General features: G+C 36.1%; 1 pseudogene; it reads left to right on the forward strand.

Annotated features, from left to right (window-relative positions):
* Positions 1–10,477: 10,477 nt before the first annotated feature.
* LOC113188201 (60 kDa heat shock protein, mitochondrial pseudogene) lies at positions 10,478–55,196 on the forward strand (annotated as a pseudogene).
* The last annotated feature ends 16,893 nt before the right edge of the window (positions 55,197–72,089 follow it).

A 72,089-nucleotide genomic window follows, 5' to 3' on the forward strand; every position in this document is an offset into this window, starting at 1 on the left:
CTCAAAAAGGTATATAGATGCAGTCATGGATATTTTGAGTTATGTTTGAATGAAATTGGGACTCAATTTCTCTGAATGCCAATCTCTTTGCATTTGTAACACAATAAAGCATAGTTAAAGATGTTGAAACTACTAGAGGGTTATATGGTAACACAGAAGAGAAAGAATGGTTATTTGTGAGCCATTTGGCATTTATTGTTTGGCATAAGATTTAAATAACAACACTATATCTTTTTCCAGATATAGGTACAGTATAAATAATTTAAAAATCTACTAATAAGTAATGTTCTGTAACAGGAATTGAAGGATTATGAAGCCAAGTTTAAAGATTTTATGAGGCCAAAGAACACATGATTAAAGCATTTTGATGATAAAACATTGTTAGAACACAATTGTATTTCCTTCATAGTCCGTTCTTCTCCACCATTTCAACACTGATAAGTTCCCCAGGAAATAAAGAGGCAGTAGAACACTTCAGGGAATTTTAGCAACCCAGTAATTAACACCCTCCTGCCCAAGGTTGGAACCAATCCTCATAAGAAGCAAGACAAGAAACAAGTTAGGTGGGGATCAGATATCATCTTTATTGTATAAACAGCTCTGGAGGGAACATTGAGATGCCTCCCATCATTTTTGTTGAGGTTGGTGTCCAAGCATTGGACTATAGGATTAACAGGCAATTGGTCAAATAAACGTATTCCCTTGGGCTTAACTGGACAGAGTATCTCCCAAGACAATCTATTCACATGTAAGACTTACTCATTGTTAAAAAGAGATTTTAGAGGAATGATAGAAGCAAATATTGACAAATCCCATCTAGGAACAGTCTCAGAGTGCCTGGCAGTGTTTTGGCTCACTGATTTCATTATAGATCACAAGAGCTCCAACTGCAAAGTTGAATTTATTAAGGTATTACTGCCTGATTCAACCAAATATTCAATTCATCCATCTAATTTTCTTTATTCTAAATGTACAATGAACAAGCAGAATTCTAATTGTTTTTTTAAAGTTCACCTTTAAAAATGCTCTCAAAAAGACAATACAGTGATCACTCTCACACGAGTATCCTGGTTCTTTTCCAAATGCAATTATAATTCTCATTACACATTAATTTTCTTCTTCATTTAATGCCTTACTGTTTTGTACAGCTGATTATGGTATTAGCCAGCCTCCTAAAGGCCTTCTATGATACTCAGTTCCTAGTATTACTATTAATACTAATTCCTAGTTTCCTAGTAATACTGTTCCTAGTATATCTTCTTTGTTTAATTTCTTCTTAAATTGACACAGAGCTGGTCCAATATAATACAATGAAAGTGACAGCACACAGCTTCCAAAAGGTTTGTTTTGTTGTTGTTTTGGTACCAGGGATTGAACTCAGGGGCACTGGACCATGGAGCCACATCCCCAGTCCTATTTTGTATTTTATTTAGAGATAGGGTCTCATTGAGTTGCTTAGCGCCTTGCTTTTGCCGAGGCTGACTTTGAATTCATAATTCTCCTGCATCAGCCTCCCCAGCTGCTGGGATTTCAGGAGTGTGCCACCATACCTGGCTCCAAGGTGAGATTATAAAAGGTATTGCAACATCCACCCAGTCTTGTGTACCACTTCCTTTAATATCTGGACTCTAGCAGCACCTTACAGAGACTGAGATGGAGAGAAAGGGGTACTCAGCTGACAGCACCAAATTCCCAGCCCATGGGTATAAACCACTTTGAACACAGATCTGCCAGCTCCACTATGGCCTTCAGATGACTGTAGCAGAAATTGACACTGGACTGCAGTTTCACAAGAGACCCTAAGCCAGAATATCTTAGGTGAATTATACTCAAGTTCAACGAGCATTGTGAGAAATAATAAATGATATTATAATTTTAAGTCATGAAATTGCACAGTGATTTGAATTAATTAGGGCAATTAATTAGTGGGTTAATAAGTCATCTTCTGATATGAATTCCCTCTAATTTATAGTTAGCTATTACTTAATAATTGTTATTTAAAGAGTACTAAATTATAACATACACAGTTATATATATATATATATATATATATATATATATATATATATATGCTAATTTAATAATCAATACAAACCTACTATGATCCCCAGTTTATAAATGCAGAATCTGGGACACAAAGAATAAAGTGTGAAGGTCACATAGCTACAAAATATCAGAACTGAGATTCAAACCCAAAGAAGACTAAATTGATATACCTGTTCTTAACCATTGACCTACACTGTATTACATCTTTGTCCACAAAGAATAATGAAATCAAGGTTTCTGAGTCTTTCCGCACAATAGGAAATTCACTATGCTGAATGTTTCCTTTCTAATATCCTTGTCTCTAACTTGTGAACTAGCCTAGCAACATCTAGACCATTCTCAAAATGCAAATAAGTTGTCATGTGCCAGGACTGACAGAGGAGGGAGAGCAGAGGGATATTATTAATTACTCCCAGCTATATCTCTCTGCAGTTGCAGAGAGATGAACAGGAAGAACCTGAAAGGTGGAGTCATATTTTACAATGTCCACAATGTGACCTTGACACACTGAAGAAAATCATTATACTGACTCATTATATCCAATTTCTAAACTCATGACTTCTATACTTGGTCACTTAGTGATTCAGCAAGAGATTGGCTTTTTGAAATGGGTGGCTAATTGTTTCAAGCTTTATATTTTGCATTTCTATTAGGAAATCTAGCATATGGCTTTTGACGTGACAATGCAGAAAACAGAGTTTGATTTAATTTTTTCTCAGGCATAGTTGTCTATTTTGACAAAAATAGAACCTTTGTTAAATTAGCAAACTGTGAAAAGAGCTGTCATATTAACCAGTTATTGTTTTCTAAACATCTTCCTTAATGTCATATGAAATGTACAAATAACGATTTATGCCAAAACAGAAAAAAATAAAGCAAATGATTAAGTTAAAAAAATCAGCATTGGGGACAATAATTAAACATGAGCATGACTTTTGTGCTAATGGATCGAAATTCCATCTCTTAAGAAGTATAAGGCCAGAATAAATAATGTACACATTTTATAATTTTATTTTATCCTAGAAACAATTTTTGAAAGACAAGGTGATTGTGAAGTCTTAAGACCTAGATTGAAAGTCCACTTCTATCGCTTATTAATTTGAGTTAAACACCATGTACATCTATTATTGTTTAAATGATTTACCTCCCTCCAATAAGAGGATTACATTCCCAACAGTTGTGTTGCCTACTGTGAAAAAGGTATAAATCCCCACCCCACTGGTATTGGGCTCCACCATATGATTTGCTTTGACCAATAGCATGTGCGCAGATATGGAATTTGCTATGTTCAAACAGAAGCTTTAAAAATCATGTTTTACGGCTGACTTGCTCTTTCCCTTCTGAAATGAGAATTGTATGTTTGAAATAAGGGCTGCTTCTTCATACTGAATCCTTAAATAAGCAATTAGTCTACACTCATGAACCTATAATGTGAAAAGAAAATACTTCTTATTGCAAGTCGCTGAGATTTAGGACTTTAAATACACAAACACACAAGCTAAGAAATATATACTATCTTATTTTCTACTTATGAAAGATGGATAATAATCTTAGATTTATTGTATCAATCTGAACACATGGAAATGGTACATAAATTATATATGAACTTCACAAAAAATAGAATAATTCAAGAAAAGAATCATCATTTCATTTGAAATGAGATTTTTATGCTTTTGATAGTTTGAGTTCAAAGAAATAAATTCTAATTCTGGCCCTGCCAAACCCCTCTTTAATTGATCCTCTTTACATGTCAACTATCACATATATGATATGGAGGCAGTAGTACCAGTTCTACCTGAGGGATGACCTGAGAGTAGCTCTGATATAGATGAGAAAGCATAGATCTGGATAACAGTCCCTCTGATTTTGAGTCCTGACTCCACTTTTTACCAGTGGCATAAAAATAAATGTGTCACAACTTTGATGTCTTGTTTCTTTATTTAAACACAGGATTGTTGTAAGATTCAGGGGAAATGATGTAATTGATTATGTAGATATGATTTATTTTTCTTATTATCAGTGCTGTACTCTATCCTAGTGCTTTAAAGAAAATGTTTTCTTAAATAAACTCTGTTTACATAATAGGGTAGGAGGGGGAAGAGCCACTGATTTCAGAAATGAATCCACCCCCAACTTTGCCATATGTAGTAGTATTCTCTGAATTTTTTTTTCTAATACTTGTTGTATATCAAATTCATCACCTATAAAATGAATACAGGATAATATTTTTGGGTGATGTTTATTTTCATGAATAAACACATTCATATATTTAAATGCTTAGCATCCAGTACTGCTGCTGCCTTTTCCAGTAAGAACATTGCAATGCTAGTATCATATGCCTGATGAAATAGAGTGCTCTAAATGTGAACGTGCATCCCGTGGACAAAAGATGTCTATCAGAATTTAGTACAGAATGCATTGATTTCTGAGCTATCTATCTAAAATTCCTCACTTTTAAATGTTAATTTGTATGTATATAATACAATTTTCATCTGTATTGTTTCCTCTTCAGCTTCAGTTATCTTGCAATAACTTGGTAAACAAATGAAAAGGAATCTTCTTGACCAAAATAAGATGTATCAGTGGGCAATGTAGAAAGCAATATGCAGATTAATTTCATGAAATATTGATAATACAAGCAAGCATTAGTCACACAATACTTATCTACACATTGGGTACTGAGTTGTTTGCTATAATGTCATTAAAGAAATTCTCTAATTAATACAAGCTGTAAAAATGTGCTAACATACATATCACTCTGTCATCAGCATTAAAAACATAAAACAACACAACTGAATCAGGGTTAATGGACTGGTAATGCTTGAAAGGAGAAATTCTCCCTCTCTCACACTCTTTCTCTCTATACATACACACACACACACACACACAAACACAAACACAAACACAAACACACACATTGTTTTTGGCTACTAATTACATAGGTTAATAGAGCAAAGTGATGTTATTAAAGTCAACTCTAATTTATCTGGATTTTTCTTCCCAAATACTATTTGGGAGTAATGTTTTATGTAATTCTGTTGTGGGTAGAAGCAAAAAAAAAAAAGGAAAAGAAAAAGAAAAGATTTACTTATTTATATTTAATTTAAGAAAGAAAACCTGACTTTGTTTGCCACAACCTGCACAGCTATTAATTCAGAAACTGGAGAAGGGTGATGGGGGATTGAGAAGAGACAAACAAACACATATATAGGAGAAAGCTGAAACTAGGTGGGACACTGTCCTCTGATGGAGGAACAGTGACCCAGAGCTAGCTAAGCATATATATTATATAGGTTTTATCAACAAAGGTTATTTGTGGGAAAGTTTCTGCACAAGAGGCAATCTGAGGGATACAGCACTAGTGAGATATTAGAATTATCTTGTTATCCTCAGAATTCTCTATCCCTGGGAGCTGGTGCCTGAGCTCAAGGTCCAGACTGATATAACTCCATGCCTTTGCAGAGAGTTTCCTCAGGCCAGTGCACTGGGCAATCTAGACCTGCACCTCTTTGCACAGGAAGTTCCTGAAACAAACACAGCCAGAGACCATGATCCAAGTCACTACTCTCCACAAATATTCAATAAGTATTAGAGTTTAAAGAAATATACATGAGAAAAAATGAAAGAAATTATACAAAGTAATACTGATGAATATATATTTTTCTCAGCATAATTGTTGAAATAAATTGATACCTATTCAATGAATTAAAAAATAAAATTAAAAAATCAATAATGAGATAGATTGAAATGAAAAAAATCTTCTTAGCAAAGGAAACAATAATGTGAGGAGAGAGCCTACAGATTGGGTGAAAATCTTTACAACATGTATCTGTGATAAAGCATTAATCTCTTGAACATAAAAAGAAATCAAAAAACATAACACCAAAAAAATAAATAAATAACCCAATCAATAAATGGGCTACAGAACTGAACAGATACTTCACAGAAGAAATACAATTGATCAATAAATATATGAAAAAGTGTTCAGTATCTCTAGGAATTAGAGAAATGCAAATCAAAACTACACTAAGATTTCATCTCACTCTGGTTATAATGGCAATCATCAAGAATGCAGCCAACAATAAATGTTGGCAAGGATATGGGGAAAAAGATACACTCATACATTGCTGGTGGGACTGAAAATTGGAAAGCCATATGAAAGCAGTATGGAGATTCCTCAGAAAACTTGGAATGGAACCACCATTTGACCCAGCTATCCCACTCCTCAGTTTATACCCAAAGGACTTAAATCACCATACTACATCAATGCAGCCATGTCAATGTTTACAGCAGCTCAATTCATAATAGCTAAACTATGAAACCAACCTAGGTGTTCTTAAGTAGATGAATGGATAAAGAAAATGTGCTATATATTTATATTCAGTGGAGTATTACTCTGCTTTAAAGAAGAGTGAAATTAAGGCATTTGCCAGTAAATAGATGGAGTTAGAGAATATCAAGCTAAGTGAAATAAGCCAATCACAAAAAACCAAAGGCTGAATGTTTCCTCTAATATGAGGATGCTAATTCACAATAAGGCAGGGGGCACTCTAGAAGAATAGCACTACCTGAGATTAGGTAGAGGGAAGTGAAGGGAGGGGAGGGGATATGGGGATAGAAAGGGTAGTAGAACAAAACAGACATTGTTACTGTATGTACATATGTGACTACATGACCAATATGATTCTACAACATGTACACTCAGAAAAATGGGAAATTGTATCCCATCTACATATGATATGTCAAAGTGCATAAATGCATGCTACTGTCATGTATAACTAATTAAAATAAATATATATTTTTTAAAAAGTAATATGCACAGTCGCCCTTCAATGCCCAGGGATATTTGTTTTAAACTGATCATGTTCTTCAAAGTAAGCTTGGTTACAGGAAGGGAGAAGAGATAAAAGGAGCCAAGGATTTCCAAAGAGTCTAAATGTTGATTCTTTCTTGGGGCATTTAAATTTCAATTTGTTGAAAACTCTGAATTGAAAATCTGAAGACCAAAATATGTACTTCCTCAAAGTAACAAAATGCTTTATTACTTCGTTAACATAATTATTAAAATGACAAATATTTATAGCATTTTTCTAAGACCATACTTGAAATCACTTAAGCATTTTTGTATATTGAGATTGCTTTGTATTTTTTAAATTACAATATATATATAACATTAATCTATAGTAAACAATACGAATTGAAAATTGGTAACATTATGTGAATGGTGCATCGTAAAAAGTAAAATTACAATTATAAACTTTGGCCTCTCTGTTATAACTAATCCTGAAGAATTTTTAAAACTAAGAAAATGATAATTTGAAGGAATAGAGGTGGTTCCTATGTCAACTGAGCAATATAATTCATTTGGAATTGATATAGCTAATACCAAATATAATTTTGTAGACCCTTTATATTTCAGTCTTTAAATTGTATTCATGAAAGTTATACACTTATTCAATACAGTGATGGAACCAATTTGAATACTTGTTTGGTATTTTTAGCTATCTATTATCTTTATTCAATTCTCCAATTATCCTCCTTAAATCTGAAAGTCAAACAAGATATAGATCCAACTGTTTTGTATTATGAGTTCTCTCTGCATCTCAAGCCTCCATATGCAATGCCCACCACCACTTGCAAAGTTTTAACTCCATAGTGTATTGTTTTAATGAGGCTTTTTTTGGCAAAGAAATGAAGTAACTGCTGATTTGAATGATCCCGTTAGCACTCTGCAACACAAAAATATTATGTAGTTAATTTTAGCCTTCGTATCAAAAAATAACAAATAATTCTATCATATTCTTGTTAAATTTGTGAATGGCAACTTGGTCCCCTGTTTAGCTATAGGGAGAGAAGATTAGTGATGGTAATGATCTCCAAATTCTATCTGTAGTGTTGTGGAGAGTTGAGTGTCTTTGTGAATGATTTGCCATCACTCTGATACAGAAGCTCTACTGCCTCTTATGCAATTTTTAATTTGTAGAAATATTATAAGAAACAAACAACACACAACATCAAAGCATTAGGTTTTGATCTGTCTTAAAGTCGGTATTCAGGATCTATTTAATGTTTAAAAATCAAGAAACTTACAATCTAGTTTAGTGGGCCGATTATTGACATGATTATCATATCATTCCAGCATTTTCTTAGTTTTCTGAAAAATGAAGTGGATAAGGTTTTGATATCTTCCCAGTCATAAATACTTAAAATACTCATAAGATAAAGTTTTCAGTGAATAAAACATCCATTTTCTGGTCTACTGTAAATGTAGGTCATATGAATATAAACAAGAGCTCCAGTGACAACCTAGTGACAAAACTGCTCAGATATTCTGTTTCCCAGAGTATGGTGGTAGTGAGCTCAGTTATGTGTTCTCTTTTGAAGCCCTGTGAACATTTTATTTCCAGGAGACTATAATTAATTCATCTCCTTTGTTTATTGACCACTATTTTTCTGACTTCTGGTGAAACCACTTTCTTCTCTCCAGCCTTAAGCAGGAAATTTCCTCAGCCCCTTGACCTTTTGTAAGGCATTGAAAAGTTGGTTCCCTTACCATAAAGTTTCTCTCCATCCCCATTTCTCTCAATATGGCGAGGGAGAGACTAAAAAATACATAACTTAAAAAACTAAATAATATATACATATAGTATATATGTGTTACATATATATTAAATATAAATATAGAAAATTTATTCCCTCTTTTAGATTAAATTATCTTGCCCATGTGAATGCACTTCACATTATACCTCTATATCTTACCTTTTCCAGAATACCTGTGTCCCAGTTTTCAACTGTCTAATAGACTTTACCATCTGAAAGTCCTTCCTGGTATTTCAACATTAACATGCTCAAAAGATTGTCTCTGAAACAAAATTTTTCTTGAATCCTTTTTTAGTTTATGGTTTAACCTTTTTCATGCCCCCCGCAAAAAAAAAAAAAAACCCAAAAAACAAAATTATACCCACTCAACACTTCGTTTTCAAACGATATCACATATACCCTTTATTCCCATTGCTACCATTGTAATTCAAAAGTCTGTCAATTTGCACCTGAAGATTGCTTTAGCATAATGAGTTTTCTCTTTGTCTCTATTCTTTCCATAATATCATATTTGGTCAGAAATTCCTTTTCAAACTTACTTCAATGTCAAGCCTCTCTTTGATGGTCCCAGTAAATATCTCAGACATTGATAAAATGTAGAAGAACACACTAAACACAATATTCTTAGTTTTTTTTATATTTAAAAAAATTAAAGTCTCTCCAAGAGTGGAGTGGCTAGAGATACAGCTCAGAACTCAGAACGTGTGCTTTGCTTTGTGTGAGGTCCTAGCTTCAATACACAGCATCACAATTAAAAAAAAAAAAAAAAAAAGTAAAACTGGTGAGTACTTTGCCCATCAGAGCACTTGGGTTCTTGTGCAATAAATGAGATTTAGGAGTATCCACAGAACATCATTTCTCCTGATCGTTGCCTGGCTGAGGTACATACGCTTATCACAAGGCTTTCATGTTGTTAAAAATGCCACTGTAGATTGGAAATTAAATTCGACTCTAGAGGAAGATGGCGGCGAAGGGAGTGCATCACCCCCGTGTGCCGCGTCACTGTGCGGGAGAGTGACGAGTTAAAACAGCTGAAGGCTGTCTTGTTGGGAATTTCCAGCGAAATTGAGGTGCTCCAGAATCTAGTGGAGGGATTTTCATCGCGCGAGGATCCGCTGCAGGGGCTTGGTGATTTCTCCGCATGGATGGTCGCATTGCTTGTTCGGCAGATCGCCCCGAGGCTGGAGTCTGTGGCGCGTGCTGGGAAGCGGTGAGGTGTCCTCGTGGGGGTGCAGCGCTGCGGATTCTGAGGGCTCCTGCCAGCGGTGCAAGGGCTGTGCTCAGTGCTGAGTTCTGGGTTTGAGATGGAGGAGAGAAGCGGTCCAGTTCAGTTCTCCACACCGGTCGGACCACGGAGGAGGCCAGCGGCAGCCATCTTGGAGAGCTGACGTGATCATCCCTGTTTTCTACTGATCTCATCTCATTCAGCTACGGAACAGGTGATTTCAGGCTGGTATTTGCCTGTGTCTCGCAGACAGATTGCTCAGGCTCAGGGCTAGAGAACCCGTGGAGACTACTTCTTGGAGCTTGCTCCTAGCAAAGCGTGCACCGAGCTCAGGGTGGCCGGGTTCTGGCTCCTGGAGCTGCTTTGGCCCAGGGCTGGGGAACCCGCAGAAACTGCTTCTCGGTCTGGGTCCTGCTGGGTGTTGTGGGGGCCAGAGGGGCAGAGTGGAGCTGCCGCCTGTGCCCAGAACAGGCCAAGCTACCCGCCGGCATGGTATCACGTCACCCCAACTGCAGCTGGGGCCAAAGAGAGCAGCTGCCCACCCCTGGAACAGGACCAGCGACCTGACAACGTGGTAGTCAAGTCACCCCATTTGGAGTAGGGGCCATGCAGAGCCGCCGCCCGAGCCTGCAATGTAGGCAGACCTGCAACCCACCGGCGGGACAGGCCCAGAGGCCTGCCAGCGTGGTGGACACTTCGCACCGAGGCAGACACATCACACTGGTTGGAGTGGGGGTGGAGCAGAGCCACTGCCTATGTCCGGAAAAGGCCCAGCGACCCGCCGGAGTGGCAGTCAGGTAGCCCCATTTGGAGTGGGGGCCGAGCAGAACTGCCGCCCGAGCCCGCAAGGTAGGCAGACCTGCGACCCACCGGCGGAACAGGCCCAGAGGCCTGCCAGCATTGTAGACACGTCACAACAATTGAAGTAGGGGCCGAGCAGAGCCACCACCAGCATCTGGATCAGGCCCAACGACCCGAGGGCGTGGTAGTCATGTCACCACAATTGGAGTGGGGGCAGAGCAGAGCTACCACCCGCGCCCGCAGGGTGGGCAGACCTGGGACCCACTGGCAGAGCAGGCCTAGCGGCCCGCCAGCGTGGTAGACAGATCACCCCAATTAGAGGAGGAGCACAGCCACTACCCGCCCTGCAAGGGAGATTTTTCAACTATACAAGAGCAATATAAATAAATAGGGGGAAAATTTCAAGAACACAACAGTTTCACCAAGCAGAAAGAAATGCGAGCAGTATGAAAAGACAAGGAAAGAAAGGACCACAAGCAATGCAGGTCAACTCAACTTTAGAAGAGGTAATAGCTGCAACAGATGGAATGTCAGATAAAGAATTCAGGATATACATGCTTCAGATGATCTGGAGACTCAAGGAAGACATGAGACAGCAAAATCGGACAATGAAAGATCACTTTGACAAGGAATTACATAAACAAATCCAGGAAGCAAAAGATCAATTATACAGGGAAATAGAGGTAATAAAAAACAAACAAATAGAAATCCTAGAAATGCAGGAAACAATAAACCAACTTAAAAACTCAATTGAGAATACTACCAGCAGAGTAGAACACTTAGAAGATAGAACATCAGACAATGAAGACAAAGTATTTCAACTTGAAAAGAACATAGACAGCTCAGCAAGACTGCTAAGAAACCATGAGCAGAACATCCAAGAAACATGGGATAACATAAAGAGACCAAACTTCAGAGTCATTAGGATACAGGAAGGCATAGAGGTCCAAACCAAAGGAATAAACAATCTATTCAATGAAATAAAATGAGAAAACTTCCCAGACTTGAAAAATGAGACAGAATCCCAAATCCTAGAAGCCTACAGGACGCCGAATGTGCAAAATCATAAGAGATCCACACCTAGACACATTATAATGAAGATGCCCAACATACAGAATAAGGAGAGAATTTTAAAAGCTACAAGAGAAAGGAAGCAGATTACATTTAGGGGTAAACCAATCAGGATAACAGCTGATCTTTCAACACAGACTCTGAAAGCTAGAAGATCCTGGAATAACATATTTCAAACACTGAAAGAAAATGGATTCCAACCAAGAATCGTGTATCCGGCAAAATTAAGCTTCAGGATGGAAGAAGAAATTCAAACCTTCCACGATAAACAAAAGTTAAAAGAATTTGCATGTACAAAACCATCTCTTCAAAAAATCCTTGGCAAAACATTACAGGAAGAGGAAATGGAAAATAACAATGAAAACCAACAGTGGGAGGTAGGACAGTAAAGGGGGGAAAGTAATCAAAGAGGAAAACAAATCAGGTTTAGTAACATTAATAAACAAATATGGCTGGAAGAACAAACCATATCTCAATAATAACCCTAAATGTTAATGGCTTAAACTCACCAATTAAGAGACACAGGCTAGTAGAATGGATCACAAAACAAGACCCAACAATATGCTGCCTACAGGAGACGCATTTGATAGGAAAAGATATACATAGACTGAAGGTGAAAGGTTGGGAAAAATCATATCACTCATATGGACTTCGGAAACAAGCAGGAGTGTCCATACTCATATCAAATAAAATAGATTTCAAGCCAAAGTTAATCAAAAGGGATAAAGAGGGACACTACATACTGCTCAAGGGAACTATACACCAACAAGACATAACAATAATAAATATATATGCCCCAAACAATGGTACAGCTATGTTCATCAAGCAAACTCTTCTCAAGTTCAAGAGTCTATTAGACCACCATACAATAATCATGGGAGACTTCAACACACCTCTCTCACCACTTGACAGATCTTCCAAACAATAGTTGAATAAGGAAACTATAGAACTCAATAACACAATTAACAACCTAGACTTAATTGACATATATAGAATATACCACCCAACATCAAACAGCTACACTTTTTTCTCAGCAACACATGGATCCTTCTCAAAAATAGATCATATATTATGTCACAGGGCAACTCTTAGACAATATAAAGGAATAGAGATAATACCATGCATCTTATATGATCATAATGGAATGAAAATGAAAATCAACGATAAAAGAAGGAAGGAAAAATCATGCATCACTTGGAGAATGAACAATAGGTTACTGAATGATCAATGGGTTTCAGAAGACATCAAGAAGGAAATTAAAAAATTCTTAAAGTTAAATGAAAACACAGACACAACATATCGGAATCTATGGGACACATTGAGAGCAGGTCTAAGAGGAAAATTCATTGCTTGGAGTTCATTCCTTAAAAAAAGAAAAAAACAACAAATAAATGATCTCATACTTCATCTCAAAATACTAGAAAAAGAAGAGCAAAACAACAGCAAAAGAAGTAGAAGGCAAGGAATAGTTAAAATCAGAGCTGAAATTAATGAAATCAAAACAAAAGAAACAATTGAAAAAATGGACAAAACTAAAAGTTGGTTCTTTGAATGAATAAATAAAATCGACAGTCCCTTAGCCATGCTAACGAAGAGAAGAAGAGAGAGAACTCAAATTACTAGCATACGGGATGAAAAAGGCAATATCACAACAGACACTTCAGAAATAGAGAAGATAATCAGAAATTATTTTGAATCCTTATACTCCAATAAAATAGAAGATAGTGAAGGCATCGATAAATTTCTTAAGTCATATGATCTGCCCAGATTGAGTCAGGAGGATATAGACAACCTAAACAGACCAATAACAATTGAGGAAATAGAAGAAACCATCAAAAGACTACCAACTAAGAAAAGCCCAGGACCGGATGGGTATACAGCAGAGTTTTACAAAACCTTTAAAGAGGAACTAACACCAATACTTTTCAAGCTATTTCAGGAAATAGAAAAAGAGGGAGAACTTCCAAATACATTCCATGAGGCCAACATCACCCTGATGCCTAAACCAGACAAAGACACTTCAAAGAAAGAAAACTACAGACCAATATCTCTAATGAACCTAGATGCAAAAATCCTCAATAAAATTCTGGCGAATCGGATTCAAAAACATATCAAAAAAATTGTACACCATGATCAAGTAGGATTCATCCATGGGATGCAAGGCTGGTTCAATATACGGAAATCAATAAATGTTATTCACCACATCAATAGACTTAAAAATAAGAACCATATGATCATCTCGATAGATGCAGAAAAAGCATTCGACAAAGTACAGCATCCCTTTATGTTCAAAACTCTAGTAAAATTAGGGATAACAGGATCTATGGCTATGATCTACATACTATGGCTATGATCTACATACTGTGGGGTCGGGCTCCAAATTCCTCAATAGGACACCCATAGCACAAGAGTTAATAACAAGAATCAACAAATGGGACTTACTCAAATTAAAAAGTTTTTTCTCAGCAAAAGAAACAATAAGAGAGGTAAACAGGGAGCCTACATCCTGGGAACAAATCTTTACTCCTCACACTTCAGATAGAGCCCTTATATCCAGAGTATACAAAGAACTCAAAAAATTAGACAATAAGATAACAAATAACCCAATCAACAAATAGGCCAAGGACCTGAACAGACACTTCTCAGAGGAGGACATATAATCAATCAATAAGTACATGAAAAAATGCTCAAAATCGCTAGCAGTCAGAGAAATGCATATCAAAACCACCCTAAGATAACATCTCACTCCAGTAAGATTGGCAGCCATTAGGAAGTCCAACAATAACAAGTGCTGGCGAGGATGTGGGGAAAAGGGTACACTTGTTCATTGTTGGTGGGACTGCAAATTGGTGCAGCCAATTTGGAAAGCAGTATGGAGATTTCTTGGAAAGCTGGAAATGGAACCACCATTTGATCCAGCTATTCCCCTTCTCGGTCTATTCCCTAAAGACCTAATAAGAGCATGTTACAGGGACACTGCTACATTGATGTTCTTAGCAGCACAATTCGCGATAGCAGGATTGTGGAACCAACCTAGATGCCCTTCAATAGATGAATGGATAAAAAAAATGTGGCATTTATACACAATGGAGTATTACTCTGCATTAAAAAATGACAAAATCATAGAATTTGGAGGGAAATGGATGGCATTAGAACAGATTATGCTAAGTGAAGCTAGCCAATCCCTAAAAAACAAATACCAAATGACTTCTTTGACATAAGGGGAGTAACTAAGGACAGGGTAGGGACAAAGAGCTGGAGAAGAAGAATAACATTAATAAACAGGGATGAGAGGTGGGAGGGAAAGGGAGAGAGAAGGGTAATTGCATGGAAATGGAAGTTGATCCTCAGGGTTATACAAAATTACATATAAGAGGAAAGGAGGGGTAAGAGAAGAATAATACAAGTGGAAAAAATGATTTACAGTAGAGGGGGTAGAGAGAGAAGAGGGGAGGGAAGGGGAGGGGAGGGGGGATAGTAGAGGATAGGAAAGACAGCAGAATACATCAGACACTAGTATGGCAATATGTAAATCAATGGAAGTGTAACTGATGTGATTCAGCAATCTGTATACGGGGTAAAAAGGGGAGTTCATAACCCACTTGAATCAAAGTGTGAAATATGATATATCAATAACTATGTAATGTTTTGAACGACCAACAATAAAAAAAGAATAAAAAAGTAAAACTGGCTCTGAAAACCAGCCGCTTTGCCTGTGGAGACAATATACTTGATCTAGCACAGAAGCTGAAAAATCTAACAATGTTTTTCCCATTTTCTTCCCTCCAAGAAGCAAATGGGAAAAGCCAGAAAAAATCAACAGGGAAATCCTGCATATGAGAGCCATAGAAAGACATGATAATCTTTCTGTGCTTTCCTGGCTGACCACAAAGCTGCACATATGTGTAGAGGAAATCTAAGCAAACTCAACAGAAAGTAAAGAGCAGAATAGTTGAGTGAACTTTGAAATGTGCTCCAAACACACTGTAAAAGGATAATTACATCCTGTTTTGTTGTGTTTGAAGATAACATGTGATTAGTTACTGTGTGACCACTAAGTTATGTAGAGACCAGGAAAATCCCCTAGGAAGCCAAGAAAAACAGGCTAAAATTGGATTGTTCAAACAATATTAAGCAGAGACATTAGTGGTTGCACACCATAAGAAAGAGGTCTTTCGGATTTATTTCATATTCGATTAAACTGTGATTTCTAAATTCATTATGTAAATTCCAACTGGATATTTATTTGAACTTTTCATGAATGTTTTATACTTAATATTTCCAAAGTGGAAATTTTGATTTTGTTTTCCAAATTTTGTTCCCATTGTTTGCTCTTCTTTGTTTAAGCAATGGCACAAATATTTACTCAATTTTCCAAAGCACATATTTAAGGGTTATTTTTTATTCTCTTCTCATATCAATTCATGATTAATTCTGGCCTTTTCAACCTCCAATAGAAATGTATATTTCCATTTCTACTGGCAGAGATTTAACATTGATTATTGTTGTCTATTGCCCTGGCCTACTAAAAAAAAAAAAAAAAAAAAAACAAAAACAAGTGCTTATGAGTTGCTTTGTTTCTTTCTCCTCTATTCTACCTTCCCATACTAAATTTGAACCTCATTTTACTTTAGCTATTAAAATACCTGAAGTTATTTTCTTTTTCAAGGCCTGTGTGCATACTGTAAACTGAAAAATTCTTTGCCCATCCTATCTTTGTTCTTCATGTGATCTATATATTTCATCCTTATTATGATTCCTGCTCCAAAAAGACTTCTTAACTTATCTCAGTCATTGAAACATCTTTCCTATATAACCATATTGCTATTTTAATTGTTCAAATTCTTTTTTTTCTCCATAACGCTTACAATTATTTGTCATTATTTTATTTAAATATTTCATCCATCTCTCCCGTAAAATAGGGAGATCCCCTTGGTACAGACAATGTGTGTTTTGTTCACCATTTTTTCCCAGTGTTTGGAATAGAGTTTACTGCATATTAGGTTCTCAAAAAATATTTCGGTGACTTACTATATTATGCAGATTATATTCCTGCTTCCCCAGGAATAGAATCCAAGGTTATATGCCCCATTACTTTTGTTTTTGTCAGTACATTCTCCTTAATGTGCAGAGGTGGGCAGTAGATATCAAGTAGGCAAATTCATTATGCACCAAGAATCAATAGATACCAAGAAAGATTGAGACATAAAGCTGTTCATTGTTCAGGTTTAGAATTTTTGGAAATCTCTGATGAACTACATTGTCCTTGACAGAGTTCATAGGAGAGCTGAGCATATAAGAAGAGTTTGAACCATGTAACCTCACTCAGTGTAAGAGATATACAGTCATGAGATAAGAGCCAACATGAGTTAGGGTCATAAGAGGAAGACTGGACAGCACATGGATGGCTGTGGAGAGGAAGTAAAAGCACAGTCAGTGTAGGTAATGAATGATCAAGTAGGAATGGGAAGATGGGGCTGGTATGAAAGGAAGGGAAACAAAATGCTAATACCTTCAGAGTCCTACCCTCTTCTCCAACCAATTACCAAAGTTACATCCCTTGGGTGGGGGAAGAGTTATTAATGAATGCCTCCTGGGTCACTTCTTTCCAGCCAGTACCCCAGGAAGGCTCCTTCCCCACCTTTAGGCCCATCTTGTTCACAAAGGCAAAGTGGGAACACAAGGGAGCATAAGAACAAAGGAAATATAAGATCTATAAAAGGGGCAGGACACTCCCACTCCTCAGCACCAGCTCTGGGTCCAAGCTACTCTCCAGAGGAGTCTACTATCTCAGTTCCATCTCTTTCTTAAATAAAACTTGCTTTCTACTCTTTCCTCTGTGTCTGGGTGTTCAATCTTCAATATCAGGGGAACTTGTTATGCTCGAATTCAGAATCCCCAAAAGACCACCAGAGACCAAGATTGATATAAGCAGCAAATATGTGTTTATTGGGAGCTAGCTTGGTTCTCCACGTGCACACAGCAACTGGTGATGCTGAGAGGCCCCGAGCCCAGGGTTTGCAGCAGTTTTATACACTCTTTGGGGAAGGCAGGGACTTCACATACATCATAGCATCTCTTATCAAATCATCATACACTGTGGGAAAATCATAAAACAACTCTAAAACATGATTAGCACATTCACTGGTGGGAACAGGTTAGGTAAGGGTGATTTGTTAGTACAAAAGGGGGATTCATTTGACCTGATTGGTTTAAGCCATGAGGGGAGTATGTGCTGAACCTACATGGTTTCCCAACATGTTATCAACCACCATAAACTACTGGGAGGGTCATCTGGCATTCCAGGTATTTTCCCTATCTCATGCTGATTGGTGGTTGCTAGGGGGTTGCTATGGGTTCCCACCTAGCCTGACTGAGTCAGGGACACTTGGCTCTGCAGATCTCTCCTGTTATTTGTAGATAAACAACTCAGCAGAGTGAGTATGTGCCTAGGAGTGCTGTGGGTCTTTCCAAGGACAAGGATCAATCCCCCTTCCTTGGACAGGCTTTGCTCTGAGGTAGAGCCTGGTTTTTCAAACTGACCTGGATCCTGGTTGATTCTCATCACCAACACTGGTATTATCTCCATCTAGAAATCCTTTCTGTCCTGGTCACTGGGAAAGCTTCTTTGGGAACACTATTTGACAACACGAAATGAGCATAAACTAAAGAGGTGTTCAAATACATTTAGAGAATCTCCACAAAAGTCCAAAATTAACCTACATTATGTTTCTTTCTATTTTGACCTCTCCTGAAGCTTGAGCCCTGGAACAGGAATTTCTAGAAGTGACATAGAAGTAAGGAAGAAGGCTGCTACAGAAAGTATGCTAAGATACAAAACATGAATTTAAACTGAGAAATGAACTTTCTTGTAAGGCAAGTCATACTATTGCCATTTTGCACAGGAAAGAAAACAGAGCTTATGAGTTGCTTTGGTTCTTTCCCCTCTATAGTCATGAACTAAACGGACAAAGTACTTTCCCAAACTCCCCAGTCCTCCAGGAAGAACTCATTCCCTGTTGTCCTGCTCCTAGAGCGTAATATAGTTTGTGCTATTTATATAAATTAGGAGCATGTTTTAGTCAGCTTTTTCAATGCTGTTACTTAAAGACCAGACCAACACAATTGTAGAGGAGGAAAAGCTTATTGATAGCTCACGGTTGGTTTCAGAGGTCTTAGTCCAGAGAAGGCAGGCTCCATTCCTTGGGGCTGGAGGTGAGGCAGAACATCCTGGTGGAAGAGTATGGGGGAGGAAAGGAGCTCACAAGGTGATCAGAAAGCAGAGAGCAGAGAGAGACTCCACTCTCCAGAAACAAAATATGCAACCCATAGCCACGCCTCCAATGAACCACTTCCTCCAACCACACCCCACCCCAATCACCATCCAATTAATCCCACCAGGGATTAATTCACTGATTAGGTTAATGCTATAATCTAATGTTTCTCCTCCAAAACTTCTTGCATTTTCTCACATGTGAACTTTTGGGGGACCTTACTTCCAAAGTACAACAGAGTACATTTTGAGCCTCATGAATTCAGCCTCATGACCTATTGTCATTCTAACAAACCAATCCTGTTTTTGGAGATAGAATCAGGGAACATCCCATTTTTTTTCATATTCTAAATCATACTCTAATCTCCAAGATCAACTGCTAATTTATCTATTGTCAAATATTTTGCCTCATAATGAATGCAGAGAAACCTATTACCTGAGTTCATTTCATACAGCCACTTTGGCCTAATGGTACTTGTAAATAAAGTCTTTGCATAATGAGCAATATTTATAAAAGCCAATTATCACTAATGTGTGTGACCTTTTGGCATCAAGTAGGTTAATAACATTTCAAATGTGGACCAAATTACATAGGGCTAAAATAAAACTTAGATATGATAAAAAGAAAGTCTTCTGTATACATAAAAATGAAGGTTATTTTCTATTTTGGCTGAACTTTTACAAAGTATTAATTAGATATGTGATTTCAATTAAAAATTCATTCTGGCCTATTTTCAAATAAAGAACATTAAGCAGGAATCATGTGAAAATGGTTAACTAGATACAAGAGCCTTATATTTACCAAGTAATGTCTAATGAAGCAGAATTAACCTTAACATTAAATCCTAAGGTTCAGATATTTCAAGAACATTAATTTGCGAAATACCATATACAGCTTATCTAAAGATTGCCACAAGGTTTTGAGTTTTTAGCCGGGGCACAATGGCACGTGCCTATAATGCCAGCAGGCTGAGGCAGCAGGATGGCAAGTTCGAAGACAACCTTAGCAATTTAGCCAGGCACTAAGCAACTCAGTGAGACCTGTCTCTAAATAAAATACAAAAAAGGGATAGGGATGTGGCTCAGTGGTTAAGTGCCCCTGAATTCAATCCCCAGTACCAAAATAAAAAGATTTTGAGTTTTTGTTGATTCCTATGCAGTCAATATTAATAAACTATAATTAACAGTAATAATACTTAATCCATTTGAATTTTGACTTAACTTTTAAAATGACCATAATAAAGTGTTGCCATATATTTAATTCATTTTTTATTACGTTATCAAACTAATTTAATTTACCTAATGCTGGTATAACTCCAGTTCATTCTATTAAGGCACTTTCATTTCTTTATATTGTATTTTAAATTGTTTATTTACAGTTAGGCTGCCATATTAGATGATATTTAGCATTATTATATATGGGATAACAGAACTGATTCTGTATTGTACAGTAAAGTACTAACAAGATATACTAGGTCTAACTTTTGCTTCACTATTATATTCTATCCTATTTGAATTATTAGGGATCAAAATTCAATTCTCCAAAACAGAAATAGAATATCAAATATTTTTCAACACTGATAATATTACCTACCATAGGTTTGCTTTTGTCTATCTGGTCTAATCCTGGACTAAACTGCCTAGGTAGTTAACTGCTCAGAATAGTCCACTCACATCTTCAGCTGTCTCTTCACTTTTTAGTGACCTTAACCCCATGTGACCTGAATTTTCACAATTACTGAGTGAATACTATTCACACCTCTGGCCTTCCACCTTGGCATCCCAGGCTGCTATTTTATTTCCATTCATCAATGATCTGTGTAAATTATTTTCTTGCTGACAAAATCACATATCCAATATTCTCAACACTTTAGTTTGGTAACCAATAACTAATGTAGCAAAATAAGTATAAAATTTTAATTTTTAAACACCTGGCAGCTGGACACAAAGGTGTATGTCTGTTCTTCCAGCAGCTCAGGAGACTATTAGCAGGAGGATCACAAGTTCAAAGCCAGGCTCAGCAACTTAGCAAGGCCCTGAGCAACTCAGTAAGACCCTGTCTCTAAATAAAATATAAAAAAAGGGCTGGATATTTGGCTAAGTAGTTAAGTGCCCCTGAGTTCAAACCTCAGTGCCCAAAACAAAAACAAACAAAAATCTGGTTATGTGCAAGCCCACTAGGAGATATGTGCATGTTATAGAATATTACTTTCTAAACACATATGAAGTCTAGTGGTGAGGCACAATATATAGAGTAAAGAATAATAAATGCTGTAACTATAAGGTGATGCTAATGTTAGGCCTTATTTATGATTCCTGATTCAATGATTCTTGCTGCTCAGATATTTACAAAATGATTTTTCATATAATTAATTTGATATCATGAATAAATTATACTTTACTCTTTATACTGAGAAAAAGTTCTACAAATGAAATGTGAACAGTTTGGGGGAAGATTGGGAATAAGTCAAATGAGTTTATTTAAACACAGCAAGTAATGAAATTTCTAATAAAATCATAAAATGTCTACATTGGGAAGCAATAGTAAGTCCTAGAAATAAGATCAAAACTTGCACATTGAAATCTGATTATATGTATTCAGACAAGGTTAGCTGAGTCCATAAAGGACAATAAAACCTTATCATGAAAAAAATGTTACTGTAAGCATATCATATTAGTGAAAATAATGTTCAATAAACTAATACAGCATGACACAATCAGAAGAATCAATCAAAAGTATGAAAGTTAATTCCACCATCTTTATATAAACATAAGTATATTTAATGACGAGGACCATACACTTTGAAGGTAGAATTTAAACATTGTCATGGGCTTTAGTCTTTCATCATGAGAGATAGGAGCTTTTAGAAGAAGATTACAAAAGGAAATAATTTAGGTCAAAACAGGTTTTTAAATAGCTTCAAATACCCATTGTTTAAGTATTACATCCATGTACAGTGTCATCCGCCACATTATTCTCCTCATCCTGACAATCTAACAAGACTTTGTTTTTATCATCAAAAAGCTTTGTCAAATGTGCTAAAAAATATATACTATCTAAATTGAATATAGCAAGTAATGATGTCAGTAATTTTATTTCTGCCCCAAATGTTTCTTTTTTGCTCCTTTCTCAATTTTGTAACTTTTCAGATTGCTTCACCAACTTTTTAAGCTCGAGGTCAGTAGGCTGAAATGCTCAGAGACAGTTAACTTATAACTCAAAGCCTGAAGACTGTATCATACTCTCTCAGAGGGATCAAACATCTTTATAAACACAGCTGAAGGGCAGAGGGGGGGGGGAAATGGGTCAACATTTTTGTGTTTGTGCTATTTTCAGTGGAAATATCCCTTTTACCAAAAACCTCTGAACAGAAGTTAGCTATCAGTTCTGTAGGAGTCATCACATGGCTAAGAGCAAAAGACAAAGCTCATGGTGGAGCAGAGGAAGCCGTCTGTGCTGGTGTTAGGAGATGGTAGGCTTTGGACTCAGAAGTATTCTCCTCAAGCTCTGCATTCCTTCCTTGAAGCATTCATCCCACGCATCCCAACACATGAAATCTTTTCTCTACATCATTTGTTCTTTTTTTCAGATTTTTTGTTGAACTATAATATAAAGAACTTATAAGTAAATTGGTAAGTACAAGTTATAAATCAATTGCTCAGTCTTCACAAAAGGAACAGAACTTTGTAACCAGCATCTGGATGAAAAAACAGAATATTCAAACACCCCAGAAAAAAAAGAAGTAATATGTTGAAAGTAACATTTTTATAAAAGAAGCATGGGTATGTTAATTACAATAGAGAGGAGAAAGGTAGTACCTTTCCCAGGTATATGTGTGTAATGACTCTATGATACACCATTTCCCAAAGTAGGATTATGGATGACTTCCTAAGGCATGTTTTTGCAAGTGTTAAAAAGCTATTGTAATAATAATAATTTTGTAACACATTTAACCAGGGCTAGTCTAATAGTTTTATCACCTAAAAGATTTGTACAAACTCAGACTCTAGGGTCTACTACCAGATGATGCTCAAGTCAGAAGAGGAATGAGGAAAACATTTCATTTCTCTTCTGGACATAGATGGACATATATGTTCTGAAGAAAACTCAGTTGGGTTAACACATGGCCTCTTTCCAACTTTTCTACTTTTTCCTCCATGGAGGGAGTCACTGATTGATAAAGTTTGGACAAATGAAGTGCTAATAGGAATTCTGCCCTTGTCTTAGAAGCAAGTAGAACTGGTTTTGTGAATGTGCCACACAAAACCTATCACTGAGAAGAGAGGCCACCTTGATGTAATGCACTGCTGTGGTTGTCTTGGAATTTCTTAATAATTTTCTTTGAAATTGTGTTCAGAACATGCAGTCTGGTGGGAAAATGGAGCTGGCATGTGAGCGGAGGAGATAAACACAGTTTGCATTCCCATCATTGTTGCTGTCCTGTCAGCCTATACTATTCACAGTACCCCATGAGCACAGGGCTCCTGTGGACCCTCCATGCACAAGAGTCCAGCATGATTCAAAGTGAGATCAAGGTACGCCTGTTAACATCTTGCACTGAAAAGGAGAGATGCTGACCACCTCCAGGGGCCAGTTTTCCTTGACAACCAGAGCTTCCTTTGAATGCAGAAAGAAGACATTCAAAAAAAAAAAAAAAGGCAAAACTGAAGAAGCCTTTTATATCCTTTATTGTTCATATTACCTGTCTGTATTAGGCAACCACTGCACTAAAATGATGATACAGAAGCAAGGGAGAAAATAAAGTAACCCTAAGATTGTGTTTCTCTTAATGATTCCTTATTCATCAGTAAGCCAAACGCAGAGCGTGGTAGAGAGTGAACCTATGAAAAAGCAAAATAAAACCACTAAATTAGCTTTAGGCATCATTTACACAGGTGTAGTACAAACAGATTACATATGTATGTAGGAATTGTGCAATTTTGATAGTTTTTATGACTGAATTAAATTCTCTTTTCACTAATAATTGGCATTTATAATATAAAAATAATTGTCAAATTTAGGTTAATAATTTAAAATTTTACTTTTTAACTAGAATGGCATTAAATGATAAAAATTACTATAACTGAGAAAAAAAGATCATGCAAAAAAAGGAAAAAATATGTTTCAGGACCTGTAATGGTATTTTTCCATTTTTTTTTTCTTTTTCTTTTTACCCAGCAACACTCAACTACTGAGCCATATCCCCATCTCTTTTTTTTTTTGTATTTTATTTAGAGACAGAGGCTCACTGAGTTGCTTAGGGCCTCGCTAAATTGCGGAGGCTAGATTTGAATTTGTTATTCTCCTGCCTCAGCCTCTTGAGCCACTGGGATTATAGGCATATGCCCCAGCACCTAGCGATTTTTCCAACTTTTTAAACAAGCAACCATCCATTTTCATTTCACACAAGGCCTCACATAGACTAGCTGACCCTGGAGGCAAGGATTCTGCTCTGCCCCTTCAAAGAGTGCATCCAACAGGGAAGCCTGCTATTATGACTAGGTGGGTAATTCTACTTCTTTTCCTGATTAAGCAAGCCATTTGATGTTGACACTGAGCTGTATTCTCCAACCTTGTTTTCCTAAGTAATAAACAAAGTATTTGGGATGTGTTTGCTACTTTTTTATTGTATTTTTCCATTGGTTCTAAAATCAAGCTGGAAAGAACAATGCTATTTTTTGAGCCTTCACAGAGACCCTAACATCTGCATGTGGGAAGATCCACAGATGTATCTGATTAATTCCCACCTCCAGAAATGATGGAATCTTCATAAAATTCATGGATTGTACCACAGTCAATTTCCTTATACTGAAATTATACTTTGTGAAAACCAGGTGAAGTTGTACTTGTGACTTGCTTGTTCATTCTTTTGCAACTTCCTATGAGTCTATAATTATTTAATAACAAAGTAAAGATAATAATAATTACAAATTTATTACTTTTATTTTAATGAAACTACTACATGTTGGGTATTTGCCTGAACCAAATAGTATTTAACTTAATAATAACAGTTAATTGTTAGTACACTGAATATGTGCCAAATGTTACATTAACACTGAATGTAGTATGAGTAATGCTTAAGTAGTGGGTATCCAATGAAGATTTGAATAAATACATAAGTTAACAGGTAAATAAATTGCATTATTTCAAGCCACAAAAGCAGATAAGGCACTACTGTATTTTTATAGCCATTGAAAGGAACAAAATTACAAAATGTGTTTTATTTTATTGGCTGAAAAGAATTAGTAATACCACAGAATTCATAATAAGATTTGACTTGAACTGTTAGTTCAGTGCTAAGCTACTGTATTTATTTCCCAAAGTTCAAAAATAATTTTGATTAAATTGCAACCATCTTTCAGGAATATGAAATTCCAATTATAAAGTCAATATTAGTAATTTCCTTTGGCTTATATTGAACAACACATTGACTCATGAAACCAAGTGTTTCAATAATCATTTCCATTTTAAAGCAAGATAACCAACCAATCTCTGTGTTCAATAAAGGCCACTCCTCAAAAAACGGAATTTTGGAAAACGAATACCAAAGTTAATGGCCTGGTAATTGTTTTAAAACATTATTCAGTGATGTGTGAATTTATTTGTTGAAACATAAATAAAATATCAATTGTTATAGTACATGGTTACACTTTTAGAAAAATTAGATTATTAAAAGAGTTCAATTTTGTTGTCAATATTTAGAGAAAAATATCCCTTAGTAAGTATAAGAATTCAGATTATGTAGTTGTACAATATGTTTTTAATTTTAGGTAACATTTGCCTTTATTACTAAAAATACATATTCTATCTATAATTTCAAGATGTTCTACTATATTAAATCCTCACTCAACTCACAAATAGTTTTTTAAAACTTGTGTTAATCCATTTTTTCATTACTATAACAAAATATCTAAGGCTAGGTTACATTACAAAGAAAAGAAATTTATTTTGGCTCCTGGCTCTGGAGATTCTGAAGATTCAAGATTCACAGAACACATCTGTTACTGGCCTTCTTGCTGCCAGATTCCTGAGGTGCTGCAGGGCAGCACAGAGCAAGAAGAGGGACCATGCATATGGGTGTGTGTATGTATATGACTGATGGCCTGCCGACCCTTCTTTTCTCTCTCTCCCTCCTTTCCTCCCTTCTACTCTCTCTTCATCTTCTCATAAAGCCTCAGAATTTCAACCATGGAGGCTCTACCCTGATAACTTTATTTAATTGTAATACTTTTTCAAACACTCCACCTCTAATGCACACCATATATTGTTTTTACCCTCTTAATAGCTCACAATGGGGATTAAATTTCAGCACATGAACCATTAGAGGACACAAACCATATCCAAATCCAGCAGTACAGTAAACTGTATACCTTTTCTTCAAATGAGGCTTAAACTTTTGTTTCCATACTTCCATTATAATGGCTTGGCTCAATGCATTCATTCTATCCATGATAACGTTCTTTCTTCTTTATATGTAACAAAATCACCCTATGTTTTAAATTTATCTTAGCAATAAAAACTCATAGGTATGATCACCTGTGTGCAAGGAGTTGTGACAAACTGCTACTTACAACAATTTGGTGGATACACTTATCAACTTTACAATTGAGGAGACTCAGTGTTTGAAAAAGGTAAGTAATACATTAGTCAGCTTTCCATTGCTTGACAAAATACCTCAGTTAGGTAACTTAAAGAAAGAAAAGTTCATTTTGACTCAAAGTTTCATAGATTTCAGTCCATGGGTGGATTGTACTATTGTTTCAGGGCCTGTGGCAAGGCAGAAAATCATGATAGGAAGCCTGTGGTAGAGCAAAGCTGCACATCTCCAGGGTAGATGTGAAGCAAAAGAGAAAGACGTGGAGAGTCCAGTGACTTAACTTGCACTAAGCCCTATTTCCTATAGGTTTCATCACAGGCTGATGACCAAGGCTTTATCATATGGACCTTTGGGAGATAAATTTAAGATCCAAATTACAGTTAAGCAGCTAGCCTACAATGCTACATAGTTCAAACCCAAAACATTCTATGTAAGAAATCTGAGTATTCAGTTGCGGAATATATGTGGCTACATGGGAAGGGACAGGGGGACAGTCATTCTCACCAAGGTGCTAGGCATGTGAGTGAGACCAACTGGTTTTTTCAAGATCAGGTGCTAACCAAGCCAGTAATTAATCATAGTCAATGTCACATGGAGATGAATAATTTTTTAGTTGAGCCATTTCTAAAATCCCCACCCGTAATATGACAAGATCTAAGAAAACATAAGCCCCAAGAGAGTTCACTGTCCAGCCAACCCTACCAATTGATATGTTAGATGATAGAGGCTTACCTTCTTCCTTCTTTAATTTACTCATTGCATTAAGAATGGAAAACTAGAAAATTATCTGCAAGTTTGACAAATAAATCACCTTATTTTTCAGTATATTAAATCTTGTCTCTTTTCTGGAATTCTATTTTAGTTGTAGTATAAAGTATGTCATTCTTTATTTAAAGATTTAATTATTCTTTCATTAAAGTTTTCAAAGCTAAGAGAGTGAAAACTCGTTTGAAGTATCCTTAAAATATACTTTGAAAATAATGTATGTTCTTCTATACTTTGGAGTCCTAACATCAATTTGATTTCCCACATAGATTGCTAAAATGGTGCTATCCAGAGTACTAAACACAATCATTTTTACAACTCCCAAAGGTAAATTCCCAGCACAAAAGTCAAATTTTGAAAGTAATTTAGAAGTTAAATTGAAAAGCCAGCAACATGTCAAACTAGGTCCCTTTATTTATTTTTACTTTCTCTTCTTTGATTATATTTATTTTTGCCTTTCTTTTCCCTTAAGGAAATATCTGTATTACTCAGTTTTTTAAATGAAAGCTTCTCTAATTAGTGCAGACTATGATTTTTAAATAAGAAGTTAGGAAAGATTACTTAGTATGGAAAAGGCATTCATGTGTAAAAGTTCAAAGTATGCAGATGATTTTATCATTAATGGATCGCTTGATGCTTATATGAAAGTAACAGGCAGGTACCAAATTATCCTTATTTCCTTCTATCATGGAGCCTGAAATAATGGCTATCTGGACTTAATCTTTCAATTACTTGAGGCCATTTAAGCACCAGTTATCCCCAACTATAATTTAAAATAATCATTTTTTCTGATAACACAAATACTTAATTTCTCCAAACCCTTCTGATTGAAATGGATGGTTTAAGTGTTGAGAGGCATTCTTTACTTGGTTTGAGAAATAAGAGTAGAGAGTGAATCCGCAGTTACCTGTTTTGGTTATTTTCTGGGAAAAGTTCCTTCATCACCAGGAATATTGATCTGTATCTCAAATTTTACACAAGTGAGGGAAGAAATATCCCCAAGATCTGTTTGATATTCCACACTGAAATATGAGAGATCATCTAAATCACTATTTCTGACAAGGCTGACGGGCAGCTGAGAACATGAACTTAAAAATCAAACTAACTTGTGTTGAAATCTCGGCCTTGTTATTCATTGTCTATAATTCTCAGCCTCAGTTCTCACACTTGTAAAATGATGAAAATGATAATTGAACCTATTTTCCACTTACTCTAAAAAAAAAAAAAAAAAAAAAAAAAAAAGAAAAGAAAACCTATTGGGCATCTACTAGGTGGTAGATATTTTTCCATTGAAAACAGAGTGTGAGGGAAGCTGGTTTTCCATTTGTGCTGGCAGGGGCCTGTGCAGTCTGTCTGTAGGCCTCTGGGAAGGAAGCCCTTACAGTGTTGGCAGCTTATCACAGCAGGGATACCTACCTCTCCAAGGGTCACAGCCAGCAAAGCTGGATTCTTCTCCACTGCTGTCAAGCATTGTGTTGCAGCCCTAAATGGCAGACTATGCCCTCCAGTGTCACAGCAGACCCCAGCAGCTCACCACTAACTTCTTTTTCAGGTCCTTGTCTCACAAATCCAAAGAATGAATTCATGGGACAATGAAAGGCGACAGTGAAGGGAGTAGGATGTTTTCAAGTGTGAAGAATTAGAAACAGAACTCTTGCAGTGGCAAGAGGAGACCCGAGAGCAAGTTGCCACCTGAGTATGCTAGTCTATGGGTTTATATAGAGCTTAGGTCAATGTTATTGGTCCAAATTATGGTAATCAGGGTTTGGAAAAGTACTAGTGCTATTAATTAACCCTTGAGTCTGAATTTCCATTCAGGTCTGGCCCCTTTCTGTTTTCTCTCCACTTGTGGTTAATCCCAGCTCTTCCCAGGAGATTGAAGTCACCAGATTGTAGATTCTGAGGGTTTCAGGGCTGTGTGCTGTATGGAACAGGCTTCCATACCAGGCCTGACCCAGGCAGTCACAGGCTAATTGGTCAGCACACCCTGACTTACCAGGATTCAAGCCCATACCATCACAATTGGTGGGCTCTTGCTCACCACCTGAGGTGCAGCCCACTGCTCTGCAGCTTGGGGAGAACAGCTCGGCTTCTCCATATGCTAGAGATACAACAATGAATACAGAGAACAAAATACATGAAACATTCTATTTTGAGGAAACAGACAACGTATAGAGGTCAAGAATTGCTATGGAGAAAAATAAGCAGAAAAATTGTTTAGAGACATTTGGGAAAAGATATCATTGAAATTTTATTGAGAATGTGATATTTGAATAATGTCCGAAGGAGCTGAGATAGAGAACCATTAGCCTTGTATACTATAAAATACAACAAGCACAAAACCCTAGTTCCAGTTCAAAAGACAAGTACATGGGAAGATTGAGAGGTAGCATGTATGAGTGCTCCATTACCGAATGCTTGCCCCCAGGTGTATAGTGATAGAGGCCTGGGAGATTTATATGTCCTTCTGCTGTCAAGTAGAGTCCAGTAAATTTTGGTTTTTGAAAATAAGTGTCATAAAATTTCAACAAATTGAATTTAATGATCTAATTGAATATTATTGATTAATCATCGGGCAGCATCCTATCTATTAAAAGGAAAAGCACATCCATGAAGGGCTAGTTTTATAGACAAAAAAGGCTGATGAAAGCAGAAATAAGAAACGAGAAAAAGATTAATTCTTTCAAAGCTATTTTCTATGTTAGCTTATGGCTACTGTAACAGAATATCTGAGATAATTGACTTAAAAAGAAGAAAGATTTATTTTGGCTCGTAATTTTAAAGGTTTCAGTCCCTGGCCCACGGTTGCTGTACTTTGGGACTTTTGTTGAGGTAGCACAGAATGGCAAGGAGCATATTGTAGAGCAAAACTGTTTTACTTCATGGCCTTAAACCAAAAAAAAAATAAATAAATAATAATAAGAAAAGGAAGGGATTGAGTCCCAATATCCCATTCAAGGGCATCTCTACAGTGACCAGACCTATCAGTAGGCTCTACTTCTTAAGTTTCCAGTAGTGCTGCAGGCTGGTGACGGTCTCTAACATATGGACCTCTGAGGAACAGTCCCAAACCACAACAATTTCCTAATATAAAAAGTAAAGGGGACATTATTATCATGCCTCCTTGACTGGTCTCTTTAATTGGCTTCTGTTCATCTTCTACTTTTAAGAAACTTTCCCTGTTTCCAAGTTCTGTTTGATTATGTGTCAGGCACCTAGAATAAGTGGCTCTATCCAGGTTTGGCCTGGTCTTTTGTGTCCAATTATATAGAAGCTTAATCTGAAACAACAGTCTCCCATAAATTTTCTTTACCATAAATAAAAGCCACAAATAATGTATGGCTTTTATGGAAAAAAAATAGAGAAACCTCAGCAATAATACATTGAAGGGGAATGAAGGATTGTATTTCATTACATTGCATATATGTTTCAACACTGCTGAAATTGGGATTCAGCTAAAAACGAATGTGTTGGGAAATTTTCTGTTATAATTTTGTGGGCTGGGGATGTGGCTCAAGCGGTAGCATGCTCACATGGCGTGCGTGTGGCCTGGGTTCGATCCTCAGCACCACATACAAACAAAGATGTTGTGTCCGCCGATAACTGAAAAATAAATATTAAAAAAATTCTCTCTCTCTCCCTCTCTCACTCTTTCTTTAAAAAAAAAATAAATAAAATAATTTTGTTAGTAACATATTTCTTATTTGTACAAAAAATATCAATGCATCTTACATTGGGACTAATTTATGGCATCATAGATTCAATGAAATATTACATCCGTGAGAACAACTTGCAAAAAGAATCAAGATAAAACATTTAGAAGCATCTGCATCCTTTGTAGAATCATAGGATTTCTCAGTTTCTAGGAACAAAAAAGAAAAAAAATACAATAAAACAACAACAACAAAAAGATAAGGAAAAGGGTAGAAGAGGCTGAATTTAAACATCATCATCATCATCATCATCTTCATCATCATGAGGTAAGAGATACCAAGAGGGAAAGAAGTGGAATGGAACAAAATGGTCACAAGAAAAACCATTCATTCTAGAAGTTGGAGACTTCCCTGGAGTTGTGCAGAAGAAGCTCACTTCCTCCTCAAATTCATCAGGAAGGTGCATAGAGTTGGCCCTGATGACAAGAAGGTGCCAGAGTTGATGAAATGCAGCAGAAGCATCCTGATGGGCATTCCTGAGGGAAAACAGCCCAGAGCGCCAGTGAAACATCAAGCAGAAAGGAAACCATCCTGCTTTGTGGACCACACAAACTTATAGCACAAAATAGTTTTCCATTTCCCCCAAACACACAAAAAGGGTTTGGGGAAATTAGGAGCCATGAGCAGTTGATGGCAAAAGTGAAGAAACTAAAACCAGGTTACTGATAAACACAAATCAGAATAAACTGTGGCTTTCTTCTACATGAGTAAATTTGTAAAATTAGAGCAACAGTGAATACCAAAGTTTAGAGAAAAATATATTCTTCTAAGAATTTCACACTCATACAAAATGTGTTTTCCAGTTTGAAGTTAAGACCTCTCCTCTGAATTTGGTGGTATTGTACTGAGTGTCCTGTTATCCTAGGGAAAGCCAATCCTGTTTGCAAACAACTGCATTCAAGGAATTTGCCAGAACATAACCTTGAACTTGCTTCCATGCAAGAAATTTCAAAACTTTGTGAGAATATTTATGGAGGACTTTCTGTAAAATGTACTACCTTCCCAATTCTTAGCCAAGTTTTCTTCAAACTCTGTTCATGTGAAGATAAATATTCCCAAAATTAGCCATAGAGAAATGCACAAAAAATATTGGTGATAAAATGTCAGAGACAAGCTGAGCTCAACTACGTGACACAGAATTCTCTTCTATAGGACAAACTAATCTGCTTTTTCAAATTTTCAAGAGTATGCAGGATTCAAAGTTATTCTTTCCACTGCAACACCAAAGCATACAAATTTACTTATTATTATTTCATATGAAACCAATATTCCACAGAGCATGCTTTGGGAAACATCTTTTGAGATACTCTTAAAATTCACTCTTATAAATGCTGTATTTGTTCTGATCTGTACATACAGCACCCAAAGTTGTTGTAAGAAATTTACCTTTGTCATATCAATTATATTGCATGGTAATATTGATATTTCATACCTTTTATTCAGCCACATAAAATAATTTCTTATAATAAGAAATAAGAAGTTGTTAAATAAATAATTAATATAAAATGTTTAAAGCAGATAGAAGTCCAATAATCAATAAGTATATGATGCAAAGAGAAGTTTTGTGGTAGACCACTTAATGACCCTCCTCCCCACAAATATGTTCATCTCCTAATCAACAGTACCTATGAATATGTTAAGTTATGTAGCAACAAGAATTCAACAGATGCAATTAAGGATCCTAAAATATGGCAATTATCCTGGACTTATCAGATGGGCACAATGAAATCAAAACAGTGCTTTTAAAATAGAAAGTGGAGACAAAAGAGTCAGAAAAGGAAATTTGACCATAGAAACAGAAATCAGGGTGACAGAGTTACAAGCCAAGTAATGCTGACAATTACTAGAAGCAGGAATAAGCAGGGGCAGATTATTCCCCAGCACATCCAGTAGAAATGCATCTTTGCAGAAATCTGGATTTCATCCCTCTAAGAGTCATTTTGGACTTCTGACTTCCAGAACTATAAGATAATAGACATTGTTATATACTACTAAACTTATGGAGGTTTGTCAGCACAGCAATAGGAATTCAGTACAAAATTTTAATGACATATACTTTATTCCTTTGTTTTATACAGATAGCGAAAATTCCTTATGAAAGCTTAGTGAAAATGGAACTTCTATGAACCACTTGCAGAATATATACTGGGATGTTCCTGGAAGGTAAGCACCATGGACCAAGGTCTAAGTCCTTAAAATAATTTTAACATTTTTTTAAACATTTTTAGATTTATGGACCTTTATTTTATTCATTTATTTGTATGTGGTGCTGAGAACCGAACCCAGTGGCTCACACATGCTAGGCAAGCACTCTACCACTGAGCCACAGACTCAGCCTCTAACATTTAAAAAAAAATATTAGTGTTCTTTCTTTCTTAGAAAGGAGAGAGAGAGAGAGAGAGAGAGAGAGAGAGAGAGAGAGAGAGAGAGAGAGAGAGAATCTTTTTTGTATATGGACACAACACAATGCCTTTATTTTTATGTGGTACTGAGAATCGAACCCCGGTCCCGCTCGTGCTAGGCGAGTGCTCTACCGCTGAGCCATGATCCCAGCCCAGCCCCTAACATTTTGACTTAGAAACAAAACTTTAGGAATTTATGATAAAGAAATAATTAGATATTCGTATTATTATAGTTTAAATGTGGTGTCCCCCAAAATCTCACATATGAGACAATGCAAGAAGGTTTGGAGGAAAAATGATTGGGTTAAACTTAACCTAATTAGTGAATTAATCCCTGATGGGTTTAACTCAGTGGTAACTAGGAAGGTGTGGTGTGGCTGGAGGAAGTGGTTCATTGTGAGTGTGGCTATGGGGTATATATTCTGTATCTGGAGAATGGAGTCTCTCTTTCTGTTCTCTGATCATTATGTGAGCTGCTTCCTTTTGCCATGCTCTTCTGCCATCATATTCTACCTCACCTCTAGCCACAAGAAATGGCGCCTGTAGTCTATGGACTGAGACCTCCGAAACCATGAGCCCTCAAATAAACTTTCCTCCTCTACAATAATTCTGGTTGTGATTTTTAGTCACAGCAGTGAAAAGGCTAACTAAAACATGTATAAATATTTTTGCACAGCAATGTGCCCACAAGTACTTGTATCCTGAAACTAGAACCAACTTAAAGATTCAATAAGGCATGGATTTGGGGGAAAAGGTACACTCATACACTGCTGTTGGGACTGCAAATTAGTGCAGCCAATATGGAAAGCAATATAGAGATTTCTTGGAAAATAGGGAATGGAACCACCATTTGACCCAGCTATCCCTCTCCTTGGTCTGTACCCAAAGGACTTAAAAACAGCATATTACAGGGACACAGCCACATCAATGTTTAGAGCAGCACAATTCACAGTAGCTTAACTGTTGAGCTAACCTAGATGCCCTTCAATAGAAGAATGGATAAAAAAATGTGGCATATATACACAATGGAATTTTACTCAGCAAGAAAAGAGAATAAAATCATGGCATTTGCAAATAAATGGGTGGAGTTAGAGAAAAAAATGCTAAGTGAAATTAGCTAATCCCCCAAAAATGTAATACTGAATGTTTTTTCTTATATAAGGAGGCTAATTCATAGTGGGATAGGGAGAGGGAACATGGAAGGAATAGGTGAACTCTAGATAGGGCAGAGGGGTTGGAGGGTAAGGGAGAGGGCATTGGGTTAGAAATGATGGTGGAATGTGATGGCTATTATTATCCAAAGTACATGTATGAAGACACAAATTGGTGTGAATATACTTTGTATACAACCAGTGATATGAAAACTTGTGCTTTATATGTGTGATAAGAATTGTAATACATTCTGCAGTCATATATAAATAAAATAAATAAATAAAAATTTTTAAAAAGCTAAGATGCAAATTTTAAAAAAAAAGATCCAATAATATGAAACAATGTAGACAAACAATTTACCCATGCAAAAAAAATATACAGTTGTCATTTCCTATGATGCCAAGGAGGAAAAAAACAGGTAACAAAATTCTTGCACATTATTACTCAAATGTGTATAATTATAAGCAAACATGTATGCATTATGAACCAAAATAACCAATTATTTTTTAATAATCAGGTATGCTTCACTCTGTAATAAATTACCTGAATGTAGTGGATTGAAAATGCAACCATTCATTAGCTAATGATTATGTGTTTTGGCAATTTGAATATTGAGATAGGCAGTTCTTCCCTTGGTCTTTCCTATATTCACACATGTGGCTAGAACCAGTGAATTTCACCAGGGATGGAATGACCTAAGATAACATCTTTCTTGTCACTGTTGGTTGGAAGCTACTAACTAGGATGCCTTTGGATTATATTGATAATATATATTATGTATTTTCTTAGTGTAAAACATCTTTCTAACTTTAAAAATAAACTAATTTATTTGTTTAATATTTAATATTAAGTCAGGTGACAGGAGTTATGAATCATGATTTCGGGGTTGGCACACATCACTTTTATGACCTTAAGTTTTTTCCCTTAACATTACAGAAATGTTATTTTATCATCTAAAGAACAAGGGTATTATACCAGATGATTAGCCACTAATTTGTGATTCTTAGATTTTGAGTTTCTTAGGTACCTAGAGTATTTATGCTGCACACCCTTCTGAAGGAAGCTGTCATCATTTTAATATTCTTATTTAAATCCTAACAATATTTCCTATCAGTTGCTTTGCAATTCTCCATTGCTGCTTTTATGTTTCTTCTAGTAGATTATATTCAGGATGTTTTTATTGCTTTATTGCTATCCATTCTTTTATTTATCCACATTCATTCAGGAAGGGTCAGCTATGTGCCAAGTGATATATGGGAAAGATATGTTTAGGTTACTATATACTATTTTGGGAAAATTAATCAATATATGCATAACAGAGGAAACTTCTATTGCAAAGTGAGCTAAATAAACCTTTTTCCCTGTTATCAAATGCATAATCACACATAAATAAGAAACTAAGCACTATAAAATTCCCTTGAAGATCTGTATTTGCTACTTAAATAGGTAGGTACATTTCTTTCCACTTTTCAGGACAAAAATATGTGTTATTATTATGTGATAAATGGAAATTTGAAATCAGTTTCATTGAAAGTTATTTAAAATTAACTAAACAAAATAGAATTGTGGACAAATGTGGCAAAGATAGTTTTTATTAAATTAGATCGGAAAAAATAAATGCTAGGAGGTAAAATAACTTTAATACATATACATTTATAGTATATGAAACAAACATATCTCAGACTAAAATGAAAGTAAAACCTTCTTTTCTCTCTCAATTTGATGGAATGATCTGCATACTTAGTCTAAGTAGTTTCATGTAAAGTCACAAAGAGAATATTCAGAAAGAGAAAATATAAAGAAAATAACACAAATCCATTCTTGAAATTACAGACACTTCATTGTAATTCCCAAAATATTATTAAATTATATGCGTTAATTATGTTTTCTTACAATTTTACAAACATTTATAGATAATCAAACATATAATCAATAACATATTCATAAAAAGTTTAATTAAAATCAGCTTCAATGTTTCATGCTATTGAGATCATAACTCTCTATTATTACCATTTTCACAAAAAAAAATTAGCTTTCAATGAAACTTAGCAGTGAAAATATTTGCTTTGGAGGAGGAGAATACTTTTCTCTCTTATAGACACTCATATTGAGTCTGTTTTACTTATAAGCTTTTGTTCCTATTTCCTGTAAAGAATTTAAAAGTTTCCTGAATTCACTTTGCAAATGAAACAATGACCATTTTCTTACTGAAATCCCTCAATCTGTCTCAAAAAGAAATAGACTCTACCACAATTTCTGCAATCATTTCATGGATATAATTTTCTTGAAATGAAAAACCAAAATACTTCTGCAGTACAGAAAACAAATACTGATCTAATTATTAAATATTGAGTGAAGCTGGACCTGGTGGCACATAATGGTATTCCCAGTGGCTCAGAAGGCTGAGGCAGGAGGATCTTGAATTCAAAGCCATCCTCAGTAACTTAGGGAGAAAGCCCTGAATAACTCAGGAAGACCCTGTTTCTAAATAAATTACAAAAAGGGTGGGAGAGGGAAGGGATGTGGCTGAGTGGTTTAGGGTCCCTGGGTTTGATTTCCAGTACTAACAACAACAACAACAGAAAAGATTGAGTGGCCTTTGACTTTTCAGGGGAGTATAGTACAAGAGATACAGGTTCAGCTTACAAATAAACAAAACAAAATAGTTGCATAATGTGTCAAACACAAAGTAAAAGAGATAAAAATTTTAAGAGCAGGGGCATTTTTTCTAACAACTAAACAAACAATTTTTAATAAAGAAGACATTAAACCAAGTTTCATAAAAAAAATGAATGAGCTAGAGAGAACTTTTCTCTCTAAAATTTTCAAGAAGGACCTCATGGGCCCTGTATACGGGAGAGGTACAACTGGATTTAAGGATCAGATTGGATGGAAAACTGAAGGCAGGAGTCACAAAGGACTACATGAAAGATAGTATAGTTGTTAAGATAAACAGGAAGGGAATAAATCCAATCTGAAAAATAGATTTTCTAAAATTTAAAGTAGATTCTCTTCAAGTTCACCAATTTAGTTGGTTGATGGGTTTTAATATTTAACAACATGTTGCTAAAAAAATAAAATGAAGTATAAATGAAGAAAAAAAAGCTAGTGTTTGTTATATTTTTTAATTTTTATGTAGCCACGTAAAACATTATGAATATTTCACTAATCCTAATTAATTACAAAGCAGAATTTCTATTTTTTTCACTAATTTTATTTTTACTTTGGAATTCTGATAAGTAGATAACTGAATAAATAAATGTATTAATACCTAAGAGCAAACCCTAGTATGTATCTAAAATTGTTTTATTATTCCTAGTCTTTAAATGGAGAAGCTATCACATAATTTGGTTCCCAGAATCATGATCCCCTAGATGATTTTCTCTATTCCATTTGAGGCAAACAGTATATTTTATTCAGTCTTTTGCACATACTTAACAGCTGTTGGTTGAAGTGCTCTATGTAAGCATGTAGTGCTTAATTGACAATTCACTTTTTAATTGCCATTAAATATCAAATGCACATGGTGGACAAGCATACCATCACACAGTCTGTTTTCCTTCTAGTACAATGGTTTGCTTAAATCTTCTGACTGTAAGACTGAGAGTTAGTTGTCCCCCTTCTCTTCCCATGGCTGCTGCCTCTTACAAGTTTCTCACCAGCTGTGGTCTGATCAATCCCTGATTTCTAGCTGGGCTTCCCACCTGAATTTTCCTTCCTTGTTCACCAACACCACCCCAGTCTCTCCTTAAACTCTGAAGTAATGTTTCAAGTCATATACTTTCTTATACTAGTGACTATCTAATAAGAATTAGTTTATATATTACAAAATGCAAAACCTTTAATTATACTTTGAAAGTCTTTTACATTCCTTAGCACATGTCTCCCTCAAATTAATTTTCACAGCTTCTCCACATACTTATCATTCTTTGATAAGGTTTATAACTTTCTTGTCTCCTACCTCCATTGGCATTTGTGCCTTTATTCATTTCTTTTTTTGAAAACCTGCCTCGAAATCCTTTAATGTGTCTTCTGTTGTCTTTTCTACATAACCATATAGTATGTTCATTGAGGTCTAAATCAAGTTTTTATTACTCAAGCTCACAATCATTTTTTCTAGATATCTGGATGCTGAATACTGAATTTCACACAATTTGGCACTTCACAATTTTCTGATTTGGTAAGTGAACACCACCAAAATTCACTCTATTTTTTTTTTATTGATTTAAAAAAAAATAAATGACAGCAGAATGCATTACAATTCTTATTACATATATACAACACAACTTTTCATATTTCTGGTTGTATACAAAGTATGTTGACACCAATTTGTGTCTTCATACATATACTTTGGATAATAATGTCCATCACATTCCACTGTCCTTGCTAATCTCCTGCCGCCTCCATTTTCCTCCCACTCCTTGGCCCTATCTAGAATTCATCTATTCCTCTCATGCTCTCCCTCCCTACCTGACTATGAGTAAGCCTCCTTATATCAGAGAACACATTTGGCATTTGTTTTGGGGGTATTGGCTAGCTTCACTTAGCATTATCTTCTCCAGTGCCATCCATTTACCTGAAAATGCCATGATTTTGTTCTTTTTTATTGCTGAGTAAAATTCCATTGTGTATACATGCCACATTTTTTTTTATCAATTCATCCACTGAAGGGCATCTAAGTTGGCTCCACAGTTTAGCTATTGTGAATTGTGCTGCTCCAAACATTAATGTGGCTGTGTCCCTGTACTATGCTTTTTTAAGTCCTGTGGGTATAAACCCAGGAGAGGGACAGTGGGTCAAATAGTGGTTCCATTCCCAGATTTCCAAGGAATCTTCACTGCTTTACATATTGACTACACCAATTTGCAGTCCCATCAGCAATGTATGAGTGTACCTCTTTTTCCCCAGATCCTTGCCAACACTTTTGTTGTTTGTCTTCATAATAGTTGCCATTCTAACTGGAGTAAGATGAAATCTTAGAGTAGTTTTGATTTACATTTCTCTAATTGCTATAGATGATGAACATTTTTTCATACATTTTTTGATTGGTTGTATATTCAGGTCCTTGACTCATTTTTTTGATTGGGTTATTTGTTTTTTTGGTGCTTAGCTTTTTGAGTTCTTTATATATCCTAGAGATTAGTGCTCTATCTGATGTGTGAGGGGTAAAAATTTGCTCCCAGGATGTAGGCTCTCTGTTAACCTCACAGATTTTTTCTTTTGCTGAGAAGAAACTTTTTAGTTTGATTCCATCCCATTTATTGATTCTTGGTTTTAATTCTTGCACTATAGGAGTCTTATTAGGGAAGAACTCACATGGACTGCAGAAGCAAGCAGGGGTTTCCATCCTTGTATCAAATATAATAGACTTCAAGCCAAAGTTAATAAAAAGGAATAAAGATGGAAATTATATACTGCTCAAGGGAACCATACACCAAAAAGACATAATAATCATAAACATATATATTCCCCAAACAATGATGCAGCTATGTTCATCAAAACTTCTTCTCAAGTTTAAGAGTCAAATTGACCACAACACAATAATCTTGAGTGACTTTAACATACCTCTCTCACCACTGGATAGATCTTCCAAACAAAAGTTGAATAAAGAAAATATAGAACTCAATAATACAATCAATAACTTAGACTTAATGGACATATATAGAATATTTCAAACTGGATCAAGCAGATGCACTTTTTTTCTCAGCAGCACATTTCTCTAAAATAGACCATATAATATGTCATAAAGCAACTCTTAGCAAATACCGAAAAGTAGAGATACTACCATGCATTTTATCAGATCATAATGAAATGAAATTGGAAATCAATAACAAAATAAAAAACAAAAATTTCTCCATCACCTGGAGACTAAAAAATATGTTACTGAATGAACAATGGATTAAAGAAGACATCAAGGAGGAGATTTAAAAATATCTTAGAGGTAAATAAGAACATAGACACAACATATCTAAATCTCTTTCTGGGACACTATGAAAGCATTACTAAGAGGAAAATTCATTGCATGGAGTTCATTCTTTAAAAGAAGAAAAAGTCAACAAATAAATGACCTCATACTACATCTCATAGAAGAATAAATCAACAGTAAAAGCCATAGAAGGAAAGAAATAATTAAAATTATAGCTAAAATCAATGAAATCGAAACAAAAGAAACCATTGAAAAAATTGACAAAATAAAAAGTTGGTTCTTTGAAAAAATAAATAAAATTGACAGAACCTTAGTATGCTAACGAAGAGAGGGAGAGAGAGAAAACTCAAATTACCAGCATACATGATGAAAAAGGTAATATCACAACAGACACTAAAGAAAGGATAATTAGAAATTGTTTTGAAAACTTATATTCCAATAAAATAGGAGACATTAAGGGCATCAAAAAATTTCTTAACTCATATGATCTTCCCAGATTGAATCAGGAAGATATACACAATTTAAACAGACCAATATCAAGTGATGAAATAGAAGACACCATCAAAAGCTTACCAAGAAAAGCCCAGGACTGCATGGATACATAGCTGAGTTCTACAAGACCTTTAAAGAAGAACTGATACCAATACTCTACAATTTATTTCAGGAAATAGAAAAAGAGGCAGCAATTCCAAACTCATTCTATGAGGTCAATATCACCCTGATCCCAAAACCAGGCAAAGACATCAAAGAAAGAAAACTTCAGACCAATATCTCTAATGAACACAGATGCAAAAATTCTCAATAAAATTTTGGCAAATCGAATACAAAAACATCAAAAAGATTGTGCACCATGATCAAGTAGGATTTATCCCAGGGATGCAAGGTTGGTTCAACTTAGGGAAATCAATAAATGTAATTCATCACATCAATACACTCAAAGATAAGAATCATATGATCATCTCAGTAGACACAGAAAAAGCATTTGACAAAATACAGTACTGCTTCACGTTCAAAACATTAGAAAAACTATGGGTAACAGGAACATATCTCAACATCATAAAGGCCATTTAAACTAAGCCTCAGGCCAACATCATTCTAAATGGAGAAAAATTAAAGGCATTCCCTCTAAAAACTGGAACAAGACAAGGATGCCCTCTTTTACCACTTCTATACAACATAGTTTCTTGAAACAGTGACCAGAGCAATTAGACAGAAGAAAGAAATTAAAGGGATACACATAGGAAAAGAAGAACTCAAATTAGCACTATTTGTTGATGATATGATTCTATACCTAGAAGACCCCAAAAACTCCACCAGAAAACTTCTGGAAATAGTAAATGAATTCAGCAAAGTAGGAGGATATAAAATCTACACCCATAAAACAAAGGCATTTCTGTATGTCAGTGACAAATCCTCAGAAATGGAAATGAGAAAAACTACCCTATTTACAATAACCTCAAAAAAAAGATACTTGGGAATCAACTTAATGAAAGAGGTGAAAGATACATTCAATGAAAACTACAGAACCCTAAAGAAAGAAATCAAAGAAGACCTTAGAAGATGGAAAGATCTACCTTGCTCTTGGATAGGCAGAATTAATATTATCAAAATGACCATACTTCCAAAAGCACTATAGAGATTTAATGCAATTCAAATAAAAATCCCAATGGCACTCCTCATAGAAATAGAAAAAGCAATCATGAAATTCATCTGGAAAAATAAGATACCCAGAATAGCTAAAGCAATCCTTAGCAGAAAGAGTGAAGCAGGTGGCATCACTATACCAGACCTTAGACTATACTACAGAGCAAATACTAACCAAAACAGCATGGTATTGGCACCAAAACAGACTGGTAGACCAATGGTGCAGAATAGAGGACACACAGACTAACCCATCAAATTGTAATTATCTTATATTAGACAAAGGTGCCAAAAACATGCATTGGAGAAAAGATAGCATCTTCAACAAATGGTGCTGGGAAAACTGGGAATCCATATGCAACAAAATGAAATTAAACCCCTATCTCTCACCATGCACAAAACTCAACTCAAAGTGGATCAAGGACCTAGGAATTAAACCAGAGACTCTGTGTCTAATAGAAGAAAAAGTAGGGCCTAATCTTCATCATGTGAGATTAGGCCCCAACTTCCTTAATAAAATGCATTCTATTTTATATGAAGTACATACATGTAAAAACTTATTTAAAATATGTGTGCTTTGTTCTTTATGAATGGTTTACCTGCACAGACTCATCAGGTCTACATAAAGAGACTGACTCTGGAATACAGTCAAGTTCTCTCCTATTAAAGGGGATTCTCATATCATCCAACCTCTCCCTTAATCTCAGTGTCTCTGACATCTCCATGAAATGCATTGTTTTCACTAATACCCTGCATACTTCCCTGTATAAGTCATTTCTTCTGAAATATTCCTATAAACCAACAGCCTCTTCCCCTCCCTGTTCCTTATTATCTCCATTCTTGTCTTTATCTCTTCCTTTTATGTTTCCTTCCCTTTTTATCTCCTCCCATAACTTCACTCATTTCTTCTGGGTGAAAAGTTTGCATTTCTTCATCTTCTAAGTTTCACATGCATGTTTCCAATAGTTTTTAAAATATTTTCACCCAGGTCTTTCTTTTGCATTTCACTTAGATAAATACATATCGCAATTATTTTTCTTTTCCAAAAACATATTTCTTCTTTCTACCAGTATGACTAGCATTGTTTCAGTTATGTCAATTGTGCTTTCTACCTCTGCCTTTCCTCAGGTCTGGTGTCTTTTTAAGCACTATGTTTCTCTCTTCTTCACAGAACTTATCAAAGGAACCAAGATTTTTGATGTATTTGGAACAAAACTGCTGGAAACTATTTTACTTGAGTAATGTTTTAGAATTTATGGTAGACATTCCATTAAAATAAAGTACATTTTCTCAAGAAAGCAAGACAGAAATATTTTAACTACTTAGAAATACATCATTCCTATTCAGTTTTCGATTGCACAGTAAGTATGAAGTTGTATGATAAATTATTATAGATTTAATAGTTGGAAACTACATTTCTCAAAACACACATTTTTTGTGATTTCTCCTTTCATTTTTAATGGGAATAGTCTGAGTTTCATTTCCACAAATTTGCCTAATGAGAATGAGAACACAGAAGTCCACAAAGCAAGAAATAGTCTACAAAACAAAAAAAAGTTGTAAAACACATCTTGAGTATTCTAGACCACTAAGCAGGTTTTAAAGAATAGTTGGTTCTTTTGTTTTTGTTAATTACCCAAGAAATAGAAAATTAAATTCTACACAAGTGAGATAAGTGCCTAATTAGAGTCAGCTGGATAAACATTGAAGCGTCATTGTCAGTCCCTCCCAGGATTCCTGTCTGTTTCTCTCTGCCTCTGTTTCTGCTGTGATACTATTTTCTACCCTGTGCTTATCACTCTATTTCCCTTTCTTTTTTCCTTTTTCTTTTTTCTTGAATAACTGCTCTAAGATAGAAATCAGTAGTGCAACGGGGACTGTAAAACTGCTTTCAAGTTTCAGATGGATGGCTTCCCTCTGCGGGCTTCACCACAAATGGTTTTCCCTGAAGAACCACCTCTCACTGTTTCATGAAAGGTCTCCTTTCCGCTATGCCAGCACCCAAAGACTAAGGTTTAAAATGTATTCTTTTCATCACGCTGTGCCTCAGTGCCTATTGTAAAACCTCTGAATGATTGACAGATGCCAACTAGCAACATTTTCATGAGGCAAATTGTAAAACATATGTAGAAATCAGAAAGAGAAATGCCTGTTAACAAAATCCATGTCTCTTTTAAAACTGATCTAGTTGCTTAGCTGATAAACTTCCCCTTGACATAAACTAACACAAAGCTATCTGTTAGAATATGTCATAGAATTTTATTATAGGTGATAGCATTATTTTTAATAGAATATTTTCCTTTTTGTAAACTAGGAGAAAGCCAAAACCAAAATATTTGTTCTATACAGGTAATGCCAATGCCTTTGACTAATATCTAACCATTGACTAAAGGTAAATGTTGAGGCATGATATATTGGGTTTGTAATAAAACCAAATATAAACTAAACTGAAAACTGTGAGGAAAAAAACAGGATTATTTATCATAATTTCCAGTGAGGAAGTCTAATAAAAGGGGAAATACTTTCCCTGTCAATTGCATCTTTTATTAATGCAAAGCATGAAGCTAGGAAGATAGGCATACCTACTGAGATATTACACCTCAATGAAGTCAATAGAACAATAAAGCAACTTACACAAAACTTTTTGCTTTTCCAGCACATAGAGAACTCATGGTAATACTATAGTGTAATTCATTAAGTTTACAATAACATTTTAGCAATAAAATAAAATGTTTTATTGCTAAAAACCTACTAGTGATTCAGCCTTCAGCTAGCATCAATCTTTTTTGCTAATTATTCATTGCAGAAGCCTGGGATGACTCTGGATGAGGTTGTGCATGCCTGTAATCCCAGCAGTTTAGGAGGCTGAGGCAGGAGGATCACAAGTTCAAAGCCAGCCTCAGCAAACACTAAGCAACTCAGTAAGACCTTGTCTCTAAATACAATACAAAATAGGGCTGAGAATGTGGCTCAGTGATTGAGTACCCATGAGTTTAATCCCTGGTACCCCACTTGCCCCCTCAAACAAAAAGGAAGAAGAAGTCTGAGATGATTGGTTAATTTTTTAAACCAAGACCACCATGAAATTTGTCACATGAATCTGCCCTTCATTCATGACAGATTTTTCTGTAGCATTTGATGTTATTTTGTAATATTTTACCCACAGTATAACTTCTTTCAAAATTGGAGTCAGTCCTCTCAAACCCTGTCACTACTTTTTTCACTAATATTATGTAATATTGCAAAAAATTTGTTGTAATTTCAGAAATAAAGGTGTTCATAGCATCATTACTGGGAGAAGAAATAATTTCAAGAAATAATTCCCTTTTCTTGTTCATGAAAAGCAACTCATCATTTATTACATTTTTATCATTAAATTTGTAGCAATACATTTATATCTTCAGACTTCCCTTCTAATTCTAGTTCTCTTGTTATTTCCACAGTTACAGGTTATGGGATGGGATGGGGGTCAACGAACAGCATATATCATTCCCGGGATAATCCAAGCCACCCTAAAGCTTATAATCTAAAATAACAAGTAAATAACAAAGAACAAATACTCAGAAATATGTTTACAGAAAGCGAAGCCCCTGATAGATCTAGTCCATATGGGTTCTGGAACTAGACAAGGATAAAATGGCTCTGGTGGTTTATTTAAGTAGGTACATTAAAGGCAGGGATAAAGTTTCAGGGGCGGAGTCTTGCTACAGGTCGCCTTGTAGTCAGCAGGTTGATTGACATCTTGGCAAGTCACACACAGCTCAGGTGCTTTTCTGGCCTCGGTAGAGCAGGATAGAGATTCACATTATCCCTGAGCAATTGAGGAAACGTCCACTGGTCATTCCCAGACACCAGATGTCTCTATCCATGAGGTTTTCATGCATGGTGAGCCACATGCAACCCAAGGACGGCTCCTGACAGTAAGTACTTCCTCCACTGAAATTTTGAGCCCGTAAAAGTCATCCATTAGATTTAGAATTAGCTTCTTCCAAACTCCTTAAAATATTGATTTTTTTCACCTCCTCAGATGATTCAGGACAAACATGATAATGATGATAATGTTTTTGATACTGGAGATAGAACCTAGGGTCCATATCTCTGACCCTGTTCAGTTTTTATTTTTAGACAGCGCCTCACTAAGTAGTTAAAGCTAGCCTCAAACTTGCAATCCTCCTGCTTCAGCCTCCTGAGCTGCTGTGATTACAGGGACGTGCCACCACACCAACAAAGATTTTATAGTTTTTATCTAATTTACAGTTTTCCCTTTTTGTTTGTTTTTGTGTATTTTGCTTGTTTTTGTGTGCTACCGATCGAACCAACGGCCTTGCACTTGCTAGGCAAGCACTCTATCACTAAGCTATTTCCCCCGCCCCCTCATGATTATCCTTAATGGCATCTATAATGATGAATTTTTTTCCAGAAAGTTATACTTTGCTCAGATCCATCACAGGAATAATTATGTGTAGCAGTGATAGCCTTATGAAATGTATTAAACAATAAGACTTGAAATTCAAAATTATCGCTGGGCCCCCAAACTGCAGAATGGATGTTGTGTAGACAGATATCAATCTTGTTGTGTACCACTATCAGTGCTTTTGGGTGACCAGGGGTAATGTTAATGAGCAGAAATAGTTTGAAAAGAAACTTTTTTCCCCCCTGAGCTCTAAGTCTCAACAGTGGACTTAAAATATCCAGTAAATCATGTTGTAAACAGATATACTCTCATCCATAGCCAGTTGTTCCATTTATGGTCCAAAGGCAGAATAAATTTAGTATGATTCTTAAGGTCACCAGGATTTTCAGAATAGTAAATAAACACTGGTTTTAATTTATAGTCAATTTTTTGAGTTCTTTGTATACTCTGGATATTAGGACTCTATCTGAAGTGTGAGGAGTAAAAATTTGTTCCCATGATGTAGGCTCCCTATTTACCTCTCTTATTGTTTCTCTTGCTGAGAAAAAACTTCTTAGTTTAAGTAGGTCCCATTTGTTGATTCTTGTTATTAACTCTTGTGCTATGGATGTCCTATTAAGAAATTTGGAGCCCAACCTCACAGTCTGTAGGTCGGAGCCAACTTTTTCTTCTATCAGACGCAGAGTCTCTGATTTGATATCAAGCTCCTTGATCCATTTTGAGTTAACTTTTGTGCATGGCGAGAGAAAGGGATTCAGTTTCATTTTGTTGCATATGGATTTCCAGTTTTCCCAGCACCATTTGTTGAAGATGCTATCCTTCCTCCATTGCATGCTTTTAGCCCCTTTATTAAATATAAGATAGTTGTAACTTTGTGGATTAGTCTCTGTGTCCTCTATTCTGTACCATTGGTCCACCTGCCTGTTTTGGTACCAGTACCATGCTGTTTTTGTTACGATTGCTCTGTAGTATAATTTGAAATCTGGTATCGCTATACCCCCTGATTCACAGTTCCTGCTTAGAGTTGCTTTTGCTATTCTGGGTCTTTTATTATTCCATATGAATTTCATGATTGCTTTATCTATTTCTACAAGAAATGTCATTGGGATTTTGATTGGCATTGCATTGAACCTATAGAGAACTTTTGGTAATATCGCCATTTTGATGATGTTAGTTCTGCCTATCCATGAACAGGGTATATTTTTCCATCTTCTAAGATCTTCTTCTATTTCTCTCTTTAGGGTTTAGTAGTTTTCATTGTATAAGTCTTTCACCTCTTTTGTTAGGTTGATTCCCAAGTATTTTTTTTTTTGATGATATTGTGAATGGGGTGTTTTTCCTCATTTCCATTTCAGAAGTTTTGTTGCTGATATACAGGAATGCCTTTGATTTATGCGTGTTGATTTTATATCCTGCCACTTTGCTGAATTAATTTATTCATTCTAGTAGTTTCTTTGTAGACCTTTTTGGGTCTGCTAGGTATAGAATCATGTCACCTGCAAATAGTGATAATTTAAGTTCTTCTTTTCCTATTTTTATGCCTTTAATTTCTTTCGTCTAATTGCTCTGGCCAGTGTTTCGAGGACTGTATTGAATAAAAGTGGTGATAGAGGGCATCCCTGTCTTGTTCCAGATTTCAGAGGGAATGCCTTCAATTTTTCTCCATTCAGAATGGAGAAATTAATTTATAGTCATCAACAAGAGAGCTAGCCTGTCCTTTGAAGCCAGGCAATGATCTCTTCTCTAGCTATGAACATCCTCGGTGGCAGCTTCTTCTAACATGAGGCTGTTTTGCCTACATGGAAGATCTGTACTTTGTGTTATGACCATTACTGGTTCTCTAAGCCACATCTTGTGGCAGCTTCTACATGGTGCATATTGTTTCTCTTTAGATTTTCATGTCACGGAGTTTCCTTCCTAGGGTGAAGCTCTCAACCTCTGTCCAGTTCACATTTGTATTCTGTAGCTTCCTCAATTCTCTCAACCTTCATAGAATTGAAGAGAGTTGGGCCCTTTTTCAGAATTAGGCTTGATCTTAGGGGATGTTGTGGCATGGAAACTGACTTCCCTGTTGCTTTTTGGCCTTGTGATCTTGGTTTGGTTGTAGTTGAAAATGTGACATTGGAATGTAATAATGTGGTAACTCTGGAAATAAGATTATTCTCTTTCCCTGGGGCTTCCTATTTTTTTTGTTTGTTTCTGACTTTAATTGTTGAAAGCTGTCTCTGTGCTGAGGCTCAGCCTGAGGTGTGAGCTTAAGGTCTGCTCAGGCCTTCTCCTGATTTGCACTGACTTTCTAATTCCTCAGTATATGCAGTTTTGTTTGTTTGTTTGTTAATGTTCTAGTTTTTTTGTGTCTGAGTCCCAAGAGGGAAAATAGAGAGGCAGTATGTGGCATCAGTCCGTTTTCATCTCCTGGGAATCATTCAGGCAGAGAAAGGAGTACTTACAACAGGGTGGGCTGCCACCCCCTTGCATATCTGTGTTCAGAAGCAGCCATCAGTGGTCACAACAGAGAATCTTTTTTTTTTTTTTTTTTTTTTTTTTTTTTTTTTAAGGACATGGTTCCTTTTGCACACCCAGGCTACTGCAAGACATGTGCAAGCTGCTTCAGGAGCTCATGCACAGCTACCTACCACAGGGCTGGGGTAGAGAAACTGACTAACACTAAGTGCAGTTTACTTTTCAAGCCTTCCCCTGGAAGTTATAAGCCTTCAGCAGACTCAAAGTTCCATAATGGTTAAACAAATTGTGCTAGTGCAAGCAAGTGCCTTGGTGGGAGGGTGGGGGAGACAGATATCTGGTGTTCCTACTTTACCATCTTCCAGAAACCTAGGTAATGAGACCTCAATATTGACGAATTTCACATCCATGACTTCAAACAACCACAGATAAAAAAGCATTTGAAAAAAATTACATATGTACTGAGTATGTACAGACTTTTTCCCTGTTACTATTCTCTAAATAATTTATTAACAACATTTACATAGCCTTAATAGATTGCATTAGGCGTTGTAAGTAATCTACAGATGACTTTAAGCATACAGGAGGATGTGCACAGTTAAGTGCAAACACTATACCATTTCATATTAGAAAATTGAGTATTCAGTGATTCCTAGAACCAATTCTCATGGATTCTGAAAGCTATCTGCATATGTGCAGGTGTGTGTGCACACCTATACTGCACTATTAACTGGTCTCAGTTACATCAAAATTTAAAAGCAGGTCCTATAGGGTGCTGTTATGTGTATACCATAAGATTTGGGGGCAAGGCAAGGTGGTGCATGCCTATCATCCCAGTTGATCGGGAAACTGAAGCAGGGGGATAGAGAGCTCAAACCCAGCCTCAGCAACTAAGCAAGGCAGTATAAGCAATTCAGTGAGACTCGGTCTCTAAATAAAATACAAAAAAGGGCTGGGGATGTGGCTCAGCAGTTGAGTGCCTCTGAGTTCAATCCCCAATTTAAAAAAAAAATTGTGATAGGAAATATTACTTTTGAAAACATTTTAATTTTTATTCAATTACTATTTTTATGCACTCGAATTTCCATTTTTTTCTTTTCTTTATTATATTACATAACCTGTGTAAATTCTGTAATTTTTAGAACTCCTTAAATACCTTTTAGACTTCTTTGTCTTTATCACATATGTCATGGGCTAGTGTCTATATGTAGTGAGTTGCTCTGAGTATGGTATTCTTAACAGTGTGAAATTGTTAGAGAAGGACAGATATTTCATTTGTTAAGTAATTATGGTTGATGCTTTGATCATCTATTACTGAATAGTAAGCTGCTGTTTTCCTCATAAATATGCAGTTGGATCAGGTATCAGTGGGGACATTTAGTATCTGTTCTACATGGTCTTCTCCAGGAAAGCTTGCAAAACTGGAGGATTTGCTTCCAAGGGGCTCTGCAGATGTTTGGCAGCTTGGTACTGGCTGTCTGCTGAGGACTCAGCTGTGGTTGCTGGCTCAAAACAGAGTTCCTCTCTCCCAGGTCTTCTCTGTCAGGATGCTTGGGCTGCTTCATAGATTGGAAATTTGATTTCAAGAGAAAGTATTCTAAGAGGACTAAGTGGAAGCTGCAAGTTTTATGCTATAGTCTCTGCCCTCCCAGAATTTCCCTTCCACAGATTTTGTTGGCTAAGGATGTCATGAGTGTTAGGAAAGTGGCGCAGGACTAACTCACTCAAAACACACCGAAGCTAAGCAGAAGCAAATTTATTGTCAGGAAATCTGACAGATTGCCTCTTCGCAGAGAGAACAACAGCAGATTTCCTCTCAACCAAACTTTTATAAGTCAGATCCTGGGTTATGCACTGGGCAGGCGGAGGGGCTTAGCCCTTGCTACTGCAAGTGGAAAGCAAGCTTCAAAACCTTAAGAACTGCAAAGAGGAGTGGGCAGGAGGAGCAGGCACATTGCCACCAGCTCCTGGAACTGTTAGCCCCTGTACATACTCAGCAAGTAGGCTAACTTCAGTGAGCACTGTGGTCAGGGTGCAGGTGGGGTGGAGGTGTCAGCCTTTGGGTGAGTGGGCTCTTGCTGGGGTGCTGGGAGGGAAGGGAGTAGGGTCAGGTGTCTGGGCAGAGATAAAGTCACCTTGATTTAATTTACAAATTAACCCATAGTTATGTTAACAGGCTCACAATGAGAGGCAACATTCAAAGGTAGGGGATCAAGTTGCACCTCTTGGTAGAAGTAGGAAAGATTTCTGAAGAATCCAAGCACCAGATGCTTTGGGGGAGATGAACTGATAATGTAGTCATGCTCTTCTTGATGATAGTAACTTTTTGGGATTAAGATCATAGGAGAGAGCATAATTAACTTATTCTAAAACAAAAATGAATTGATATATATTAGTCTATTTGGGATGCTTTACCAGGAGAGAGATAGATAGATAGATAGATAGATAGATAGATAGATAGATAGACACACACACACACACAGACCCCAAGAAGCTTAAATAGGAGCACTTTCCCATAGTTCTGGAGGCTGAAAACTTCACATCAAGGTGCTGGTAAAGATGGTGTCTGGTGAGGTTTCTCCTTACAGCCTGTGTGCATTCTCCTGGTGTCTCCTTCTCTTTGCTTAAGGATTCTCTCTCTTCTGGGTTAGGGTTCCCCGCCTATTCTTCTTTTAGCCTTGACTAGCTCCTTAAAGTACTATCTCTAAACACAGTCACATTGGGGTTAGGGCTTTGACATGGATTTTGGACAGACATAATTCAGGCAATCTTGGAATTTATTGATTATCTAAATGAATTTATTGATTACCTGAATGAATTTTTAAATGAAACTCTTATCTATGCTTTTTTACTTCAAACAGCATGGAATGACATTTTTATTCTATAAATAGAAACTGGTTTAAATCAGAACTCATTATAATTTTCTATTATGCTACAATTCTTTTTTCTTGCTCTGCTTAAACATCCCTAATCTGAAAATCCAAAATCTAAAATGGTTCCAAATTGGAAACTCTTATGAGTGCTGACACAATTGGGAAATGCTTCACCTGACCTTATATAACAGATAGCAGTCAACACATGGGCACAACAAAAATATCATATAAAATTATCTTCAGCCTATGTGTGTGAAGTATATATTATAAAATTACCTTCAGCCTATGTGAATACATAAATGCATTTTATGTTTAGATTTGGATCTTCTTCCTACCAAATCTTATTATGTATATGAAAGTATTCAAAAATCTAAAAAATGTCCAAAATCCAAAACACTTCTCTTCCCACAAATTTCAGATAAAGGATACTCAATATATAAATATTTTCTGAGAATATGAGGTTTCTGGAAGATGGGGTATGGAGTCCCATACCTCATTCCATATTACATGCGATTTTTGATTGAAGTTCTACTTGAATAATAAAGTTAATAAATACATGTGTAAGTCTGACTGTTGTGGTGTACTATTTATATCCCAATTATTGTTTTAGAAAGAGTATGAGGCCCTTCCTCATTTACCACCAATGGCCTGCCTGCAACATGCACTCCCTGCCAAAGCCACACAGAAATGCTTTCATTACCTGCCAGATGCAGGAGCCGCTTTATTGCAAGACAGTTGAGGCATTTATATATAACTGAATACACAGCTTAACTCAATTTAGCATCATCCAGTCACAGCAATCAGTCATCAAGGAATCCTCATCATCTTAATAATTATACACAACTTAGCTTAATTAACATTGTTAGATACAGCAGTCAGTCATTAAGGAATCTCCATCATCTTAATGGCTCCCTGGCATTACTTCTCAAACCACTCCTTCTGGCAAAGTGCCAGGCGCCATCTTGACTTGTTCATGGCCCTCATCAATTACCCACAGTCCTTGGCCAGATGAGACTAGTATCCAGGGCACTGGCTCCTCATCTTACTCTGGCTTATGCCAAAGATGTACAATGTGGTGTGGATGCCTGAGACTTAGTGTGTCAAGGTGTATAACTTTTAGCCAGTGCTGTAGGTGTTATGAATAGGCCCAAAGGGAAGACCAGTTGCTACTGAACAGAGTTGGGGACATCTCAAAGTAATAAAAGATGGTGTGACTATTGCAAAGTCAATTGATTTAAAGGATAAATACAAAAAATATTAGAGCTAAACTTGTCCAAGATGTTGCCAACAATACAAATGAAGAGACTGGGGAAGTCACCATGGTTGTGAGCCATCCATGGGCTGTGTGTGTGTGAACTATTGTGCAAAGTAGCCAAATGAGGGGATAGGTCCAGCATGGTGGGCTCCCCGCTGTCTGGGAGTGATCACGTGGGGATAGGTCCAGCATGGTGGGCTCCCCCCTGTCTGGGAGTGATCATGTGATGCAGATGTGCCTTCCCTTCTAGCTCTGCCTAAGATTCCACACAGGACCTGAGATAGGTGTGACTTGCCAAGATGTCAATCAATCTGCTGACCACAAGCCATCACAAACCAAGACTCCACCCTTGAAACTTTATCCCTGCCTATGATGTCCCTGCTATAAAATAAAGTGATTCCAGGTGCACTTGCTCTCTTTTCAGTGCTCTTTCCAACATGGGAGCTGACCCTGAAGGTCGCAGAGCCTTTCTGCCCTCCATTTGAAAATCTCATGTCTGTGTTGCGTGATTTTTTGCTGCTTTCTTAGCTTAATGTTGCAGCCAGCTCTTTTAAACCCAGTTGGTCTCGTCTGCATGGGTTTTGGCAAGACACCACCTCTCCTACTGTACTGGCACACTCTATTGCCATGGAAGCTTTGAGATGATTAGTAGAGATGCCAATCCAGTGGAAATTAGAAGAGGTGTGATGTTAGCTGTTGATGCTCTAATTGCTGAACTTAAGATGCAGTCTAAACCTGTGACAACTCCTAAAGAAGTTGCTCACATTTCTCTAATTTATGTAAATGAAGACCCCCCAAAATTAGTATCATCAGTTCTGATGCTATGAAAAAGGTTGGAAGAAAGGTGTGATCACAGTAAAGGATAGAAAAACACTCAATGAAGAAGAATTAGAAATTATTGAAGGCATGGAGTTTGATCAAGGCTATATTTCTCCATACTTTATTAAAACATCAAAAGATTAGAAATGTGAATTCCAGGATGCTTATGTTCTTTTGAGTGAAAAGAAAATTTCTAGTGTCCAGTCCATTGCATCTGCTCTTGAAATTGCCAATGCTCACTGTAAAGGCTTGGTCATAGTTGCTGAAGATATTGATGGAGAAGCTCTAAATACACTTGTTTTGTTTGAATAGGCTAAAAGCTGATCTTCAGGTTGTGGCCTTCAAAACCCCAGGTTTTGATAACAGAAAGAACCAACTTAAAGATAAGTCTATTGCTACTGGTGGTGTAATATTTGGTGAAGAGGGTTTGACGCTAAATATTGAAGATGTTTAGCTTCATGACTTAGGAAACGTTGGAAAGTTCATTATCACCAAAGATGATGCCGTACTTTTGAAAGGAAAGGGTGATAAAGGTCAAATTGAAAAGCTTTTTCAAGAAATCATGGAGCAGTTAGAAACTATGACTAGTGAATATGAAAAGAAAAAACTCAATAAACGACTGGTAGAACTTTCAGATGGAGTAGCAGTGATGAAGGTTGGTGGGCCAAGTGATGTTGAAGTGAATGAAAAGAGAGTTCCAGATGCCCTCAATGCCATAAGATCTGCTATTGAAGAAGGCATTGTCCTGGGTGGGGATTGTGTTCTGTTTTCATTGCATTCCAGCCTTAGACTCACTACCTCCAGGAAATGAAGATCAAAAAAATTGGTATAGAAATTATTAGAAGAACACTCAAAATTTCTGCAATGGCCATTGCTAAGAATGCAGGTGTTGAAGGATCTTTAATAGTTAAGAAAAAATAGTTCAGAATTCCTCAGAAGTTAGTTATGATGTTATGTTTGAAGATTTGTGAATATGATGGAAAAAGGAATCATTGACCCAACAATGGTGGTGTAAGAACTGCCTTATTGGATGTTGCTGGATCGCTTCTCTGTTAAATACAGCAGAAGTTACAGTCACAGAAATTCCTAAAGAAGAAAAGGATGCTGGATGGACACGATGGGTGGAATGGGAGGTGGTATAGGAGGTGGCATGTTCTAATTCTCAGAATAGTGCTTTACCATTATTAATCACTGTGACAGGAAGCCCAAGGCAGACTTCCTCACCAACAAACTTCAGAGAAGGCAGTTGAAGAAAATGACTGAAGAAAAGGCTGGTTGATGTTTAAGAAAATCACCAAAACCATCAGTTACTGGTTTCAATTGACAATATGTATGGCTTACTACTATTGTTGTCCATGCCGACATGTTGAGAGACACAGCCAAGTCGGAATGGCCTCTGGAATTTTGCCAGAAGTAATGGTTGAGCCACAAGCCATTAAGATGATGGTAATTAAGTTAAAGTGTGTCAATAGGGCGCCCCTGCTGCCTCGGCACCCGCTACTTTGGAGCTCTCGCGGGGATTCCTTAAAAGTTCGAGTTGGTTGGTGAAGTTCCATTGGGGAGTTCTGGTGGTGTGTCCTGGAGAAGGCCACTTGGGTGGCGTTCGGGGAGTTCGGAAATAAAGTTTGTTCCTGCTTGAGTGGCTCGTGATTTGTGCCCAGCCAGACTGCGGCACCGACAGATAATATATTTTGTATTTTTGAATAAAAAGACATTTGTACATTCCTGATACTGGATGCAAAAGCCATGTACCAATGTACTGCTTTCAACTTAAATCACCAAAGCATTCTACTACTATTCTGCTAAAATCAGGATTTTGGTACTTTCTATCACCAGAAGAGACGTTCACAAGCAGCCTTTCTGTGGAAATTTTTTTTAAAAAAATTGTGTACAAAATAGAGAAATATCCACTTAGGAGACAACCTTTGTGTAATAAAAAATTTGTTCAAAGTTTTTTTTTTAAAAAAAGAATATGAGAAGTGTGGTATAAAACAAATGGATTATAAAATAATTTAATTTTTAAAAAGGACATAGGATAAGGATTGAGTCTTAGAGAAGAGAAAAAAGATTATATATAGCACAATAGTCTTATAAATACAATTTTCTTCTCTACTGAGAAAGAAAAATGTTCTTTGTAGATGAAAATAGTACCAAGAATATCTCCCATTTCTTTTTATTGAAAGCAAGCTGACCTATATATTGGACAGTCTTTTCAAAAAGATATTTATAAAGTGGTATTCCAGGTTCTCCATATGGATTGTTTTAACATTAACATATAAAAACAAAAGCATAATCTTATATCATAACCTTGAAGAAATTGCTTTTGTGGAGGATATTAAAGAGACAGAATAGATGTGAAGATTTCTGCTGATCTAACTTGCCACTTGTGCAGAACCTAGAGAAACTAAAGCTATGATTCCCTAGGAGTGGTCTCCAAACACTGGCATTAGTATTACCTGAAATCTTATTAATGTGACTACTCAGGTCTAACCTCATTCTCCTGGATCAGAAACTTAAGGGCAGGGTAGAAAATCTCTAGTTTAACAAGTCCTTCAGATGACTGTAATCCACTGAAAATATTGAGAGTCACTGACTGAGTGGAACGTGTTATAAAATGTGTTCTGTGGAACATTAGTTCCCAGAGGCATCAAATAGGATTCTAGGAAGAAAATAATAGTTCTAGGTTAAAAAAAAAAAAATTAGGTGAAAGAAAATTGAACAGTGCTCTTACTATGGTGCTTTCTCAGGCTCTAATATAATAAATTACATTAATATCCTAAATTTGATTCTCCAACCAGCAGTATCAGTTATCATATGGGAGTTTGTGAGAAATGCAGTGTATCAAATCTCATCCTTGATCTGCTGAATTTGGAGATGCACATTTTTATGAACATAAAGTTTGAGAAGCTCTGTGTGAAAGTACACATTAGGGGATATGGCGGTGTGGATACAATACGAACTGTTCCAAATGCCTCAGTAATGGGAAAATCAGAAAACCAGACATGCCATTTTATCATGGTTAGACATCACTTATGTCTATGATGGCGTCAATGTAAAAGACAGGTGAAACACATTTCTTCATACAGAATCCATTCTCATCATAGTGCAAGAGTCATGGAGCTGGGGTTCAAGAAAGAGAATCCCAGAATGTCTTCTGAACAACCCAAACCCTTGTTTACAAATATTACATGTAATCATAAAAACACTGTCAACCAGTGAAACAGAAAATAAAAATCTTAATCTAAGCAAGTAATAGATATGCAAAGATACATTTTAGTTGATTTCACAGAATATATTTTAAGTCTCTCTTTTTAAACAAAAATGTCAAAACCTTTCAGTATTTTATATTTAAAGAATGGATCCAAGGAAATATTTAAATAGAATAAAAATTAATGCAAAGTGAAAAGGGCCTTCTTGTAATAACATGCTTACTTCCAATGGCTTCTTTCCTAAGGCTGCATAATATTTTCCTCAAATATCCTTCTGGGTATCAGTAGGATGGTCCAAAATTATCAACATCTATAAACAATAAAGATATTAAAAATAATTAACAAGAAATAAGAGATAACATATAATAATTAATAATTAATTAATAATTAATTATTAATAAGAAATAAGAGATAACATATAATAATGTTTTAATATATGTTTGATATATATGTTTATTCTAGCAATATATAATTGAAATACGAAATAGAAGTGAAAATAAAAAGGGTAATAAATCATATTTTTATAAAATGTCCATATGAGAATAAAATAAAAGTAATTATATTTTGAAAATTCTGCCCACTTGTGAAAATATACTAGTTATTATTTCTATATAGTAAAACTGAGTCATAACTGTGAACCCAAATAAGATGCAATTTTATTAAGCTATTAATTTAAAAATATAATTTTTGAAAAACAGAAAGCTCTAGAAAGTGATCATTCTTCTTCCTATTATTAGAACACAGTGTTGTTGCAATTTTATACAGCAGCATTGTAGATACACCAAAATATTTTCAGGTGGAAAGGAGCATATTATAATAAATGTATTTAATTTCTTTAAAAGAAAATAATGTTTTACTTTTTACCATCTTACAAAAATTAAAGCACTTAATTTTCACACATTAACTATGTATCTATCTAAAATTAGATCAAGTAATAAGAGAAAAAAATAACAAGTAGAAATTTGTAATCTGAGTCCAGATAACAAATAAAAGGGAAATTCTACTTTGAGATATAGTAAACATTCTGATCATGTTTCAATTTATTATACACAGAAGAAGTGTTTAATAGCCATCCTTTTCACAATTATGAAACAGTATTTATGGAACACTTACCTACTTACCTTATTATGAGACTCATTGTCAGAGAGGACCTTGACTTTGGAAGCTGATAACCATTCCTTGCTTATTTATTTATTTATTTATTTAATGTGTGCAAACCTTTGGTTTGTGAAGCTTTCTTATATTTCCAAATATAATTTTTTTCAATCCCACTTCTAAACATGTCACTTACATAGATTCCTGACACTAAGAAACCAAAAAAGCAAAAATTAAAAAGATTAAAAAATTCACCAGACACAGAAGAGACACAGTAAATATAAATATTAACTAATAAATATTCATATTAAGTATTAATTTTATGTATTTAGTAGAATTATTAAATGAGGTAATTTAGTAGTACGTTTACCTGTTTGAGGTCTGTGAACAATTCAAGTTAACAGCTATAGTGCTAAAAACATCCACAATCTTTTCAGTATTTCAAATAACACAAACGTCTCACAGACTTCATAAACACTGGTGAAGGCAAGTATTTATGACATTAATTCTTAGTATATATAATTTTAAAATGTATACACATATGCACATATATATTTGAAATAGGATTTAAGTAAAGAGAGATTAAACCGTACATTAAACAATTGGGGAATATCTTCTTCAGTGTTAAATGCTGTGTCCAAGTCAAATACATAGTGGGTAAGAATAAAGACTAAGCTTTGACTAGTGTTCATTTTTCTGGAACACGAACAATAGAAAAGTTTTTTCACTATAAAATAGGAACTGCATCTAAGGAGAAAAAAATATAACAATCCTAGCTTTCAAATTTAATAAAGTAACAAAGGTGGAAATTGTGAATTTATATTCCCTAAATAGTAACTGGGTTATGGAAAAAAATAAGGCAATTATCTTTAATTGCCTTTGAGAAAAAGGATTTAAGATGAAAGTGTAGGTTACAGGCCCAAGGCAAACCATTCACTCTTTCTTAAAAGAACTATTATTATGTCTTTATTTTAGCGCAGTGTAGCTTTACAGAAAAATTGTGAAGATAGTACAGAGAGTTTTCATGTCCTGCTCATCAATTTCCTGTCTTATTAACATCTTATATTAAGATGGCACATTTATTATAGTTAATTAAATTATGTCGATTACCTCTTGTCCTTTTTCTGTTCTGGGAAGCCATCCGGGTATCATATTCCATTTATGTGCTATATCTTCTTTGGACTCCTGTCATTCTATTCCTCAGACTTTTCTGTTGATTGATTCTGGCAGTTTTGAGAAGTACTAATCAGGAACTTTGTAGAATATCCCTTAAAATTAAAGTTAACTGGATTTCTTTTTTTAATTAAGATTAACCTTGAGCTGTGTTTTGGGTAGGAAGACTGCATAGGCAAAGGCCAATCTCCCCACATCATATCAAAGGCACATGGTATCAATAAGACTTATTGTTTTAAATGCCAACTTTGATCACCTGAATAAGGTCATATTCACCGAGTTTCTGTTTAAGTTATTCTTTTCCCCTATTTCCATGCAGCCTTCTTTGAAAGGAGCTTATTAAACACTTAAGGGATAGGGAATTATGCTCAGACTCTTTGAAAAAGGAATATGTACATAAATCATTTTAAATTCTTATGCAGAGATATTTCCCTCTTCCCTTGCATTGATTTATGTATGTAAATTTTACTTATGTAAGTACTCATAGTTTCTTACATTTTTTTCCCTTTGGTTTATAATACAATATTATTTTTAAAACTTTTGTTGCTCACATTGCTTCAGCTTTGGCCAAAGGGAGCACTCTCATCGACTCTAGTATTCCATCACTGTGCAGTTCTGTTTGTTGACTTTTCTTACTTTCTGGAACTGAGAAATGCTTAGGCTCAAGTTCATCTTGTATATTTTCTGACCCAATCCCAGAATTAATAATTTTCCCAAAGAATCTTGATTCCTTGTATTAGGGAAGGAAATATAGAAAGATCTGGGTATAGGTTGTGTTCACTGCTACTGAAGTGTTGATGATTCTTGGCTCACTCACCTCACGGAGCAAGGAACTATGCCAATGCAATGTATGCCTGGATGTAGACACAACTGTGGGTACTTATATATGTAACCATTTATATCTGCAGGTTTTAAATGAAACATGAGCTCATACTGATATCCCAACATGACCCTATGGAAGGTTTTAGTCTTCTCCTCTTGCTTATTTATATCTTATTGAAACAGATCGATATTGGGGGGGCCCACTGAAATTAAGAACAATTTGCTCAGGCTGAGAATAAAGCTGAAGGACTTCCCCTAACCCTGACCCCACCAGCCTGGGGAGGGAGGATGGAAGGATGGGAGAGCAGAAAGGAGGGGAGGATATAATTAAGCATAATACCTGCATGTCTTCAATCACAGTGAAAAACATTAATTTGTACATTTAATATAAGTTAATATTTATAATAAAAATTAAATTTTATAGTTTTATATTTTACATTTAGATTTTCTGGCTAAACTGTAAGCTTTTCAAATCTTTCTGCTTTGCTTTCTGTTCCTAATTATCATAAAAAGCCACCAGCAATATCCATGCCACTGCCTGAATACTGTGTTGCCTATAAATTTCTTCTGCCAGATTAAAAAGTCCATTATCTTTCAATTCAGCCTCATAGAAAGTCTCAGACATGGGCAAAATGTAAACAACTTCTTATCCAGAACACAACATAAATGGCCTCGAGTTCATATTCTAACAGAACCCCCCTTTTCCTCTGAAACTTCATGAGACCTTTCTTCACTGTGTACTGTCTCATCTGCATTCTGGTCTTCTGAGCTTCCACCAGAATTGCACATTAAGGTCCACTTACAACATTCTAAAGCTTTTCCAGCTTTGATTGCAAAACTCTCCAAAATTCCTCCCACAAATTCCAAAAAAGTTCTAAAAGCTTCTAAACCACATGGTAAGTTTAGTCACAGCAACAACCCACTCTCAGTACCAATTTTTGTTTTAGTTAGCTTATTTGCTGCTGTGACCAAAGGACTTGCCAAGAACAATTTTTGAGGAGGAAAAGTTTATTTGGGATTCACAGTTGCAGAGGTCTCAGTTTATAGATGGCTGACTCCATTTCTTGGGGCCTGAGGTAAGTCAGAACATCATGGTGGAAGAGTGTGGCAGAGGAAAGCAGCTGGGAGGATGGCACCAGGAGAGAGAGAGAGAGAGAGAGAGAGAGAGAGAGAGAGAGAGAGAGTGCTGCTCTCAATAATGGCAAAATATAGACTCCAAAATTATGCCCCCAGGGACCATCCTCCTTCAGCCACACCCTTCCTGCCTGTAGTTACCTGCCTATATTAACCACAATGCCTAACAGGGAATTAACGCACTGAAAAGGTCAAACCTCTTTTTTTTTTTTTTTATTGTCTTAAAATTCTTTTTTTTTTTTTTTATTATTTTTTTTTTATTGGTCGTTCATAACATTACATAGTTCTTAATACATCATATTACACGGTTTGATTCAAGTGGATTATGAACTCCCCCTTTTACCCCGTATACAAATTGCTGTATCACATCAGTTACCCTTCCATTGATTGACATATTGCCTTTCTAGTGTCTGATGTATTCTGCTGTCTGTCCTATTCTCTACTATCCCCCCTCCCCTCCCCTTCCCTCCCCTCCCCCCCTCACCTTTTCTCTCTCTACCCCTTTTACTGTAAATCATTTCTTCCATTTGTATTATCTTGTCTTACCCCTCCTTTCCTCTTATATGACATTTTGTATAACCCTGAGGATCGCCTTCCATTTCCATGCACTTTCCCTTCTCACTCCCTTTCCCTCCCACCTCTCATCCCTGTTTAATGTAAATATTCTTCTCAAGCTCTTCGTCCCTACCCTGTCCTTGTTAACTCCCCTTATATCAAAGGAGTCATTTGGTATTTGTTTTTTAAAGATTGACTAGCTTCACTTAGCATAATCTGCTCTAATGCCATCCATTTCCCTCCAAATTCTATGATTTTGTCATTTTTTAATGCAGAATAATACTCCATTGTATATAAATGCCACATTTTTTTTATCCATTCATCTATTGAAGGGCATCTAGGCTGGTTCCACAGTCTTGCTATCGTGAATTGAGCTGCTATGAACATCGATGTAGCAGTGTCCCTGTAGCATGCTCTTGTTAGGGCTTTAGGGAATAGACCGAGAAGGGGAATAGCTGGGTCAAATGGTGGTTCCATTCCCAGCTTTCCGAGAAATCTCCATACTGCTTTCCAAATTGGCTGCACCAATTTGCAGTCCCACCAGCAATGAACAAGAGTGCCCTTTTCCCCGCATCCTCTTAATCATTTTATCTCTAAAATTTCTTGCATTGTCTCACAAATGAATTTTTGGGAAATACCTAACATCTAGACATAACAGTGGAAAAAAAAAGTTCCAAAGCAAGTGAATTTGAAGCAAGGAGATTATCCTATACTACCTGGGTGTGCCTCATCTTATTTTTAGGATCCTTACTCATGGAAGATAGCAGGCTTTGTCAAAAGACCCTCTGTATGTACTTCACAGTGATTACTCTTCTCCTTTCCCTGCAGAGACAAAGAAGATAGCACTGTCAGATCCTTAAGGTGAGAATATTGTAGGAAAGCCCATGAAAGTACAAGAGACTCTTTAAAACTCAGGTACCCAGGAGATTCCAACTCACACTCTAATCCATACCCAGGATCCAGCAATTTCTTAAAGTCGCCATTAAAGTGCTCTATCTGCTTTTGGCTGTAGAACAGTGTATCTTGATTGTGATTCTCCTGATTCACCTCCAGATTTTAGGGCAATTAGTTAGCCCTGAAACCATGATTCTTTGAGTATTGCAAGAAATTCTGCTAATGTTCAATTACTATAGTATTTTCTTGCTGCAAGGATCAGATCGATGACATACTGGAGTTGAAACTATAAGTCTCTTTCAGTTACACAAAAAGCTCTCATCTTCATATTGCTCTGGAAAACTTTGTTTTTGATTTGATAATTCTCACCTCCAGATGGCCATTGCTTGAAACACATAATAATTCTTTTTACAGTTAGAATTTTTTTTTTTAATTTAAGGTCAAATTATAGACTTTACCAGACATGGCCAAATATTTATATTGTATTTTATGGCAGTAAACAGCATTTGTTTTATGAAGAAATTCGCATACTTTTCCCATAAGGGAAAACAAATTTTATATTAAACTCAATATTTCTGAAATATGTGACAGAGTCCAAAGTGGGTGATAGATTCTGCTGCACCCATCCATATTCTTTGACTCAACACACTATAAAGCACACAGCAAACAACCAATAACCTGAATCTTACATTCTTTGCCTTTTTCAAGAATAAGTCAATTTAAAGTGTTATTATTTTTGAAATATTGCTCCAGTGCTTCTTTTTTGGGGGGGAGAGGGGCTTATCAGGGATTGAATTCAGGGGCACTCAAACACAGAGCCCCATTCCCAGCCCTATTTTGTATTTTATTTAGAGACAGGGTCTCACTGAGTTGCTTAGCATCTCACTTTTGCTGAGGATGGCTTTGAATTCCTGATCCTCCTGCCTCAAAATCCGGAGCTGCTGGGATTACAGGCATGCCGCAGTCTGGCTGGGCACAGAATCACAAGCCACTCAAGCAGGAACAAAACTTCATTTTTGAAAATGCCGCCAATACCCCGTAAGCGTCCGGGAACATACGCAGTCTGTTCTACCGGGACCCGGGGACCAGGACCTCCCCTGGAATTCCCTCCTACTGTCCTTCCCCAACCAATGGGAATTCTCCAGGAGTCCCATAGCAGGCCAAGGTGAACAGCAGGAGTCCAATATCCATATGAATGTAAATCTTAACATAATCATATCATCTCAATGGCTAGCTGGCGTCACCTTACAACCAAAAGTGCCAGGCATCATATTACTTGGCTGTGGCTCCTAGCACAGGCACGCACCACTGCCCCTGGCTAGATATTGTTCCTGGTTTGTTGAAACAGGCCACTAGAATCATGAAACATGGTCACAGTTATCAGTATTTAGTCATGATTGTAATTTTGGCACCTTAAATCCAAGTTTAGTATGAAAAATAAAATAAAAAATAACAACCTCAATATTTATCCTAAATTTTTGTATTTCAAGCTGCCTTTCTTTCATTCCCAATACTGTAGACTTCTTCAGCTAGAACCTTGCTTTCCTTTATGCATGACTGCTACCATTCTCCCTGATCTGGGAACCCTCTTTGAAGGTCCATGTTACTCTCGGAGCTCTAACCCCACTGCTGCCACAAGGGAGATACTTCTCCATCTGAACCTCCCCAGCCTCTGAGGCCGTGTGGGTGACAGCATGCAGAAAGAGGTATGATTATCTTACAGAAAGCATCAGGTGGCTTTATGACATTTCCACCATTCTCACTTTTGTCCTAACTACTGAACCTGAGACAGTTTCTTTGCTGGATACTTAAGAACTGGCCAGGGGAAGGCACTGATCCCTCATGCCAGCCCCCTTGCTTCTTTACTCCAAGAAACAGAAACCTCTTTGGAGTTAACTGATCTTCTTGTTACCTACTGCACTGCTGTGTTCCCTTGGTTTCAGTCTCGGACATTGCTTACTATTCAGGAGAAGTCAGATACCATTGCTGGTGCTACATTGCTTCAATATTACTATGTATTATCTTGGAAACAGCTCTGCTTTGTATGTATTCAGCCATTTCCTCTTCTTAAAAATGCCTTCAGCCATTCAAAATAAGTCTTGTTTCTTCCAAAAATATCATGTTTGTTAAGTAATTAAATTTTTTTGTAATACTTTTTCCAAATAGAAACTTAGTTGCATAATAAACAAAGAAGAGTTGTCACATGGAGAAAAATATATAATGACTTTTTTTTCAATTGTTGGATATAAACAGGCCTAAAAGGGTAGGAGATCTTCTTGATGTCTCCCTCATGGACTTTAGTTTCAGTACCCACAAATCCTGTAACACATGGGAAGTATAAATTTTATGAATCTTCTATTTTTTTTCCCCAAATTTTGGTACCAGAGATTGAACCCAGGGGTACTTTACCACTAAGCCACATCCTCAGACTTTTTTATTTTTTGAGACAGAGTATCACTGTTTTTCTTAGGGCCTCATTACATTGTTGAGGTTGATTTTGAACTTTTATCCTACCTCAGGAACTTTTGGTATTACAGGTTTATACCCCCTGCACCTAGCTTCTTCTTTTATTCTTTATTGGGTTTTTTTTTTTTTTGTCCTTCTGTTCAGAAAGTATTTACTTAGATACTGAAGAGAAAATATAGTACTTTACCTTAAGAAAGAGATCAACAAGCAGGAGAGTTGGGCATGGTGACGCATGCCTGTAATGCCAGAGGCTTGAGAGGCTGAAGCAGGAGGACTGTAAGTTTCAGGCCAGCCTCAGCAATTTAGCAAAGTCCTCAGCAACTTAGAAAGAATCTGTCTTAAAATGGAAAATAAAAAGGGCTGAGCTTGTGACTCAGCATCCCTGGGTCCAATCCCTAATTCCAAACAAAAAACCATGCAGGAGAAAGAAGAAGAGATAATGTCCTGATTGATACTTCCATGTTCTTGCTCCTGGAACCTGTGCCCATACCTTTCATACCACTTTTTCCTGCTCTTTGTCAGGTCAGAAAACCAAACCCTATATCACACAATCTTCATCTCCAGTCTTATTATGTGGTTTGTTTTTATAGGGTAGACCTGTTAAGGCATTTTATATTTTTTATATTTCAAAATATTTTATGTTACATTAAAATTTTTAACCTATCTGGAAAATCTTCAAGGCCTTATAATAAATCCAATTATGCATATGAAAGGTGCTAACCAAGCTGGAGGTTGTTTCTAGTGATGGGAGTCATAGGGTGAGACAGGAAAGCCAGCAGACTGTAGAAGAGACTATCACAATATATTTCTTTTAGTATAGTATAATGTACAACCATGTCATCTTTCCTTAATTGCCGTCCTTTCTTTTCTATTCTTGGTAGGAGAGTGGAAGAGCAAGAAGAAAGCTGTGAGCCTAGGGTTCTATGTTCTGATAAATCCTATTAAAATGAAGATCGTCATAGTTAATAGTGTATAGAAGGAAAAAAAAGAAACCTAAAGGGAATTTTCACATTTAATCAAAACTGTTCAGATTCCCCATATCTGGCAAACTTATTTCATGTAAGTAGAGATAATGGTGAAAATTATATATGGGGAAAATGATAGGGCAGGATTTATTAACCTTTGCACTTTTAACATTTGGGGAGAGATGCTTCTTTGTTGTGGCAGCTATCCTGTGCTGTATTGTAGAGGGATTATCAGTGTCTCTGGCCTCTACTCATTAAAGGCCAGTCTTACTCTACTTCTCCAAGTCATGAAAGTCAACAATGTCTCCAATGATTGCCAGAAATTGTCTTCAAGTTGAGAATAATGATGTTAGATGCTTAGACATTGAAATGTACAAGGACTCACTATTCTGTTTAAGGAGCATAACATCTGGTGGGAAGGAAAGGCTTGCTAAAAAACTTATCTTAGTTCCCTTGATTCAAATAAGATTGTGATTTGTGTAAGGAGAAAAATTTCAATAAAATTTTGCAAAATCACAGTAAAATAATTCCAAAGAGTAGAAGAAGGAATCAAAATCAGTAAATGTTTTACAGAAGAAATGTGATTTTGAATTTAAAAGACGAGTAAACAAAAATATGTAAAGGAACACATGGGTTGGGAAATCTGGAAGTTAAATACTTATGAAATGGTAAAATTCATTGTACTAAGTCAACTTTAGGTTAAGCAATACATTAGGAGGTTGGAAAGGTAGATAAACTAAGAGTACGTTTTGAAAAATTTCACTGTTAAGATGAGAATTTGAGCTTTAATTCCCTATCAATCCAGTAAAGAATGAATTGTTATGTTAGAGAACACTGGCACAATCTTTGTTTTATGAATACATTTTTAAGACATCAAAAATATTTAAAAATAATATTATGATAGAACAATATCTACCATCTGTTACTTAAAAACAACATTAAAGCCATCTTCCAGGTTGGCAATAGTTTATCAAATTATAGTCACAGATCTCCAATGAAATGGATATATTCACAAGATGTTATCCTCATGTATAACCTAATTTCCAAACATGGTTTCTACTCCTGAAAGTGGCACGTAAACAGAACGATGTACGCTTAAATGGAAAACACTGTAATGTAGACAGCTCTAAAATGAAAAGATGTTTAAATAATAAAGGCCCAAGATTATCTAGAGGATATTTATACCATGTTGTAATAAGTAAACCAAGATATAAAAGTAAATTGAAATAAATCCTCTGATTGCATTTGACCATGTGGAAATGTTTTGGTTCCTGGTTCAGACTTCTGGTTCCTCCAGCCATCCAAACTGCAGACAGCTATTATGGGACTATCCAGCTTCTGGTTGTGTTGTGTAAACCAATCTTGGTTCTGTTCCTCTAGAGAACCCTCAATAATATAGCTATGAAGTCCCAAATTATTAGATTTTTAAAGAAGTACCCACTTCATATCTATGCAAGCACTGACATTTAAATGATTGTATTTAGGCACAACTTAAGGACCCAGCTCCCTGCTTCTCTCTAGGTACATGTTCTCCATCCACACAAGTTGTTTAGCTGTGAGGGGAAAATACATAGTGCAGGAGCTCTGATCAGCCTCAGTATAGATGTGCCTCATCCCTTACTATCTGACTATATTTGACCATGTGTAAATGTTTTGGAGTGACTAATTAAGCTAATAACTAGATTAGAGTTGGCTCTTGCCCATGAACAGAACAGAGAGCTACTTGGACCCTCTCATCTCAGGACCCTAATTCTTATTTATCCTAGACACGATTTTGGCTCCATGTACTGTGCTTGAATTTGGAAAATATTTTGATAATCAAGTGATCAGAAGGATTTTATTTGGCACCATTCTGTTATGGGTCTCTAAAAGCAAGGTAAAACATTTTTTTTGTTGATGAAGGGTTAGTGTTCACAAGGGAGCCCAAAGAAACCCAGTAGCTTTCTATTGTCTTAATAATGGTGAAAATGGCATGTGAACAGAACAATGTACGCTTAAATGAAAAAACACTGTAATGTATGTAGATAGCTCTAATTTCTCATCTGTGTTATTTATATCCCTGATTTTAAAAAGAATTTATATTTTCCTTTCTCTTTATTGCCATAATTTTTTTACATATTTTAATGTGTAGAGAAATAAAATAACCAAATAGAAACTAAATATAGGATGTGTTGGTGAATGTTAGTATGAAGAACAACAAAAGGTGTAAGTATACTATAATGCAATGAGAGGGAAGAACTGAGACTATCGGAGGTATTACAACAGCCAAGGCCTGAGGAAAGAAAGGAACTGTTCACTTGAATATAAGATGACAGAGTTTTACAGTCAGAAATAACAAACAAGAAGGCCACATCAGCATGTGTGTTTTGTCTGAGGAAAACCAAGGAGACCATCAGAAGTTTTTTTTTTTTCAATATTTGTCCATACTATCTCAAAAGTGCTGACCTCATAGACTGAACTCAGTACCTGTTAGATGAATCAAACTAGCATGCTAGAGCAATGAATAAGGAGAAGATGATCAGAAACAGAGCAGGGATGTTCCAGAAGGTAATTCTAAAAACTACAATTTTTAGTCTGATATAAATGGGAAATCATCAGGGGATTTGGGGAAGGGAAATAACATGGTATGACTTTTTAATACGAAACTCTAGTATTGCATCTTACATGTGTAAACTGTAGGAGTTGTTAACAAATTTATTGGTGTGGTTTTTTTTTTTTTTAATTGAGGCATTAAGGAGGACCTCAAGTTTGTTACCTGAGCACCTGTTAGGAACGGAGTTATATCTACTGAGATGGAGAAGTTGTGGAAAAAAACAGGTGGGAAAGAGTAATGCAATGAGGAAATTATTTGGAGATTGGTTAAGTTTGAAATATGAATTAGATATATGTGATGAGAAGTTGGATGAATGGTTGGAAATGCAGTGAGTTGCTCAGCTAAAGGTCTAGAATCAGGAGTTTAGGGCATAGAGGGTATGTAAAACCATATGATGAGATTATCAAGGGAGTGACAGTATCAGGGAATTGTCAGCAACTGACAACCAGGGGGTGCATGCTAAAATTTGGAAAACAGAGAGATGTGACAAGGCCCACAAACCAGAATGAAAATAAATGGTTAATGAAGTAAAAGAGAAAACAGGGAATCCTGGCAGGTCCTTGTATTAAAAAGGAAAAAGTGGTGAATTCGGTAGATTAACAAAATGAGAATTGATCATTCATTTAAGCAAATTGGTGCAGCCAATATGGAAAGCAGTATGGAGATTCCTTGGAAATCTGGGAATGGAACCACCATTTGACCCAGCTATCCCTGTCCTCAGACTATACCCAAAGGACTTAAAATCAGCATACTAAGAGACACAGCCACATCAATGTTTATAGCAGCACAATTCACAATAGGTAAACTGTGGAGCCAACCTAGATACTCTTCAGTAATGAGATAAAAAAAAATGTGGCATATAATGAAATTTTACTCAGCAAAAAAAGAGAATATAATTATGGCATTTGTAGGTAAATGGATGGCTTAGGAGAAGATAATGCTAAGTGAAGTTAGCCAATTCCCCCAAAAAACAAATGTTGAATGTTTTCTCTGATATAAGGAGGCTGACTCCCAGTGGGGTAGGGAGGGGGAGCATGGGAGGAAGAGATGAACTCTAGATAGGGTAGAGGGGTGGGAGGGGAAGAGAAGGGGCAGGGGGTTAGCAAAGATGGTGGAATATGATGGACATTATTATCCAAAGTACACGTATGAAGACATGGATTGGTGTCAACATACTTTATATACAACCAGAGATATGAAAAAATGTGCTGTATATGTGTAATAACAATTGAAATGCATCTTTCTGTCAATTATTTTTTTAAAAATCAACAAAAAATAAAAATAAAGAATTGATAATTACTATGACAGACATTGGTGATTTTGACAAAATCTGTTTTACTGTAGTGATGTGAACAAAATCCTAACTAGTAATGTTTCAACATAGATGGAAAGGAATTAGAAATAAAATTATAACCAAATCTTTTTTTTTAGAGAGAGAGAGAGAGAGAGAATTTTAATGTTTATTTTTTTAGTTTCCGGCGGACACATCTTTATTTGTATGTAGTGCTGAGGATGGAACCTGGCCGCACGCATGCCAGGCGAGCACGCTACAGTTTGAGCCATACCCCCACCCCTAATCAAATCCTTTGATTAATTTTGCTTTCAAGTTAACAAAGAGATTTAATGGTATATGGAGAAATATGCTTGTTCCATGATTTTGTTAACATGGATAGTATTACTTTATGTCTGTATGATCATGAAATAACTCAGTGAAGTGGAAAATCCAGTGATTCAGAATGAACATCTTGCTAAAGCATTATAAGTGAGAGGAAGAGAAGTAGCATGACCAAATGAAGGCTGGTTCTCAAACATAAGTGGACAATTCATCCATAATGACAGAAGGGAAGGTAGAGAGATGATATAGCTAGATTGATAATGAACAGTGGGAATGTTTTCATTTTCTTCTATTTTCTTATTGTAATAGGAAGCATTATCCACAGAAATTGAGGAGCAAAAGAGGTTCTAGAGGATTAAAGAAAGAATAAAAGAGGTAAAATTATAGTTGGAGCCTGGGAACATGAACAGACTAGGAAATGTATAAGACTTGCCAGATGATCATGATGTGTCTACTAATCTTAAATCTAATAACAACAAATAAATTCTAAACTCTTATTTTGGCTATTGTAATGGTTAATCTGAATTGTCAGCTTAATTGGATTTAGAGATGCCTAAGATTAAGAGGCTTCTGGGTATGTCAATGAAGGTATTCTAGGAATGACTGGCATGTGGAACAGCAAACTGAAGCAGAGACCCACTCTAATTGTGGACAACACTGTCTAATAAATTGGAGGTTTGGATAGTTGGAAGAACAAGGAAGCAGTAGCAGTAGCAGATGCAAGCTCAATTTTTCTTGAAAGGGCTCTTAATTGCTAATGTGATTAAATAAGGACATCAGACTCCAGCTCCTTCACTCCTCTAAAGTGGACTCTGCCCAGTGACTCTTCAGGAAGTTTCCAGGCCTTCACCCTGAACTGGGGTTGCATTATGGATGTCTCTTTTTCTGAGGCTTCAGCTTTTTAGACTCTACAGCTACTGGTTCCTCCAGCCCTCCAATCTGCAGACAGCTATTGTGGGATTATCCAGCTTTTGGTTGTATAAACCAATTTATATATATATATATTTTCTCCTTTTGGTTATATTCCTCTAGAGAACCCTCACTATATACCTATTTATACCAAATTATTCGGTTTTTAATGAAGTATCTACTTCATATCTATGCAAGCACTAACATTCAAATAATTGCATTTAGGCACAACTCAAGGACCCAGCTCCCTGCCTCTCTCTAGGCACATGTTCTCCATCCACACAAGTTGTTTAGTTGTGATAGGGAAATAAATGGTGAAGGAGCTCTGATCAGCATCTATATAGCTGTGCCTTGTGCTTTACTATCTGAGAACTACAACTCCTTCCAGTGCAGATGAGTTGCTTCCTCTATCCAGAAGAGGAAAAAAAGCACCATTATCTTTCACTGGGGGCATCTTCATTGTTCACGCAGCATTTGAAGCAATAGTTTTTCTATCTCCCTTAGTTATTTTGGAAAAATAGACTGAAGTCTTCAGAAAGATAAATAAAGACTAACCATGAAAAAACAAAACAAAACAACAAAAATAATAAAAATGAAAACGACCTTTTCACAGTTTGGTTCT

The sequence above is a fragment of the Urocitellus parryii genome, chromosome 6 (assembly GCF_045843805.1).
Source record: "Urocitellus parryii isolate mUroPar1 chromosome 6, mUroPar1.hap1, whole genome shotgun sequence".
NCBI classification, from domain to species: domain Eukaryota; kingdom Metazoa; phylum Chordata; class Mammalia; order Rodentia; family Sciuridae; genus Urocitellus; species Urocitellus parryii.